Source organism: Arctopsyche grandis, chromosome 2, assembly GCF_051622035.1.
Source record: "Arctopsyche grandis isolate Sample6627 chromosome 2, ASM5162203v2, whole genome shotgun sequence".
Taxonomy (NCBI): domain Eukaryota; kingdom Metazoa; phylum Arthropoda; class Insecta; order Trichoptera; family Hydropsychidae; genus Arctopsyche; species Arctopsyche grandis.
Window position 1 is genome coordinate 12,510,281 of NC_135356.1, and position 72,089 is coordinate 12,582,369.

At 32.6% G+C, this 72,089-nt stretch overlaps 4 protein-coding genes across 8 annotated transcripts; 3 read left to right on the forward strand and 1 right to left on the reverse strand.

Moving 5' to 3' along the window:
• Positions 1-7,392: 7,392 nt before the first annotated feature.
• Positions 7,393-22,939, forward strand: LOC143922954 (lysosomal proton-coupled steroid conjugate and bile acid symporter SLC46A3). 5 transcript variants are annotated; one of them, XM_077446387.1, is made up of 10 exons: positions 7,393-7,518; positions 16,809-16,889; positions 16,973-17,186; positions 17,264-17,438; positions 19,102-19,290; positions 19,408-19,698; positions 19,766-19,920; positions 20,584-20,752; positions 22,337-22,496; positions 22,580-22,939. In XM_077446387.1, exons 3-10 carry the CDS (start codon positions 16,980-16,982, stop codon positions 22,671-22,673), a joined length of 1,440 nt encoding a protein of 479 aa, XP_077302513.1. In that variant the 5' UTR covers positions 7,393-7,518; positions 16,809-16,889; positions 16,973-16,979; the 3' UTR covers positions 22,674-22,939. The 5 variants fall into 5 exon arrangements, with proteins under 5 accessions (XP_077302513.1, XP_077302515.1, XP_077302511.1 ...); XM_077446389.1 differs by lacking the exon at positions 7,393-7,518 and adding an exon at positions 12,654-12,713; XM_077446385.1 differs by lacking the exon at positions 7,393-7,518 and adding an exon at positions 12,765-12,938.
• A 1,596-nt stretch (positions 22,940-24,535) lies between these two features.
• On the reverse strand, positions 24,536-38,487 carry RhoGAP15B (RhoGAP_ARAP and RA_ARAPs domain-containing protein RhoGAP15B). Its single transcript, XM_077445448.1, has 13 exons — positions 38,247-38,487; positions 36,097-37,659; positions 35,764-35,956; positions 34,215-34,335; positions 33,104-33,213; positions 32,898-33,021; positions 30,676-30,888; positions 30,185-30,372; positions 29,520-29,753; positions 28,045-28,199; positions 27,743-27,956; positions 27,459-27,583; positions 24,536-25,483 (listed from the first exon to the last, which is right to left on the reverse strand). Exons 1-13 carry the CDS (start codon positions 38,372-38,374, stop codon positions 25,348-25,350), a joined length of 3,504 nt encoding a protein of 1,167 aa, XP_077301574.1. The 5' UTR covers positions 38,375-38,487; the 3' UTR covers positions 24,536-25,347.
• Positions 38,488-43,372: 4,885 nt separating this feature from the next.
• LOC143922271 (uncharacterized) lies at positions 43,373-43,736 on the forward strand. The gene is made up of 2 exons (XM_077445496.1): positions 43,373-43,387; positions 43,461-43,736. The coding sequence occupies exons 1-2, from the start codon at positions 43,373-43,375 to the stop codon at positions 43,734-43,736; spliced, it is 291 nt and encodes a 96-aa protein (XP_077301622.1).
• A 4,313-nt stretch (positions 43,737-48,049) lies between these two features.
• Positions 48,050-51,166, forward strand: LOC143920946 (uncharacterized). The gene is made up of 3 exons (XM_077443993.1): positions 48,050-48,568; positions 49,525-49,836; positions 49,905-51,166. Exons 1-3 carry the CDS (start codon positions 48,461-48,463, stop codon positions 50,751-50,753), a joined length of 1,269 nt encoding a protein of 422 aa, XP_077300119.1. The 5' UTR covers positions 48,050-48,460; the 3' UTR covers positions 50,754-51,166.
• The last annotated feature ends 20,923 nt before the right edge of the window (positions 51,167-72,089 follow it).

Consider the following 72,089-nt stretch of genomic DNA (forward strand, 5'->3'; position numbering starts at 1 on the left):
CTTTACATATATAACAAAAGGCCTACTAAACTTAGTTTTTATTGCAAATAACAATAGACCGCACCATTGGTATTCAAATCAAAAGTGTAAGAAAGCATGGTTTTTCTAAATTAACAACAATGGATCATTTTTTGTGTGAATAAAAGCTGCGCTTAGCCTAAATCTGCTTATTACTAGACTTCGGCGCTCGGGTTATATTTCCGGGTTATAAAAAAATGGGTTCACCATTGTCAATTTCTATAGTCCACCTTTTTTTCCTCTCTAGCTTTGTAGGGCAATAGTAATCAATAAAGCCCGGACCCTGAGGGGGCCGTCCATTGTTCAAATGTTGTAAATGCATTGTTAAAGGTTTGCCGAACCTTTTTTACAAAGCATTTACAAAAATCGAACAATAGACGGCACGCTTCCGGTCCTTCCCTAGTAATCAACCCTCTTTCCTGGGAAATAGAAACCGAGCGCCGAAGTCTAGTTATGATTGACTGACGTATCTCATGCCATGAAGCTGCAAGGCCTTAAAAAATATGATAGCTCATATCATTTAGAACATTTTGAGCCACACATATGTACATGCTTTAGTACAAAGCTAATACTGCCCAATTTAAAAGTGATTTTTTTATTTAGTTTTCTAATTTTTATTCAATCTAATAAAAATAAATACTAGTATCTGTGTCGACAGAAAATAATACTAGAAATAATAAATTTTTCAAGCCTACTTGACAAATTTTTGAAAATTTCTTTTAACTTAGAACAGTAGCAAAAAAACCTCAATTCATATTGGTCAGCCACGAAGCTCGAATAAGAAATCTCATTTCTGTCTTAAATTAACACCTCAATTAGATTGTATTTATTTGAATCTAAGTTATTTATTTGCATTATAGTTTTGTACCATCTAGAATCGTATGAAAATGACTCCAGTGATTTTATTTTTATTCAGGGTGGGCAAATCGTTCAAGTGTATCGCGCATAGGAGCTGACATGCCAGAAACGGACGGACTATCGCCAAGATGTGACAGAATGTTGGACCAGGAGCAATCTGGTGGACGAGAGGCACTTCTGGCAGCTGCAGCACGCAGATTGGCTCTTCTCACATTAGCTCAGTTGGGTTGGGACAAGCACGCTTCCCCTCTTGGTATGCTATCTAATCCCAGCTTCATGCGTGGACTTATGTACATATGTATGTATGTACACATGTTTAAAATATATCACCCATATACGACGTTGAATGCCAAAGACCCATGTGTGGAGCTGGCATTACATATATTTGATGATAACTTAATAGAGTTAAATGATTTTGCTTTTAAAATGCAATTGCGCATTGCTACTACTAAGATGACTTTTACTAACTGTTATTGCAATGTGTGCGGCGATTGTATTTGTACATTTGCGTAGTTGGATCAATTTGTCAAACTTTGATATTTTGCACTTGCAATTTCAGTCAATCCATTTCATTATAATGCATTTTGAACGTTTAAACATGCTTAACAAGAGGAAGGATCCGAAGAGTCTCTGAAGCAGTTGGAGCAGCTGCTACTGCGTTTCTCCAAACTGAATGTGGACCATACAGAGTTTGCCTGCCTGAAAGCAGTGCTCCTATTCGAACCAGGTAATTCAGTAACAGCAATTAGATTGTCGAGTAAAGTTAATTGGCACACACGGACCATTCTAAATATATTCTGGTCAAATAATTCATAGAATACGAATTAATTTCTTTTTGGCCAAAATATGTCATCCATGTCTGATTTCGTGGTCTCCCTCACGGGACCGAAAGTGAAACGCCCGAAAACGCAAATATCGGAAGGCAAAGATCGAATATCGAAAGATCTTAAGTCGAAAGATAAAAAAAGGGTCCTCCCCCCGTCGTACATACTCACTTAATTTGCGCAAGCAGGATACAACAGGAACAAGAGGAACAGGCTTTTCACTTTCGGTCTCGTGAGGTAGACCCCTGATTTCGGGCGCCAATATCCCACGTGTAGAGATTCGACTAGGTATGTTCATATGTATGTACATATGTAGGATTAACACAGATGATTGCGTGTATAAATGATTAAGTTGAGTCAAGCGTAAGTTAGTATGCTGCGTAACACAACGACCAAACGATAGTTCGTTTCGGTGCATCGTGAAATAAATATAGTTTTAGCACTAAATGAGTTGCCTTAACTACCTAAAGTGTATCCTTTCACCAATCGAATTCCACATATGTATATGTAAATGTTTTAATGATTTTGTAAATGTATTAATGATTGGTGATGAACATAGGAATTCAAACAAGGTCCAAGGTTGGGTACCATTAATAATGGAATTGACAATATAATTTATTTGATGATAGAAACTACCTGAAGCAGTCTAGACAATGAATTGCGGTTATTGCAAGCTATTATGAGCATTCCATTAAATTGAATAATTTACTGATCTTTTATTATATTCTGCTGATCATTTAGAATAAGTTACTGATCAAGTTTATAATTAATTACTGATAAAGTTTTTATTTTTTTACTGATCACTTTAGGAATTATAAACTAACCAAATAATTTGGTGGCTTTTATAATTATAAGTCAGGATGTTCATTGTATCATAATATATTATATTATGTATGAACATACAGATTTAGCTTTGTGTATCGATAAAAGCTATTCAGACCTGATCATACAACTTTCAGATTCTTGAATCGAACTTACATACATAATAATGTCGTGTAATACCTCGAACTATAAGTTAGCTTAGGTAAAATAGCGCTTAGATTGCTTTAATCACATTCCTAATAGCATTTATTAATAATTTCATTTTTTATTATTGGTTTAAAGAACTGATGAAAGTTTCAGGAGTGGTATGGACGAGGAGCGGTTGCGGAACGACATCTTCCGGGTGCAGTTCTAGAGCTGAAGCAGTTCAAGAAAGAGCTGCTGCTGCTCTTCAAAGGCATTGTGCTTCAAGACCTGGTCGTCTTGCTAAATTACTGCCACTTCTTCCAGCTGTGGCTGCCCTGGCCGCAGATCCTGCTCTTCACAGACTCCTAGCTGACGTGGCCAAGCATTTGCCCCTCACGCATCCATACCTCTTGACTGATCTTCCGACTGTTTAAAACAACCATTTTTCATCTGCACATCTGCATTTTAGATTGTGTAGTAAATGTTTTCGTCTCTTAAGAGGGCTGGATCCCAGAGTCTTGTCCATACAAACGTATTAGACTTCTCTCTTCCTCAATTATGGCACTAGAGAAATTATTTTTTAATATACTATGGATATCCACCATATGCATGTTTCTATTTTTTTGATTAATCAAAAAATCAAAAATCAATTAATCAAAAAAATAATAAAAAACAGAAACATGCCTATGGTGGATATCCATAGTATATTAAAAAATAATTGCTTTAGTGCCATAATTGAGGAAGGGAGAAGTCTAATACGTTTGTATGGACAAGGCCATGGGGTCCAGCCCTCTTAAGCTATGCATAGTACGCTCTCATTTGCTTATGATTAGAGGTAGGACCGGAAGCGTGCCGTTCTTTGTTTATTGTTCGTTGTGCATTGTTCATTTTTATGATGAACCTTTGTTAAAGGTTCGCCGAACCTTTTTTTTTGCACTATAGCTTTGTGAATAGACCCAAAACGCCGTGATTCCTGGAAAAAGCACGCTCTCTATCCGCCCTTTACTTATGATAACTAGAGGTAGGATAGTCACAGTGCTATCCATTGTTCGGCAAACCTTTAACAATGCATTTACAACCTTTGAACAATACACGGCCCCCTCAGGCTCCGGTGACTAATGATAACTCGAGAGAAGTGTGTGGCCACCCTGGGGGCTGGCAACACTCGAACGTATGTTTGCCCAAAATCGTAATTAATAAACTCCTTCGTTGATTAACGTCCTTAACAGTTCACTTGTAGAGCGTATGAAGCAACTGAAGACGCTCCACTGGCATTTCAAATAGCAGTGGATATCGATAAAACATCATTGTCAGAAAAGAAGCCGAATGTTATGATTTTGGCTGGAATAAATCTGCCACAGTGGCACCCCCAGGATTTAATTGAGGAGGGGGGAGGGGGAACTATGTAGGTTGAATGGATAATTTTTTTCGATAAAATTCGTTAAATAGTAAATAAAAATAAACTATCTTTTCTAATTACAAATCTTGGTTTTTTGGAGACTTTTTAGTGGCTTTTCTTTTTTTTTGACAGCATCCCCCCCCCCCCCCCCTCCATTTCCATCTAGATGCACAACTGATTAGCTATGTGTGGGGGCCAACATTAATCTCTTAGTACAAACTGCTCGTCTAGATCCACTTCTTTTAAAATAACGGCCATAATTTTTAATAAAATGTTTAATTTACATCATGTTGAAGTCATTTTATGTTTGTGTATTACATATATTATATTTGTACCATAATTTTTAATTGTAATCTGTGTGTATTTATGAAAATAAAAATAATTATGTAACAATGTATTTCAATGTTTAAATCAGGAATATAAGCAGTTCATATTAAACGAGCATTATTTTGTGTACTTTCTTGATCATTATATTAATATTGTCTTTATGTGTTTTTCTTTTCTTATATTAATATTGTTTTTTTTTGGTTTATTGTTCTACATTTGTATTATTTATTGTTCTATGCATTATTATTATTATGTTCTATATTATTATTGTTCAATGGTCCCTGCGGCCGTATATAAAATAAAGTAAAATATGAAAGAAGAGTGTATATCATATGCATATATATTATATAATATCGCTATTCTGTGTGTCTGTATGTGTATGTGCAATAACGCTCGCTGTACTATAATAGTCGTTTCGATACGACATTGTACATATGTACGTCACAGCTAAAACAATGCCAACAAAACCTACGAACGTAATAACAAACGAAAAAACTTATATATATACTGTTTACTACCAATGTTTCTTCTAGGCTAATATACGGCGCTAAGTCTCTGAGCATATACCGCCATCTATTGAATATGTATTTAATTAATTAATTATTTTTTCTATTGGTGTTGTATATTGTTTATATGTAGGTAGGCAGGTAGTTTTTACCATAATTAAATATAAATATTAAATTAAATATATTTAAAATGTATTTGAAAAAAAAATGCGTGCGGATCGAACACTGGACCGACACATTTCTTTTTTTTTTTTTTTTATTTAATAACTTAATATGCCAACACCTATGCGATGATATTTCATCGGGTACAATACTAGTGTATACATGATCGCCCTTTAGTCATCATTCATCAAGATAGAAATATGTATCTTATTAAAGAGTTCTGTAACGTTCCAATCTAATGTTCATGGAACTCCTGAATCCTCTATTCCACAGAAATCTGAACAAGGTTGAGATATCCTTTTATAAAACGCTAGTTTAATCATATTTTTTAAGTATTGATTGTACATATCGCATTGAGACGCAAATGTATATTTGCAAAATTTCATTTTTACATATATACATATATGTACATGTCTTTTGTTTGAAGAATGATATCAAATTGCAAAATTCAGATTGCAATTGTGTTTTGTAACCCATATGTATGTATGCACATTCGGTCAAATTACAATCTACTCTGTGTAAAAAATGCTGCTCGAGCAAAATTTATATATTCACAGCTTTATATGCAGATACTGCATATCTTGCACAATATTGCAGTGGCAATTCATTTATTAATTTATTGCTTTTAAGATGGCATGTCAATATAAAATGTCAGTCAGAAGAATAGTCATATTTCGGGGTTTCAAGTATTAAGGATAAAATATAGAACATTTGAATATTCTTAAACAATTATTTAATAATAATACCACGAGCTAATAAAAATTGCACTTATGTATAGTTTGAATTGCGCCATAAATCACAACCAGTGCTTGGTTATTTTCCCCCTGAAACTATCCTTTTTTGATTTAATATTGAAAATTATATACCTTTGTAATATATATCCGAATTGTCTGCATAACGACTTGGGGATATTTAAGAATGTTTTGCGGCTTCCGAGATGCTCAAAAGCTATTTTGTGGACCAGTTAAAAAAAAGGGTTAAATAGACCTGTTTTGAAACGTTAAAATATAAATGTTTTTTTTATTCACCCTACCCCAGTGGGGGCGAACCTTTTTACGTTTTCATGCCGAAATTTCCGAATATTTACTTACCGAACGTCAGTCGTGCTGAGGAATTATTTGATTTAAACAAATTTATAAAGTTTTATAAAAATTAACTTATCACTAATACAAATGAAAATATAATATCAAAATTTTTTTAAATAATCTGTAACTTAAAATTTTAATAAAATCTTAAAAACAAGAAATAAAATAAATACACAAATAAAAACAATTATTTATTGATGAGATTTTTGATGCTGTTGATTTGAAGCAAAATGCTTTATATCTGCTTCATAGCTAATATATCATTTCGAAAGAGACTATATCTATGTAAGGTTTAATGTATGTATGTATGTAAGGTTTGGGTAAGGTAAAAAAACAAATGAATATTCAAAAAAAATTAAATAAAAAAAAGAACAATTCAAATAAATTTAATACAATGTTTACTATTAGATTAGCCATGTTTAAGCGATTTATATTAATACTAGTACTAATGTATTTCGTATTAACAATATGCATGCCAAAAAGCAGCATATTGTTGCGTGGACATGAAGAGGGGGCTTCCAGAATCGGAGAGAAAGACGCAGGAGTGTTGTAGAAGGTGTTTCTTCGTGTGCTCTCGTCGGCGCTCCAGGTCGGAATGGTTTCCAAGCCGAGAGCGCCCCATATTTATGCCCGTTTGGGCTCCACAACTATTGGTCGATGAGTTAGGCGATCTTATTGGCCGTTTCATACGGCTTACTCATTCGGCGAGGACATTTTTGCACGAACGAGAGATTAGGTGATTAGCGCTCGTAAACCATTAGTCCACGAGCGCCACCAACCTAATGTATACGTTACAATATTTTAGATTTTAAAAATCCCAAGCTAACAAAAATTGATTGATGAGCTTGGTGCCCTTAACCAGAAGCCAACTCTACAAGCCAAAGGATACTCGTGTATCCCTTGGTAGCCTATTTTACTAAACTTTACCCACCCCACATTATAAAATTATGTGTATTTCATGTAAAAAGTTGCTATTGTTTCAAATTTGTTGTAATTGTAAAATAAATACACAGCAAGGAGAGTGCGGCCAACGTAGACTCAATAAGCTGTACTTGGTGAATTTTTGTGAAAAAAAAACTTATGGAAGCACAACTATGTATAATGTACTCGATATTTAATCAGTTAATCATTAACCTCTCCTGACATCTAACGAAAAAATAATTTGTTTTTGCTTACCCTTGCCACCAAGTTCGTACTTTGGGTTGAGAATCGCTGCAATAGATAGGTGCAGTGGCGTGCCGTGACTTTTAAAACAGGAGACTAGTAGTGGTGTAGCGGAGTGGACACGGCGCGGTACTTTTGCATGTTTTGTCATCATTTCACATTAGTGTCTTTTATCATACATAACGGAATATAATAGATAGCTGAGACGGCTTGTATTTTACTGGCAAGTATGTATTTTAGTCTATTTTTACCGGTATTTAAATATAAAAGGTCAGTTTTTATATTAAATGGACAGTCTTTATATTAAACGGCCAGTATCCATCGGTCGGTTAGTAAGTGCTCAGTATAAATAATAAATGGTCAGTATTAATGTTAAATGGTAAGTTTTATTTTGGGTATGGTATTTATGGGTGCACCTCACGGGATCGAATTAGAAATGCACGAAAAACCAAATATCGGAAGGCAAAGATCGAAAATCGAAAGATCTTAACTCGAAAGATCAAAAAAAAAGGGTGCATGGTAAACGGTACATACTCACTTAATTTGCGCGAGCAGGATACAACAGGAACAAGAGGAACAGGATTTTCCTCCCGTATTCTGCGCGCGCACATTAATACGGGAGGAAAAGCCTGTTCCTCTTGTTCCTGTTGTATCCTGCTCGCGCAAATTAAGTGAGGATGTACGTGAGTATGTACCGTTTACCATGTACCCTTTTTTTTAATATTACGACTTAAGGGGGTATTCTAGTCTAGAAATTTGAAAAAATCGATTTTTGTTTCATATTTTCAAAGTTTAAACCTTTAAGAATATGTCCTTAAGAGGATTTTTCAAAATTCAAATTATTTTCGGAGATATAGCTGTTTTAGTGACGTGGAATCCAACCGGCGCGTAACTTTACCCGAAACTTTAAACGCGTTTTTCTCGAAACTACTTTTTCCAACGAGTTTGATATGATATCTCAAGTTCTAATGACCCAATTAACTTAAAATTTGGTGTGGTTCTTTTTTATATATCCCTCTATGGTCCGTACCAGAATTATGTAAAAATTTTGTTGTTTAATATTTTTATTTATTTAATATTAGGTGATACGACAACTCCATCCAACAGGCATTGCTATTTGTTCTGGCGAATGGACGCCAGATTTTTACTGTTCATATTTTATTTACATTGACATTTAATAATATAACACTGACCATTTTTTTTAGTAAAATATTGGCCAAAAACTGATTTACATATATACTTATTGAAATTAATTCAAAATACTAAACTAGCTTAGTCCCTTTAGTTCAATGTCGGCAGTACCGGTTTTATGAGGGGGTTGCGTCGGGGGTTGCCGTTCCCAAGGACACCGAGTAAAATAAGGCGCCAATAGTAAGAAGGCGCATTAAAATTAAAAATTAGAGCGCCAAAGACCCTTAAAAATTTTAGACCAAAGGCGCCTCTACTTTCTAAGCTGACATTTTTATTCGGCCAATGCTATTTAATGGATGAAGACGCATTCCCTTTTGTATTATAAATCTATTATGCTTCTCAAAAAAATTTGTTTCACATTTCCTTGTCGCAGCCACAAATTATTGTAACGTAAATTATATCATATATATAATATCGCTTTTCTGTGTAGCTGCGATAACACTCACCGTATAATAATAGTCGTTTCGGTTCAACATACATATGTACGTCATAGCTAAAACACTGACAATAAAATGTACGAATATAACAAAAGAAAACAACTTCTATATACATATACTGTTTGCTACCAATGTTTCCTAAGGCAATAAGTAGAGACCCGTATTTTGGGCATCTATTTTTGTCAATTTTAGCATTTTCATTTTGCATTTTAGCATTTTAGGGCATTAAAAATGTTCAATTTAGCATCAATTTTTATGAAGAGTTTAATTTTAAATAATAAAAAATTTCGATGAATTTTAATAAAATTTATATGCATATATACAATTTAAAGACAACACAACAATTAAAAAATAATAGAAAAATTCAAAAATGTTTTGAAATTAAAATTACAATGAAAAAAACATGAATATAAAAATACAAAGACAAAAAATATGAGTATAAAAATATAATACCAATTAAAATTGATTAAAGCTTAACATGGAGCATATTTCAACAGATTCTTTTTTGAGATTCGTGCGACGATCGGTAATAATTATATTGTATTTACTAAAATTTTACTGCTGAAAAAAAAAATGCTGAAAGCATCCACACTATTTACGGGACACCAAATAGATTTTAGAGCGGCACAGCCAAACTCTTCATATTTAATTTTTATTGCCATCAATAATAGCAATATATCCGGCGTGGATTCACTTTTTATATTTTCTTAATTTTCTAAGAAAGTGCTGATATCCTTCCAAACATTGAGCCTCTGTTAATACATTAAACAATGGCAGGTTTCTAAAAAACAAAACTGTTTCTTTAACATTAATATTAGATTTTGAACCTGCCACAGATAGATTGAATAGCTTTCTCAATGTTCGGACGAATAGATTTGTCTCAATTGGTCTAGTTTTAAGATGCCTTTTAGAGCAGCCTTTTGGATACACAGCTCCAACTGTTTTCTTTTGTTTACAGTAGTAGACAAAAGCAGTTGCTTGGTTTCGACAGGACAAACACCGTCTATGTTAAACTGCAAGCTCTGTTTTATCCCCTCAATTTCTTCACATAATAAATGGGCAAAGGGATAGGAAGACCCTTTCTAAATTGTCTATTAATTTTATAAATTTTATGCAAATTTCACTTTTGTTTATGCATATTTTACTATTAGCATCTATTCCGAATTTTAGCATCAATTAAGCATTAATAGCAAAGTGCCCAAAATACGTGTCTCTTGCAATAAGTCCGAGCGTTTAGCGCTATCTATTGAAAATGTATTTAATTAATTATTTTTTCTATTGGTGTATTAGTGTTGCGTGAGGGTGGGTGGAGGATCCAAGTAAAAGGCCAACAGTCATTTCACAGCATTTATTGATGATTAAGGAGATACACGCAGTGTCACTGCTAAGTCCAGAATTAATTATATCGCCTACGTACCGCCTTATAAAGGGTAGATCTCTCAGGACGCCTAATCTGTTTACCTGTTGTATAGTCACGTATTCGGATATGTATTTCCAAGACATTGGGTCTTCCCGTACTGATTCTGAGAAATAACTAATAACGGTCATTGTTTAGCCTAAATGCACTTAGAGTCCAGATATAATCTTTGGAAGTAAGTGCATGCATTTAGTTAATCCGATAACAGATATCCGTTGGTCTAAGTGCAATTCGCTCAATCCGCGGCGTACGTAACAATATTATACATATGTAGGTGGGTAGGTAGTTTTTACCATTTTTTTTTTCATATTTTAATAGAAGTTAAAAAAACTTCTATTAAAAGAAAAACTTTTGTTATTATATTCATACATTATATTATACTCGCGGTCGAATTATTTTCAAATACCTCTCAAACATATTTATATTTAATTGTTTAAATATGCTTGAGGTATTTGAAAAAAATTCGACCGCAAGCGGATCAAACACAGGACCGACACATTTCTTTTATTTATTTTTTATTTGATAAATTAAGAGGGCTGTACACCCAAAACCTTAATTTTGTTGCCGTTCCTTTCTTCGATATATATATTGAGTAAATGTATAAACTGAGTGAATGCGACAATATATATCAATATATATTGAGTGAATGCGACAGTTGCGCTTCGACCAGATAAAACTTATTTCAAATCGACAAAATCGAGGTTTCGTATTATCCTATTTTCTCCTCCAAACTGGACCAATTTAAAAAAAAAAATCATCATCAGTATGAGAAAGATATTTTCTGCGCAACTATGCGCGTATTTTTTTAAAAATCGACCGTTAAATAAGCACGTTGGACTTATTTCGTGGGTGTAAAAAGGAGGCGATTTTATAGATGTTTGGCGGCTCCTAGCTCCTATAAAAAATAACTAATCAAAAAAATAAAACGATAGATGGTGGATATCGATAGCATATTAAAAAATAATTTCTCTAGTTCCATAATTGAGGAAGGGAGAAGTGTAATACGTTTGTATGGACAAGGCGCTGGTGTCCAGCCCTCTTAAGCGAAATCCGAACGTTTTTTTTTTTGAACTCTAGCTTTGTAAATAGAGCTAAACCGCCCCGATTCCTGGAAAAAGCACGGTGTCTATCCGCAGTCCAATTATAACATTTCTCTGGATACAACCAGTGGCGGCTCGTGGGAATTCACAGTAGCGGGGCTGCAAAGATGAATCGGATTGTAGTAGCTTGTTGACCATACCGGTGACCGAATGCAAACAAAAATAGCATGCATATGTTCTATACTGGGAGGGCTGCAGCCCCACAGCCCATATAGACGAGCCGCCACTGGATACAACACTCATTAACTTAAAATAATCAATAAAAATTAATATTGGCAATCATTACAAAATGTTTAAAAGTCAGCTAAATAAAAATATAAAAGAGCCTTGTAAGAAAATATAACATTTTGAGAGTGTTTGACAAAAGAGAGAGAACAAAAGAATTTTGTCAAAAAAGAGAATATGTTGAAAAGAGACCCTAATGGTAGGGTTGCCATACCGTATATACGGGACATGTCCCGTATTTCATTACTCGGTCCCGTATTACAATTTGTCCCGTATTTGTCCCGTTTTCTCCCTAAACTTTTCTTCAAAAACAGACTGTCGATTTCTTTAACACTGCTGTGGAATACATTGATAAGTGGTCCCAATCATTAAAAAAATGTAATGCTTTCGATTGGATGACTCTCAAGCAAGTTCCTGAATGGGGGGAAATAGAACGAACCGTTGAATATTTGCAAGTAAGGAACATCGATGTTGGAAACAATGAGCTTCTTTTCAACCAGTTCGTATATTTAAAAGATTATTTAAATAAAAATAATACCAACGAAAACTGGGAGACAACGCTGAAATTGAGTATGGAAGAGAAATGGCTGAAGTTTTTTAGAGATACCAAGCATATTGAACATAAGTCATGTTTAATAAAACTACGTGAGTATATACATATTTGCCATTCCAGCCCACAATGCCAATGTGGAGAGAATATTTTCCCTGATGTCAACACAATGGTCGGATGAAAGAAATAAGCTGGCAGTTGAGACAGTTGAGTAATTTTGGTTTGCCAGTATAATTTTTAAATGACTTGCACCCAATTTTATCATCATGTAAAAGAGGAAAACGATTTAATTAAAAAAGTTAAATCATCGTAAAGTTAATTTTTTACAATAAACTATAACCTACCTACTTTTCCATGTTTTATTTATGTAGCACTTAAATGTCCCGTATCAATGCTTGACAATTATGGCAACCCTAGCTAATGGTAATCCATTTTTTTCTAGGGGCGCTCAGAAAAAAATGCCCGAGGGCGCCATGGGGTGTAAGGCTGTCACCGAATTTATGTAGGTACGCCACTGGATAACGTTAGTGAATGGTGGAGTAGGGGAAAATTTGGCTATCGCTTGTAGTAGTATCTCGGAGTTGGAGTGGTTCGCTATTGATCTCCGTTTTGTCAGAGCTCGTACTCAATTCTCATTTCATTTTATAAAAAACTAAGAAAACCTGCCGATAAGGATGCTCTAGGGTTCCATAATATGATTTTATTGTCGACGATATTTATAAACACGGTCAGGACTTAATTTTTTTATTATTATTATTAATAATACACGTCTTTTGCATCCCTAACCTATTAGCTTTACATAACCAAATACACAAAACAGAGTGTCGATCAACATCTGTACAAATAATGAATTCTATGTATTTTGTGCAATCAGTGATAGCCGAAGTATGTACATGCATTCTCAAAAGATATCTAAGAATGTATCTTAATACATAATATAAATTAATAATTAAACCAGTCGAAACTGAATGTGGAAGGGTACGTTTAAGAGATTAATAATTTGATTTTGATTTTGATTTCAAATACATATTATGTAGGTCTATTATAATAGCTACTAATAAGGATTGTAAATAGGCTTTTGACCTCTTTTTCATTTAATGCTGTACATTAACATTAGAATAATATAATACTATGATTACTAACCAAATTAAATTAAATTTTAAAATAGAAAATGATCAGCAGATCAGTAGCTATTAAAATAGATATACGATGTATTGTGAACATAATTTTGTAATAATAAAAAGCATTTAAAAATCAAAAAAAAAAATAATAGCTACTAATAATGATGATAGCTCCTACTAATAATGATCATTGGGGCCAATGATCATTATCTATCATATTTAACACATTATTTTTCATGTTACTATTTATTACATATCTAATTTTAATAATAGTGTTTACAGCGTAATGGAAAAAAATGTCAAAAACATATTTACAACTCTTATTAATGTTCATATGTATTATTTTTAACTAAAGACTTTTAGTCGACAGTTTAAAGTAATCTGTGTTTATATCCAAAATTTATTTATAATAAACATTTTCCAGATTATTTAAAGGATCAATTCTTTCTATGTGCATGTACACCTATACAAATTATGTGTCTCTTGAAATTAAATATGTTAAAAACGTTTGAATTTTGCTTTTACGATTGTTTACTCAGATCCCTTCCAAAATATGTACATATTATATAATGATAAGAGATCATACAGACACGTAGAATACAAGTATATATGTATGTGCGCGAAAACACGTGTCATTTCCTACAATACTAAAAAAAATATATATAATGTAAGATAAAAATATGTAATATAAATAAAAAGTACACTAATAACACTGTTCGACAAATGACGACTTTTAAAATGTTACAGAGACGGGATATGACTTTTATTTTAGATCTATGCCCAGTGAACACGAATCTGGTAATAAAAAGTGTTGATTGGCTCGAGATTCGGAGATATATGTGTTTTTTAAATCACGCGATTTTTCTATATCTTGGTGTTGTTCGGTCGATTTCTCAAAATCTGGTAATTTTCTGTTCAAAATGAATATTGGAATCTACAGTCGGGTATTTTATCTTTCATTTGTAGTACTTTTCAGCTTTTAAATATCTCTAAGTAGTCGTCCAGTTCAAATCTTTGTTATTAATCCACAAGAATAGTCGAAATATGATTTTTCTAACTGGAATTTTATTTAATTCTCTTATAAAGATAATTTAATATATTATCCCTATTAATTCAATTCAGATTCGTGTAAATACGAGTAAACACTAGTACGAGCTTTTTGCTCGCAATTTTACCGATTTATAGTTCAGCACACTTCCAGTTAACCCTTTTAAACGAAAACAAAAAATAGTGTGGTCAGAACACTATTCTAATAAACATGTTTCAATAGAAAATACTCAATATAATATAGTATTAACAGTGAGAAAAAATCCCAAGTGAAAATACGTAATTTTGACTTTTGATTTTAACTGGACGACTACTTAGAGAGATTTGAAAGCTGAAAAGTACTACAAATGAAAGATAAAATACCCGACTGTAGATTCCAATATTCATTTTGAACAGAAAATCAACAGATTTTGAGAAATCGACCGAACAACACCAAGATATAGAAAAATCGCGCGATTTAAAAAACACATATCTCCGAATCTCGAGCCAATCAACACTTTTTATTACCAGATTCGTGTTCACTGGGCATAGATCTATAAGAAAAGTCATATCTCGTCTCTGAAACATTTTTCGTGTCGAACAGTTTAATTAATCAGAGGCTCGTTGATACATAATCGTATCAAATTTCATCTAAACTACATACATATTATATGTATATACAAAAACTACATCCAGTTCGGTTTTCTAAATCTTAAATTGATGTTTCACTTGATGCAGTTTTTATGCTATTAAATATAAAAAAAAACTATGACTAAAATATCACATCTGGTTAACAGATAAAGCATTATGTTTATGCTATACATATGTACATATATGGAATACATCATTACAATTCAGACACAAACACGACATTTTGTTACACGATCAAAAGGAATTTCGAGATGAATGAAAGATTAGACTATTATTTATTGGAGAACTAAGTAACATCTATTATTTATTGGAGTACTAAGTAAGATCAATCAATATAAACTACTCTGCAAAGTGAACATCAATCTAATATAATATATGCATATTAAAAATGTGTAGAATAGTTTGAAATAATATCACAAATCAATAATAAATTATACCATGTGAAATGTTTTTAATGGAAACATCCTAATCACAATACATGAAAAATATAGATAGCCTAAAAATTACTTATTATTATAATACTTATTGTGTTAGAAGAGCTTTCTTGGCTCTAATGCAGTGCTTCCCAATTACTTTCATGTCACGACCCCCTAAATTTGAAATAATTAATTCCCGGCCCCTAAAAAAAAAATGTTCTCTTTAAAAGGTTTATTTGTCAGTAATTATTACAATTATAATACACATATTTATATTCAGTAAAAATTTATAGGAACTTGCTTAAAATCATTTTTCTAATATAAAATCTATACACACATGAAACAATTTAATGCGATAGATGAGGTCGCATGTTTTTACATAACAAATCGATATCGGGTTCAATGTCAGAAATGCTAACTCGCAAAGCATCTTCCAAAGTCTCCGTGGAAAGGCATGACCTTTGCTTATTTTTTAATATAAGTAATGACGAAAATGCTGTTTCGCATACGTACGTAGTCGCGAAAGGAATAAGAGTTACCAGGGCTTCTTTTCCAATAGCAGGATATTCTTGCTGTCGCCTTAACCAAAATTCTGAAATACTTTTTTCATTAAATTCCACTTCAAGCAAATTATCCGATCTGATATCGATCAACTCTTCTTGGGCTGTCCACGTAATATGATCATATTTTAAGGACTTGGCAAATGGTGTTCTTATCCAATTGTTCCTTTCATCCTCATTCAAGTTTGGGAAATATTTCCTTAAATATAATATATACATTCCCTAAATATGTAATGTGGAAAAATATTCATAAATTAATATTTGTACTTTCTATTGAATATTTTCGCGGCCCCCGCGAGAAATCCTACGGCCCCCCAGCGGGTCGCGACCCCCCAATTTGGGAAGCACTGATCTAATGGGATGTACTGTGTTACATACATTCGTTTCTGATACAGGCTACCCCGGTAATGTATCGTTTTAGCGGCTAAAAAAAATCAAATCAAAGAGCCGGCACACTATTTTCGTGCCGTCATAGATATGCCTAAATTTCCATCTGCATGATTGTTGTGTTAATTTTGTATTTGATTTTGATTTTGATTTCAAATACATATTATGTAGGTCTATTATAATAGCTACTAATAAGGATTGTAAATCGGTTTTGAGCTCTTTTTCCTATTATGCTGTAAATTAACATTATAATAATATAATACTATGATTACTAACCAAATTAAATTAAATTGTAAAATAGAAAATGATCAGCAGATCAGTAGCTATTAAAATAGATATAAGATGTATTGTGCACATAATTTCTATTTAACAACTGTTTTAATTAAGTTTTGTACTCTTTAAAATTTATGCTCAATAATTTAATACTCATTCACAGAGCCCGTCACCTGTCCGCGATGAACGCAGCCTATGGGACAATGTGTTTTGAATTTGTTAAGTAAACATTGTTTTTTTAAAGGTAGGTACTTATAATCTTTGACAGCAAACTATTCTTGTACTCACAATACACTTTAAATACTATATTTTGATTAATTTCCCTAGTGTAAGAATGAAGTGCGGTGCATTTCTGAAATGGCTGTCGCTGATAAGTGTGGAGCCCATCATGTTTCTGTACATGATGGCTTTTACGATCACGTCTGTTGTAGAGCAAGCTTTCTTCATCAACAAAGCGTGCACAGTGAATCATGGACATGGATCTGAAATTTGTGATAACTTGTCTAATTCTACAAACGCCGCCATCAACAATCAAGTTCAAGTTAGTTCATGCCAATAAACAAGCAAATCCAAAACATTCTGCTCTAATGCAACTCAAATACCAAATTTTCATTTCAGAAAACAATTTCTACGTTTATTCAGTGGAATAACATAGCGGGTCATGTTGTGCCAATAATATTAGCGTTGTTTCTTGGCGCATGGAGCGATAAAAGAGGAAGAAAGGGGATTTTGATTGCTGGACTCGTGGGAAAACTTTGGTACTCGGTGTTCATAATCATCATTGCTTCCCAAAGTAAACAATTATTTTATTTGTATCATCTCGTACATGCATATCTATAATGTACTGAATTGATTGCTTGGTTGGGAACGTTTATAATGATATCAGTTGAATATATTGTTTTGAGCGGCGCGTTTGCGATGTGTCATATGAATGCGCAAATTTTTGTAGTTTTATTGTTTTCAGAAGCTTGCTGTTGGATGTAACCTGAAACTTACTGATCAAATTGATAGTTTCTAAACAGTTAAAAATAATATATGTAGTTGATTTGTTACAATTTATGATTTGTTTAGTTCAATTGCTCGGAATGGAAATTAATGAATGTGTGTTGGAGATTAATGAATGTGTGGCCTTTATCCGACAGTGTTATATACTTATATCTAGGGAGATTTTAAACAATTGTCTATGCAGAATAGTGACGTCCCTAGACTGCCCTTAAGAGGGCTGTACACCCAAAACCTTAATTTTGTTGCCGTTCCTTTCTTTGATATATATATTGAGTGAATGTGACAATATATATATCAATAAATATATTGAGTAAATGGGACAGTTGCGCTTCGACCAGATAAAACGTATTTTAAATCGACAAAATCGAGGTTTCGTATTCTCCTATTTTCTCCTACGAAACTGAACCAATTTTTAAAAAAATTTCATCATCAGTATGAGAAAGATATTTTCTGTGCAACTATGGGCGTATTTTTTTAAAATCGACCGTTAAATAAGCACACTGGACTCTTTTCGTGGGTGTAAAAAAGAGGCGATTTTATAGATGTTTGGCGGCTCCTAGCTCCTATAAAAAATAACCAATCAAAAAAATAAAACGATAAATGCATCCCAATGGTGGATATCCATAGCATATTAAAAAACAATTTCTCTAGTGCCATAACTGAGGAAGGGAGAAGTGCAATACGTTTGTATGGACAAGGCGCTGGTGTCCAGCCTTCTTAAGCGAAATCCGAAATGCCACCCCTAATAACACTAATAAACAAACGAAAAAATAATCATATTTATAATATAAAAGTTAGATACAGGTTTTTCAATCCAAATTGACATTGAAAAGGGGTAAATTTGAAATGAAAAAGGGTCGATTGCAATGAAAAACCGGTATTATGAATTACTTTTTTCATATCAAATGTTTTACTGAAAATAATTGGATGAACTCACTTAAATCACAAAAAGGGGAAGGGGGGGGGGGGGTTCAATTTTTGAAAGACAAATTATTTATTAATAAAATAATTACAATTATTTTTGAAAATTTTCACTGCCTTACTTGCCTATGTTCACAGGCGACCCTGAAGCAGAATTATATATTCAAAGTAACTTCAATCATTTTTTATAACTTTCTTCCGTCTACATATTTGTATTCCACTATTAAGTCAATAATTCTCTCTGGATTTAAGGATTTTATACACATAAGCATCTACATACATCTTGCTTACATTTGAGTCTATAAAACATCAACCAATAGCTTTTTACTGCATATTATACCTATAATGTTTACACTCGCAAAAGCGGAAATTTATCTATATATAATGTAAATGTTCAATGTTGACTTGTTCTCCGTCTCATATGGGAACTTGGAATAGTTTATATTTTATATTTATTATTATATTTTATTAAATTGCGTTACGCAATACTATGTTATATATTTTTTATGTATTTTAATGCCAAATTTTAGAAACATGGCCTTTAGAATACGTCATATACATTGCCACAATTCCAAGCGCCTTGACCGGAGCTGATGTTGCTATATTTGCAGCAGCATTCTCATACATATCAGATATAACGACTTCGATTAATAGAACAATGAGAGTAGCCATTTTAGATGTATGCTATTTAAGTACCTTTCCAACCGGAGTTGCACTCGGTATATATATATTTTATTATAATATATTACGCATCATAGTAAATGCTATATTGTTAAATTGAAGCAATCCAGTAAACAAAACCATATATATAATACATCTTTATTTTATATTTCTAGGTAATTATCTATTCCACCAAGTGTTTAATAAATCATATTCGGATTTGTTTGCTATTAATGCCAGTTTTTTGTTTATCGCCATAATTTATTCGGCGATCAATCTAAAATGGAAGACAACAGAGAAGCACCAATCTATGTCTGAAGCTGGTGTACACAATTTTTTTGCCGATTTCTTTGACAAGAATCATGCAGTGAGCTCGTTTCGAGCTTTAACCAAAGAGCGACCACATCACAGACGTGCCTACTTGCTGATTATGATGATCAGCATGGCACTGTATACTTTCCAACGGGGTAAATTATCACTGATAAGCAATTGCAAATATCTTGGGAACGAACCTCATGTATCAATTGCTTGTAGATGAGAAGCCAATGCTGTTTCTGTACACCATTAAAGTGTTCGGTTGGGACGCAAACATATATTCAAACTTTAAAACATTCCAAAGCACAGCCTACGTTATAATGATGCTCATTGCGATGCCGTTGATGTCTAGAGTACTGAATTGGAGAGATACGGTAATTTAGCATACAGGGTTGGATGGAAACAATTGGCATGATACAATTAAAAACTCAATTGAAAAGTAAATATGTATTAAACTTACTAAATAAAACCAAACTATGTACCATTATGCGCATGCTGATAAATCAAGCGAGCTAGAAGACCTAGCAAAGTATCAACGTCTCCGAAACGAGATATGACATGTTATATATATATATATATATATATATATATATATATATATATATATATATATATATATATATATATATATATATATATATATATACTAACCGTTTTTCATATGTATGCGTGGTAAACGGAACATTTTCGACTTTTTAACATTCGGTGTGGTGACAGTCACACGTTGAAAAGTATCTATAAAAAAACACGTACCATGTACCAATCAGTGTGTTTTCACCCGTATTCTAGTTGTGTTCCATCCAATTGGAACCAAATAACTCTATAATATCTTTTTTCCCATGCAGAAATTCCACAAAATTCAGTGATGTTGAGGAAAAATCGTGCGCATTGTTAGTCCGATAACATTTTAAGGTTTAGCTAGTACTTTTCAATTAGTGTTCATTTTAAATAACCATGTAATTGTTTCCACAACTAGTATGTATATTAATACCGTAGTCTATTTAAATTATTAATGAAAATTTGTTGCATTTATTTAGATAATAGTGATGATTGGTTCTGTGTCTCACGCTGGAGGACGGTTTTTTTTCGCATTTGCAAAACAATCTTGGTTTTTCTACATCGGTGCAGTGGTCGCCTCGTTGGGACCTTGTGTAGCTCCTGTAATCCGTTCGATGACTTCCAAAACAGTTCCATTGGAAGAAAGAGGTCAGATATGATATCATAAATATATTTAATATTATTTTCAATATACAAATCAACAAAATAACAAGATGGGGGAAACGCTAGTCGTTAACCAGTCGGTCAGAGGTAACGTTTACATTTTACATTTTAAATCTATGCTATTATAACATGGTCTACAAGCTTCTTCTCATGAGGTGCCAAAAGTATTGGAGGATCCTTTTAATCAGGACTGTGGAGTCGGATCAAAATTTACCGACTCTGGCTTTATTTTATGATTTAACTACGACTCCGACCTCAACTTGAACGATTTTAGTAAGATCGACATTTCTTGCCAACGTGTAAAACTGCGCGCCCTAGGGCTTCGCCCTCGGCGTTCCTTAGGGCTCCGCCCCCGACGTCTGCGCTTCCTAGGCTTCACCATCACATCAACTTTATATCTCATCTTCTGCTTCACAGTCCATGTTTGTATACGAATAGTTTTGAATATGCTTTTTTCCAAAATCAAATTTGTACATTTTTTAAACTTATCTTTACCATAATACACAAAATGATCCCAAGATGATTTTAAACACGCATAAGCGTGGACCCAATGTCGCCCAAGCTACTATTATTGCAATAGAATATTAATTATTCATGTTGAATCGAACAAATAGTAGCAGATTATACCGATTACCTTACTCGATCATCGGAGTATGAAATAAGTTGCGAAATGAAGAAGTGGGAGAGTGCAATTCCACACAATTCATTCAAAAGCTTTTATATAGACAGTCAATATCTGATCCAGTATGTAAAGTGATATTTTTTAACACAAGATTGGATATTGAGATCCAAAAAACAATGCAAGTTGGCTTGAAAATTTCTTGATCTACTTTTTTTCTTTCCAATTCAGACAATTTCAGTTCTTCTGAATAAAAATCTTTTAAAACAAATCTAGAATAAACGCTCTAGAAAACATTTGTGTCTTTGTTTACTAACTGGTAGCAATTCTTAACCCTTTGCCCGCGGCAATAAATATAGCGAACAAGCCCTGTACGCGGCACCTTTTTCGCGAATTTGCAATCGAGTTTTTGACCCTAAATACAGATTTTAATATTTACTCAAGTAACCAGATATGTTAATTAACACATAAAGTATTATTTTAAACAATAAAATACATAATATATCTCGTAGTTTTGGCTTAATTGTCAAACAATCATTCTTCATAATTGTATGAAGATGTGACGTCACATAAACGAGGTTTCAGTATGGTTCCACAAAAAACTAATTTTTGACTGGTGTATATTCATTTTAAGCAAATTGAATAGATGGCATTCAACTCTCAGTAATATATTCAACCTATTTTAAACCTTAAAACAGTTGAAATAGGCGCATATAAGCCTCAAAATCCCGTGCAAAGTTCAAAAATTCTATGGAAGATAGCCGCGCTACAGACTTGTCGCCCAAAGCTTCCATAGAAGACGGCCGCAGGCAAACGGTTAATAATGTATCAAGGTTTTCATTTAAATTTAAAACTTAAGTAGTCCGTAACTATACTGACAAACAGCTATGTCACCGCTGACTCTTTTCGGCCGACTTAAATGTCTTGAATAAACCATTTAAATTTTACAGGAAAAGTGTTCGCTCTGCTGTCTGTTTGCGACAATGCAGTTGCTTTATTCTCATCAATCCTCTACTCTCAATTATATAATGCGACTTTAGACACGGAGTATCCAAATGCTATATTCTTTTTGACCATCGCCTCGCAATTCACTGTCCTGTTACTCATATCGTAAGTAAAAACTTACGAGGCATACTAAATTACACTGATCTTAATTATTGTAACATTTACTACATGTGTCGTTTTATTTATAGATGCGTGCATATATCGCTTGGATCCGAACCTATGGAAAAATATTCAGACGAGACAGTTAATGTGAGGAGTGAACTCATCGAAGGGGAAAGTTGATGAATTATATTATTATATTATGATAGTGATTTTTTATTTGTTTTGACGTTTTATGATTTAATAATTAGTAAGAAAAACTAGCTCATATCTTATTAAAATTAGGGATTGAAGACATTCCAAATAAATACTATTTTTTTACTTAAACTTTTACAAACTCAATACACGCAAGGAAATATTTTTAAGTGTTTGAACTTTTTGTTAGAATGTTATACTTTAAATGGGATTATTAGAAAATATTTTTAAAAATAAACTTTTTTTACACTTTAAAACGACTTTTATTTCATAAAGGATTACATACATATTCCATTATAATAACTGAAAATATTTAGGATTTTTGATTTCATTCATTGAGCCGTTATATTTAATAGTGTCGGAAGTCCAATTTTCAGTTTATTTCAATATTTCAAAAACACTATTTATATTTGACTTAATTCACAAATTGTTATTACTTATTTGAAATTCGATACGTCTAGAATCTCGGGAAATAAAAATAAATATATTACATGCCACCAGTATTTTTAAATATTGTTAAACGCAAAACATTATATTTTATGTTTGGCAAGATATGAAGTGAAGAAAAGTGAACTTCAATTATAACGGCTCAATTGATCGTATATATATATGTATATGGACAAAATTTTGTTTCTTAATTACCTACCTATGAAGGTTAGGGCCATTATGCAAAACTACATATATGTATACTTAATAATACTAATAAGACGGTGGATTAATTAAAAATAAAATGTTGTATAGTTATTAAAAATACATAATATACAAAAGGAATATTAAATTATGACTAAAATTTTGATCAATGTAACAAATGAATAAATTTAAAAGTTTATCGAGTCACTTTGTGATAATATAAATACTGTTATTAAATGTACTTAAAAAATATATTATAATATAAAAAAAACATATTTATGTATGTAATATAAAAAAAAAAGGAAAGCAATTTGATTTTTTCCCCATTTACTTATTAAAATCAGTCTCAACAACTTTAAAAGGCAAAAGTTTAATGTATGTGTATAAAAAAATAGTATACAATTCAATCAAATATCACAATGCTTTTTAATCATTTTTATAAAAAAAATGAAACTTTTGAAGAGAGCGGTTTTTTTTAACTATAATTTCTAATTATTTCTACTTCAATATGGTGGAAAAATTTCTTGGAATGTCACTACATATTCTAATAATGAAAATATAATATAACGTAATAAAATATATATATATATATATATATATATATATATATATATATATATATATATATATATATATATATATATATATATATATATATATATAGTGCATATGGTAACATTGCATATGGCCAACAGTAACGTACATATATATATATAATATTTAATATAAATATAATATTATGTATAAAAATATATTTTTGAACTTATTCTCAAATATTATGTAAAATTAATTACACCATGCATATTATCAATTGAAATTCAATATGACGATTTCGAATTGAAAATGTATGAAACGACAGTATTGTACCCAATTCAAAGCAGGACGCTAATCAATGCATTCAATATTGTAAATATTATGACCGATTTAAGAACAGATAATGGAGATCAATTAAGTTTAAATTTAAATAAATTACATATTATACATTAATTGCTGTGGTGTTTTAAAAGAAATTTATTGTCACAACACGCAGTTATTGTAGAATTATATATATAAATTACACAACCGAAAAATTATATATATATAAATTTAAATAAATATACACGATGAACTATCAAATTAATCTCGATAAGCAGTCATCACAAATGGGGATTGTAAATTTGTCTACAGTAATTCTGCTTTAAAAAGCTGTCTCGCAGCCTTATTCATATCTTCTTTTTTTTAACAACAAACCAAATTGATTTTAAATGAAAGTTTAACAACTTTTAAGATATAATCATACGATTTAAATTACTGTTGGATCCCTCTTTTAGAAGCGTATAGTTATATATAGATTTTCTAATGCGTTACAGGCTTTTGACATTAATAAGCAATATTCATTTTCATCAATTTCTTAATTCAAATTAATCAATTCACTACTTCGATATCAAATACAAGGTATATAAATGTTCTTTTTTGTTTGACCGGTTATATAAACCCTAGCCATGATAACTTAACAAGTAAAAAATATCAAATATATATATTTTTTTAATTTATGCATATGACTAGTCTTGGGCACTAAAATTAATAGGCAAGTACTTATTCTGATACCAAAATAACAAAATTTAAAAAATACATATACATATGTATTTCAAACATGGGTTTCAAAATGACTTTCATATAAAAAGCTCTTACATTATTAAGAATATAAATTAATAAAAATAAATTCCAAAAATGTACATGTAAATAAATTTTAAAATCTACCCATGTATTTATATGTACGTACAAAATATTCACACATATGCATAATATTTTGTGAATATATAATTAAAATAAGTCACTTTTAAAATTTGAAGTTTAAGGAAAACATTAAATGTAATATAGTGTATTATAAAGTATATTATATTTATTTGTATCATGTTTTCCAAAAGAAACTAACAACTTTAATTTTAAACTTTAGTCGTAAACAAATTTTACATAGTATGATTTTTAAATTTCGAAACCGTTTATGTAGAAAATAAATGCATCTTAAAAGAGATACATATGAAATCGATTATTAAGTCACTACCAGCTGAACGTCGGGAATCAAATCGTGTGGATGTTTTGAATGCAAAAAGCATGCAATAAGCAACCTCATATCATCCATGTTTTGTCCGGCAATTATATGACCAAACCAAGGTCTTCCTTTTGAACTGCAATAGAAAAAAAATAATTATAATTATATTTTATAAGGTCAAAAAAGTCGAAAAGTAAATATTCAAATATTGATAAATAGTCATATGATGCTCGTCCAAATTTTTGCTCAATTACCATGATAACTATTATCTATATAATACGGCTGATTTTTTAAAGTTTTTGACTGTTAATAGAAAGCATTTCTATTTTCTTATGAAAATGAACACATTATGGACCGCCCGAATTTTTCGCAAAGTAACGATAAAAATAATAGGTTTTGTAAATTAAACATAGCTCTTAAGCCTTTTTATCAATTAAATATTGAATATTAGCATACAGCTTCTTTAAAATTGTCTCTACAACTGTAGTGATTGCTGTATTAAATTTTGTATAAAATATATATGTATATATAAATTTCAATATATTTTCAGTTAATGAACGACATCTATATTATAGTTCATTTTATTCATTCGAATGAAAAATTCAATCGGAGAAGTATGCTACATGAGATAAAAAAAAGTTTAATTTCATAGATTTGTTCTGAATAATTATTATTTCAAAAGATTATCGATAAATAATTCCTTGGACAAAAGAAGTCGAGTTTTAAACCATAAAAATGTAATTTTTAAATTTTTTTATCAATATTTTGAATAAATACGCCGGGTATGATATCTATGAATGGAAGTTTGGAACCAAATCTTTTAAATATTTTTTTTATATGAAGTTTGGAGGATTTAAAAACACGCTGTGTTGACATCCTTAAATTAAGTTTTATCAAAAACACAGCATATGTATATGTTTACGATAAATATGTACATATATTCGGTTCGGTGATTATTGGTCACAAAGCGCTTGCCCAAATGTCACTAAAATCTCTATAACAGACCATCTGGCAGCCGAAAAGTCCATCACACTAACGATAACTATCATACCAACGAGAACTCGAGTGCCATATATTCCGTATTCGCGATTTTCATGGCAAAAATTGTTTTTTTTGGGCGATCGCAATATGACTAATAATCAGTGGCAGCTCGTGAGAATTCATAGAGGGGGGGCTGCAGAGATTAATCGGGCTGTAGTAGCTCGTTGACCATACCGGTGATCAAATTCAGACAAAAATAGCATGCATATGTACTATACTGGGAGGCCTGCAGCCCCGCAGCCTATATGGACGGCAAAAATTGCATACATTTGTACTATACTGGGAGGGCTGTAGCCCCGCAGCGCATATAGACGAGACGCCACTGCTAATAAACCTATAAATACATATGCATGTATAAGCAAACATTTTTCTCAATAGTCAAGAGATGCCTAAAACATTACCTAAATAATGTCAACTAATAATATTAATCCGAAAAGACAAAAAAAATTAGACACAATTTTAAATAAAAAAGGTTGTGGCTATTTGCAGGTACTATATCTGCGACAGGCACAAAGCCTTCTGCGCATGCGCGGGAACTTATAATCCGATTATAATTTCTTACATTTAATGTATGCTAGACTTGTTTAATCAATCGTTCATTATACATGAGGCAAATAAATTTCGCACGTTATTATAATAGATTTATTTAATTTAGCTAGTTCGCGGCTTGTACTTGTATGTAGGTATTATACGTTGTATATGATAATAATTTTCTAACAATTAATAATAATTACTAATTTGGATTATATTTTTTACTCTACGTCACTTTACGAGTTCGAACTAAATTTTAAGAGGTTTAAAACAAAATTTAACAGTAAACACGCTGACAGTGACAGTTCACACGCATGCGCAGAAGGCTTTGCGCCTGTCGTAGATATAGTACCTGCAATTAGCCAACAATTTGCAGATATAGTACCTGCAAATAGCCAATAATTTGCGGATATAGTACCTGCAAATAGCCACAACCAATAAAAATGCACAATTTTTAAAGATATTTGGCTTTTGCAATCTTCAACTCAAAATCTATTTAGTATTGCTATGCCAAAAGCGGGTATTGGAATCGATCTTACCGAGAACACTTATTTTTATGTTTGAGTAATGTAATTGACCATTCGGAGTTTGGGTTTCTTTTGCTCTCGTGCCCTATATACCAACGCACATCACGTATTTTCCAATCTTCCAAGACAATTTCACTCTATAAACAAACAAAAACAAAATATATATATACAAGTATTCTAGCTCCGATATATAAAAATAAAAATTGCCGAGAATAAAACAATGGAAGCATAGCAATTCATTAAATTTTTAAGGTTATATACTGTGTAATAAATTTAATAAACAAACGAAACTTTACATTTTTGCCTTTATAACACCTCAACAACGATTCCGTCAGCTCGAACGTGCACGTTTTAAATGTCTTCGTTTTATCGTCGGCGTATTTGAACTCCTTTTTCAAGTGCACCGGTCGCACCATATGCTTTTGAATGTTTGAAATCTTCTTGAGGAACTTGTTCTCGCATAGGAGCAGTGAATTTTCTTTACGATCGCACTGATCCCAGTTTCCCCAGCTGCAAAGCATCGACCAAAAATCAACAATTTAAAGAAGCGTTTATTACTAACGTTTGAAAATATCTACGCATGTATGTACGTGCTTACTTGAAAACAACATCCAAGACGATTTCAGAGTGGTGAATTGGACGCCTCAACTTTTGCTCGCACACAACTTCCTCGAGACACAGCGTGTGAGGCTCCATCTTCACCTTGGAGCTCAGTTGCAAGCAAATATCGCCACAAGTTTGAGTAGGACCCACCTACACATATAAATATTTAGCACTAGCAAAAGTACCATGTATATAATATATTCGTATCGGATTTGAAGGTACTTATTGGTTATACGGGCGCATCCGAGCATCGACTATACACACTTGCACCGACACATACAAATACACGGCAGTTGCATGAATGACCTTTAGGTGTCGCAAACGCTTTTAGTAAAGTGACAGTATAATTATGATAAAACATCGTGGTGTGGCTTGTCAACGGATCTAGGACACATACCCCCACTGAAAAACCCCTAGGGGCCATAGATAAATTTATTTGAAAATAGTAATAAATGATTCCGGCCGAGAGGATAACAATCGAATATTAATCTTTGGAACATGTGACAGTCTTCGACTGTTAGAAACAACATCGCACTGGTTCTTGGAGCGGACTTTCAAAACTGCTCCTGCGTTATTTTCATGCACTTACTCATGACTGAGCCATTCCTTGTTTTTATTATGTTTTACTACAAAATAAAAGTCCGGATACTTACATTAAACTGTTCAAGACATTATAAATATATTGAATGCCAATTTGAGTCCAATCGCCATCATGGTTGACTTTGAATTGACACAGTTTAGAAATAAGTTTTCCAGACTGCGGAATTAAAGGATGCTTCTTTAATCTAAGTCAAAACATATATTGGAAAATTATAGAGAATGGGATGCAACAACGTTACCAAGAAGATTTCGATTTTGCACTGAAATTACGAATGATACCAGCTCTCGCATTTGTTCCGATAGATGAAGTTGTCGGTGTTTTTGAAGTATTATTCGAATTGTATTTTACTGACTGAAATACATATATTAGTATTGATACTGATTTTTTTTATTATAGATACTGTCAATTTTTATTCATGACGGGGGTTATTTTTCAGGTTAATGTCCAGGGAGGTTTTGGCCGAGGATATGCGTCCGGGGGTATGTGTCCAGGGGATACATGTTCTGATACCCTTGACAACACATGGAAAGTTATTTTGCAGAGTTTATGTGGCGGTATACAATACAAGATTTATTTGAAGAGATTCTCTCTGCAATAAGACAATATTGGCCTATGTGAAATTCATAGACACGTGGGTAATATATAGGTAAGTATAATGAAAATTATTTGGGAAGTGCGTTTTCGATTTTTATCGATATTGTTCGATGTAACGTCAGTCACTGGTTGCATACTGTCACTAAACTAAATCTGTTTGCGACACCTAGAGGCCATTTATGTAACTGTCGTGTATTTGTACGTTTCGGATGCGCCCATATAACCAGTAAGTACCGATTAGAATGTACAAGAATATCCAAGTGTAAATAAAATACCGAAACATTGACAACATCCTCTTCTTTTCCATTGTCTATACGAATCCAAACGTGGAATTGGCCCGACGGCTGTTGCGGAATCGGCGTATTGATCTCTTTATACTTTCGCAACACGTTTAATATGGAGCTTTCCCGTTGGAGTTCCAAATCGCTCGGATTGTATATTCTGACATAGAAATAAATTAAATCTTTGATCACTTGGTTCGCACGTTGAAAAGATGATGCATCTGAATCCTGAAAATGAAAGACGTATGAAGATCTATTAATACTGTACATCACTGCAAGGCAAAAGCCCAGCACAGCAGTGTACGGAAAAGACTACGTCTATTCATACTATACGGCAGCGCACGTTCAGACTAGTTTTGGCAAATATTTCCGAAAATATTCGTGTGCGCTTGCATGCGCACTTTCATCAGTACGCATGCACTCGCTACTATGACGTAGTGCGTGAATATTTTCAGTGGTCAAAAAAAGCCGGTTTACTGTATTATATGAATAGATTGTGACATGTACACATTACAGAACATATGAATGTGTCCAAAGAATACTTTTCGTACTACTGTTTACGAACATTTGTCGGTCTGTGCTGTGCCAGTATGAATAGATCATTAGAAATATGTATGTATATAAGGAAAACAATGCTATCTTGCAAAATTATGTCTTACACATGACGGAATCAGTGTCGGTGTCCATATTGATGAAATGTTTTCCACATTCATAAGATTCTCATCGGAAAAGCTGCTAATGAAATTTAAATGTCCAATTATAACCTTTAAAGTGCTCCTTGTGATAACTTGAAGTTTTGAAAGAATTTTCTGGTACGCATCCACTTTTTTTTTTTCGTCGGCGAAATCTTTAAAAAAATATCATATATTTAAAAAATTGAAATGTAAACATTACATACATACGAGCTTATACCGAGTGCAGAAGTCGAGATAGAATGCAAGCACGTTAAGGCAATGTGTAAAAGTTGAACTGCCGAACAAGTTCAGTTGCACGACGAGTACAATTCCAAGTAAATCATTTATTTAGTTATGTTTCTATCTTTGACTTTTTCTCAAGTATATACCGAATTAATTTCATGCATGTATTTATTCATTAGTAGCAGTTTGAGTCGGTTCTCATTAACGACTCCTCAATCCTGTATTAAACTCACCCGAAACTCGACATAGAGGGGCTTGAAAGTCGACCGGAATTAGAGGCTCTGGAAGGTTTCTGAAGAAGGCTTTCAATACAGCGGCAATATCGTGCTCACAAAAATCTTTATCTGATAAATGATGTGCCCAGGCGTCTTTGTTGAATAATTCCAGCAACGAATTAACAGCCGACAATCTCCCGCTGCGACGGTAAATTCCCACACTTAGGCTACCTGCATGTAGAAATAAAATATATTAAATTGTTTTCAGCGTAGAACGAAAATCTATTAGGGCTCAAGTTTTAGTCGTTTGATTTATTTTCGCAATAATATCTTGTCAGGATTACTGGAGCGGAGACTAATCAATCTTCACTAAGTTTGATCGACTGAATTCGAATATGACAATAATTTTTGTTGACATGTTATCGTTTAACCGTTTGCCCGCAGCCGTCTTCTATGGAAGTTTTGGCCGACAAGTCTGTAGCGCGGCTGTCTTCCATAGAATTTCTGAACTTTGCACTGGATTTTGAGGCTTATATGCGCCTATTTCAACTGTGTTAAGGTTCAAAATTGGTTGAATATATTACTGAGAGTTGAATGCCATCTATTCAATTTGCTCTAAATTAATATATACCAGTCAAAAATTAGTTTTTTGTGGAACCATACTGAAACCTCGTTTCTGTGACGTCACGTCTTCATACAATTATGAAGAATGACGACTTTTTTTTTGGTTCAGAGACGAGATATGACTTTTCTTATAGAATTATGCCCCGGGAACACGAATCTGGTAATAAAAAATGTTGATTGGCTCGAGATTCGGAGATATATGTGTTTTATAAATCGCGCGATTTTTCTATATCTTGGTGTTGTTCGGTCGATGTCTCAAAATCTGTCAATTTCCTGTTCAAAATGAATATCGGAATCTATAGTGGGGTATTTTATCTTCCATTTGTAGTACTTTTCAGCTTTCAAATCTCTCTAAGTAGTCATCCAGTTCAAATCAAAAGTCAAAAGTACGTATTTTTACTTGGGATTTTTTCCCACTGTTAATACTATTTTATATTGAGTTTTTTCTATTGAAACATGTTTATTGAGATGGTGTTCTGACCACACTATTTTTTGTTTTCGTTTAAAAAGGTTAATTGGAAGTGTGGCGAACTTTAAATCGGTAAAATTGCGAGCAAAAAGCTCGTACTAGTGTTTACTCGTATTTACACGAATCTGAATTGAATTAATAGGGATAATATATTAAATTATCTTTATATGAGAATTAAATAAAATTCCACTTAGAAAAATCATATTTCGACTATTCTTGTGGATTAATAACAAAAATTCGTTTATTTTATCGAGGTAAGCCAGTTATCTCTGAATATCTCTGAATCTCGAGCCAATCAACATTTTTTATTACCAGATTCGTGTTTACTGGGCATAATTCTATAAGAAAATGTCATATCTAGTCTCTGAACCACTTTTCGTGTCGAACAGTGTGATTATTTGACAATTAATCCAAAACTACGAGTATAAAATAATACTTTGTGTTAATTAACATATCTGATTACTTGAGTAAATATTAAAATCTGTATTTAAGGTCGAAATCTCGATTGCCAAATTCGCGAAAAAGGTTCCGCGTACAAGGCTTGTTCGCCATATTTATCGCCGCGGACAAAGGATTAAGAGACACAAGCGTTTAAAAATATGTGCAATTTTTACAGATTTTTGGCTTTTGCAGTCTTAAGCTTTATTTTTTCAATTTAATAATCAAAAAAAGAAAAATGGGGGCACCCCTAGGCACGTGCATAGTCTGTTGCACCTTTGAGCCGGCCCTAGTTGTAAGATATAAATATAATCTTAGATACATAGCGTGTAATTCGTTTCTGATTGACTGTCGGTAAATATTCAAATAAAAAAAATGTTTACTGTTAGATAAGCCATGTTTAAGCGGTGTATATTATAAATACCAAAACGAAGCCACGTGAAACCACTAGTATATAATTATATAAAAATTGACTTAAAATTTATCTGTTTTTTCACTTAACTAAGGTACATAGATTTATGAGTACTTTCTTGTCTAAAGATGGAGCGATGGACTGAATAAGTTTGTGGGCTGACATATATATATATATATATATATATATATATATATATATATATATATATATATATATATATATATATATATATATATATATATATATATATATATATATATATATATATATAGCAAAGTGAAAGAAAAAAATTACCATAGCAACAAACGAAATTGATACACTTTTGAACAATAACCGGAATGTCATCTTTAGTGAGCTGTTGTTGGTGTAAACAGCGTCCATTGTTAATCGCTATAGTTTTGATGATTCTTTTCCACATCTGAAGATATAAATAATAAAAAAATTCTACGTATATAATATACATATGTATTGAATTATCCGATGCGGTGAAGGATACACACCTTAGTTTCAGCGCTGCACCCCATTTTCAAATATAGAGTTTGATTTTGGAAGTCCAGTATTATAGCGGGCCCGTCTTCAGTTTGAACATCGCCATCCTCCTTTTGCAAAACTGGAAAAAAATCAAGTTCTCAAACGACGATGCTTCAACACACACAAGAACACGCCAAATTTTAACATTCGCATTGCATATTTATTTACGTATGTATCTACGCACACAGATATAAATCATTTACACAACAATGTGCAATACAAAATAATAAATATATATGTATATATAAATCCGCAAAATGTATAAAAAAAAAAATCACATAAAAACATGTATATTATTTGATAGAGCATCATTAATCAAATCAAATTACATAAATAAAAAATGAAGCGGAAGCAATTAAACGATTACTAAATTAAAAATTCACAAAATCAAATCAAACTATGCGTTATGCCATAATTGTCGAATGAATTTTGAATATGTCGTTCAGGTAAGCTCGGCATGTTATCGAGCATTTAAGCACAATCTTTAAAATTCGCTGAATTTCCACTCGGATTTTATTCTTCAACTGTTGAATAGTTTGACTTCGATGAGCATAGTCTTTCTCCATCAAACAGTCCCACAAGAAAAAGACGCAAGCAGATAAATTGGGCACGCTTGAAGGCCATGAAGCGAGAGATGACATGTTACGAGGACATTTCTCAGAGACTTGTGTTGAATTTTAACCCAACTTATCAGAAACTTCAACAAAAAATCAGAGACAATATAATGAATGTCGATGAACTATGTATAATGAATGTCTGATAGGGATCAAATTATCTTCAAAAATTACTTCTTCATAATGCTATCCTTTAGTTTACTTTTATTTAGCTAGTGATTATGTACTTTCCGATTGTCGTTTTTTAAGTTTCGATTGTTTTTTCTTTATCTTACAAAAGTAAAATTAAGTGTATGATACATAGAAAGCAGACGGAGCGTGCGGCCGCAGATAGATGGACAATAGAAGCCTGAGAAGAAATGGTGTAAGGTGAATCAACAGCTGCTTTAGGCAAAATTTCAATTTAATTACGCACATACTTGTAAATGCGAGGTGAAAACTATTTAAAATGATAAATATACCATACCCACAGACTTGGCCTTTCTCAGGTCCAGATCATGTGTAGAAGTGTCGTGGGTCGTGTGATAGTATATAAATCTACGGGCCAAGAGTATCCACCCGCTTTCCCATTGCTGGCTTATATTTCCCTGCAATCATCAATACAATGTTTGTTAATGATAAAATGATTACAAACAATACATAATGGGTGTCATAAAAGTCTCAAATATTGGCTGGAGCTTCACACATTTGTCGAAAGTGCCCGACTAGTTTATTTTCCCTAGGAAAAGTGATTTCTTCAGTCATTTATATCTTTGAAAATTTGTGGTTTCTGTTTACCTATTATTCAATTGTAAATTTTATTTTGTAATTTTGAATTTTTTCAATGGAAATCTAATATTTTGACCTTTTTAATACACAATGAGAAAAATAATCGACGGATGGGAAGGTGGAATAACAATAGGTGGCAGAAATATTTCTAATATAATATTCACGGACCATTAGATTATCGCAGAAGATTTATGGCCAGTAATGAGGATGAAATGGTTGAACTTCTTCGAAGAATGGAAATAGAGAGTTAACACCCGGGTCTGGAGATAAACAAAACTCCTTTGCGTTGACAGATTTGCGTCTCTCATAGAGTCCAATGTTTTAAAAGATTATGAAGATGCCAATCAGAAATCCGCAAAAGAATAGGAATGTCTAAAGCGGATATGGATATGGAAAAACCGCTCTATAATAAGAACGAAAATCTGTCTAGTGCGATTTCTAGTGCTCCCCATTGCATATGAATTGATGAAAAATAATGTAAGGGACGTTAAATGCCTTCGAAATGTGGTGTTGGAGACTGCAATGCGCACGAATATTTCCATCCTCAAAGAGCTGGCAGTTTAAGAGAGACTCTCCACAACATGTATTATTTCCTACTTTGACCATAATGGCAGGAAGAATGTGGAGTCTACAGAAGCTTTGGGTAGTCAACAGAAGGCGAGCGAGAGGGCGGTCTCCCACAAGATGGTCAAACCAAATTAAAGAACTGACAGGATTGTCCCTAAACGCCGCATTCAACTTGGCACAGGACTGGGAAGAGTGGGTTCCAGATGATATAAAGGACGACAACGTTCAGCATTGAGCAAACGAGAAATACCTTAGATATAAAATACAGGACGTTAAGTTAGAGAATAAAATCTTAAGCATGAGTCTTTGAAAGACCAACTATGTATAGCGTATTTTAAAAATTCTGTGGGTAAGTTTTAAATGTATAGGAAACTAATATGTTTGCAAAGGAACTGTATTAAATATATCTTATAAATATACTATTGAGTACATTTAAAGATACTTTTTATAAAGAGAGGAAAATACACATAAAAAAAATAAACGTACTGTAGTTTGTTACTAATCGTTACGTCTATAGGCTGTTTAAGAAACCTTATAAAGATAGTTGATATAACAATGAACCTAATAAATACAGACAAATTGAAAAAGGCATTTGATATGGCTAAAGAATTTTTACCGAGACATTTTTTCACGTCAAACCAATATTTAGGACTTTTTATACAAATATTCAGTTGAAAGACCTTCAAATAACACCAGCCGAATCTCGTGTAGTTTGAAATTAAATGTGTCGGAAACATTGTCGTGGCGACTTGCACTATTTTCATCATCCATTCAGACCGCTCCGTCGGCGTGTAGCATCCAAAAGTTATAGTATTACGATTCGAATATAAGCTAGGATTGTAATAGGTTATTTGAAAGTGATGACAATTGGCACTGAAAAGAATCAAATCAAATTTAATAAATAAAAAAAAAAAATATATATATATATATATATATATATATATATATATATATATATATATATATATATATATATATGATAAGTATTATGTTATAATATTATATGAACATACGAAAGGATTTTGATGACTTGAATTGAGTAAAAACTTTTCAAATTGTAAGTTTCTTTAACGCTTGATGAAGTGCTGTCCGAATAGCAGTACAATATCTGATTGCTCAAGACGCACAGTCGCATTTGGTGGTTTTTGAATAATTCTTCCATGGGTGCAGACAGTGAACGCATCATGTTTCCTCGATGGGAAATGTTGGTGCCAGACATGGGCGGTTTTTCAATCTTCCCAGAAGCTTCTGACGCAATGTCGAACCGTTTCTTTATTTGGGTGGCCGTCTCCGGAACGATCTTCAGCATGCTCGAAAACCTCTTCATGAAGACGTTGGACTTGGACGACCTCCGATCGCGGGCCTGACTCGGAGTGGTGGCGGGATCCATGTCGTCGTACAGGAACCACTCGGGCTTCGTCGAGCTCTCGTTCAGAGCACTCTTGAACAGCTCATCTTTGAATTCGGCGGTGTTGACGTTCAGAGAGTCATTGCGTTCCGGAGGAGTGGGCGGTGACATGTAGATGTCCGAATTTTCACCAAACAGTTCGTTTTCGGACGCTTCCGACAGATTGTCGTCTACGTTCACCTCGTTGTCGTTGCAAAAGCCCAACAAGAATGCTTCCATCAGGAGCATTTCGTTCGTTTTGGATTTGTTCGATTTGGCCGTGTCATATTTGAGTATTGGATCAAACTCCAAAATGGTACTTTTGGTCGCCTCGGCGTTTGCAGATCGGCTCTTATTCGTATTCCGAGTGGGTGTGAAATTTTCATACTTTTTCGAATCGTTATAGATTTTTGAAGGCAAATTCAAATTAAAATTGGCAAAATCATTGCTTGATCTGGGTTGCAATGGATTTTCAAACAGTGAATTGACGGCGTTAGCATTTGAATCCAAAACGTGGGAATTACTTCCGTTTAAATTAACTATATTTTCGGAATTATGCTCGTATTTTAAAATTGGAAAAGCGTTCACCTCATTAGAAGGGTTTAAATCATTGACATGCGATTGTTTAACGGCTTTAGGTGTAGGAGTCTTGTAGTCATGTAAGGATTCGTAGTTACTTGGAGGTATGTTTAGATGAAAGTTTTCGTATTGATTTTTAGACGATGCTGCTTCTTTTCGTTTTTTGTTCGCGACAGTCAAATCATTGAATGAAGTGTTTGCACTTCCCGTTCTGAGCGCATTCGAAAAGTTATCGCTGCTGGAAGCCGATTCAAATGCATCATTGATTTGGTGACTGAGGCGTTGACTCGGAAAAGAGATGATATCGTATAAATTCGAATCGTCCTTTTTTTGTGGCCTCTTAGCGAATTCTACATAGGAATAAATGGGATCCTCATCGCTGTCTTGATTTTCTATCATAGGCGAGTGAAATCGAATTTTTTCAAATACACTCAAGTCTGGGGGGGCAACTTCTTCCAGTGGATTGGTTACGACGATTTTACTGGGGGGCTTAACGTTCAATTTTTTGCCAGGCATTCCTTGTTCGACGACTTGTTTTGCGAGCTTTGCACCTAACAGCATCCCTTTGTTGATCTTGTCTTTGGCCACCAAAGCTGACCCAACGATTGAACTGAAAATTGATGGAAAAAATTAAATGGTGGGTGTTGTAAGGTCAATAAGTGAATTTGATTACATTTCCGAATATTGATTCGTAATAAAGGATGATGTATTTTTCTACTACTTCCGGTTGTAGAAAAATACTACTTCCGGTAGAGGTAAAAATATTTAAAAAAATTGTATAAAATTTATAAATTCTATTAAATGTAATAAAATTTAGTTGGCGTCGTTGAGCGGTTTGGGAGATAATGGAATCCAAAAACTTAAAAAAAAAGAAGACAATTATAAGGGGAAGTACCATTCCAGGTCAACTTAAAATTTTGTAAAAAATTTACATCATATCGATAGGCATTTAGCAAGCTGATCGAGACGACGACACACACACACAGCCGCTGGTCACCCATACATATACACACATTACAGCTGCTGAAACTATCGTTCACTATCTATTGAAACAAATCTATTGTTTCGTTTGAATGCTGTGAGTGACGAAAGGTTAGAGGTTGATGCGCAATTAAATAGGTGAAAATTAGCTGATAAAGGATTGTAGAGTCGAATGGCGTTTATGAGACAGCCGATGAGTAATGAAAGATATGACACCTCCTGTTATCGGAGTTGGATGACGTTGGGACGTCCGAAGTTGGTAATGCAGGTGGAAGATGGCGACGCGGAGCTGGCACCGGAATCTGCATCACTTCTTGACGCTTCTTCGGCACTGGGGGGTCCATGACGATCACGGGATCGGCCCGAATTTGGCATCAAAACAGTCGATAGCGGACGAAAGAACGAACGAATGTTGACCCAATGCGGTGCTGCCACCACCACCGTGTCGACAGCTGTCATGTCCTTGACGATGCTGCCAGTATCAAAATGTTATTAATATTTAGCCCTTTGGCTGCTACGAGGTTTTTCAATGTCCAAGCGAAAAATGCTAACATTTGTAATTATTTTGAAAAAAAATAAATATAATATTTTTTTTTACATACTTACTTCGCCGAACGCTCGTAATTTTTATAATACTTTATATACATTTTTAGAAGCAGTTGTGGACTCGTGCTCTCTCTTTCTGTCTTGCTTTTACATGCGTGCGTGCGAAAGAGATACCTACATATATACACTAAATAAGTTTTGACGATTATTTTCCGACGCTTTATTTTTTTCAATAATCTATTTTTAGACATCGATGTATCCTAACAACATGCGATATATTCGAAACAGGTACACTTTCTCTCTTTCTTTCTTGGTTTTAATTGTGTACGTGTGAGCGAGACACACAAGGATGTGAAGTTTCTAATAATCAAATAATTTTTCAACATGTATCATAAATAACTATCTGGTGAGGACTTATGGAATTTATAACTTGAAAATCATAATCGAGAAAGAATATTACGAAATACAAAAACCTTGTAAACATAGGATGAATTCAAGACGATAAACGATATATAATAATAATTATTATTATTTTTAGTTGTTTGTGTATATATATGTTTTGTTTTTGTTATGTCTAATTTATTATTTTGTTTCTTGTCTTTTCTGTTATATTTTTGACCATTGTGGCGCATTAGGAATTCCTGTAATGCTACAACGGTCCAAACTTAAATAAATAAATAAACATTTTGTATGCATTTCAGTTGCATTCAATTGATTGCATGAATTCGTGACGTCTCGTGACCTATATAATTGAAAGCGGATTTCTATTGTTTTTTGCCATTTATTTTAACTCTGCAAAATGATATCGGACAGTGAAAGTGATGAAAGCGAAATAATAGCTCCTCACCGAGGAACTCGACAAATCAGCAGCTCTACTGTTTCTGAAAATGAATTTATCGACAATAATCAATTCCCAAGTAATAACTCCTTATATGACATTGACAACGAACCCGAAATTTACTTTGATGATGAACCCGAAATTGAAGAGCTTTTATTTAAAAAATTGATAAATGTTTATAAAGCTTGATTGTAAAATAAATATAAATACGTATACAAAAAAAATGTTTCGTGCCACTGATGCGCTGGTGGCTCAAAGAAAGTATTGAAATACGACAATTAATGACGACAACAACGATCGTCGTAGCAATCTTCGCCGATTTCAAAACAACGATTTATCGTTGTTGTAGCAGTCAAAGGGTTAAAGAAAGCTGTTGAACGATTTGGGAATAAGAAAAACATTAAAATTGTTGCCTAGTGTGAGGTTATTGGCTATTTGGATTTTAAAGGCTGTTTTTTTCATTTTTACCATAGACTAAAGGTCCATAGTGTTTTAAGGTTAACCCTTTGAATGCTGACCAACGCCGGTCGGCATTTTGCCAAATCCATGGGCCTGAAAAACGCCGATAGGCGTTGTATTTTGAGCATGTACAAAGTACAAGAATACTACCCGTTAAGAGGGCTGTACACCCGAAACCTTAATTTTGTTGCCGTTCCTTTATTCGATGAATGGTGAATGCGACAGTTGCGCTTCGACCAGATAAAGATCTGTTCATACCCATCCAGCACGACCCGCATCCTGCAGATATCATGCAAGTGCGGATAATATTCTTTGGTACATTCTATATGGACGCGCATGAATGCGTAAATGTGCATGCGCGAATGGAGTATGAATACGTCCATATATTGTGCCAAAGAATACTATCCGCACTTGCATGACACCTGCAGGATACGGGTCGTGCTGGATAGGTATGAACAGACCCAGTACCGGTTTTAGGGGGGGCTGAGTCGGGCGACGCCCGAGGGCGTCAAATAAGTTTATTAAGCTAAAATTTAAAATTAGAGCATTTTTGATATAAATTGAGTGCAAATGTATGGAAACTTTCACAAGACAAAAGTTCTACTTTCGACTGTCGGATTTTGATCAATTTTTTTTATTACTTAAAATCACCATCAGCATTATACGCAATAAATATCAGGAAGATTAAAATAATTTAAAAGGTCAAAATAAAATAATTAAAAATTGTTTAAAAAAAAAAACTACTTACGGTTTACAAATTCTGACCAAAACCGTATCAGCTTTAAGTTAGTACGTAAAGAATACAAATACAAATTTTCAGCTTGATACGTTTAAGGGTGTGGACAGAAAAGTGGCCACAACATTTTTGACCTTTCTAAGAGGAAAACATCCCACTTCCGGTTTATTAAATTTAGTGATTTTTTATTATTTTCATCACATTGATACAATAATTATACTTGAAGTTTTTCGTGAAGAGCACACAGGTTAAAGGGGTCAAAAAAAATAGTGGAAGAAAAATCGAACAATAGTAAACTGCCACTTCCAGTTAACGGATGCTTACCAAATTTTATACATAACTTAGTATTAAGCTTAAACTTCTAGATATGAAATTTCAGTTCAATAAACTAATATATGTCTGAGAAAAACATAAAAAACCTTGATTATCTAGAGTAAAAGTACTATTTTCGGTTCAGATAAAAATATTCAAAAAATATAAGGTTATAAAATTGATAACTTCTATTACATGTAAAAAAATTTCAGTGCAATTCAGCTAGTGGTTTGGGAGATAATTGAATTCAAAAACTTAAATAAAGGAAACCTATAAGGGGAGGTACAATTTCCAGTCAACTTAAAAATTTGAAAAAAGTTTAGGTCGTGTCAATAAGAATTTCAGTAACCAATACTAAGTTTCAGTTCGATAGGTCTAACAGTGTTCAAAAAAGCCTCAAAATACACAGACACGCACACACACATTTTTTCTAGATCAGTCAATCTATTTTTACTACGTACATAGACAAAGTAAAAATGAATTGAACATGGGTCGTGTAATCCATGTCATTCATTTGTCAACGTTTATAAAGACTGGTTTTCATCGGAATTTTTGAATTTATAACCATAGCAGAATTTCCCGATGGAAATCTGCTGCTGAGTATTTTAGATTGTGTCTTGGCATTTAGATTGTGAGCATTACATTTCAACAACAACGAAGAAGATGGAACTAGTTTTGGAAAAATACATTCATTAAAAGACTTCTTTTGTTTATTTTATATTGTTGCAAGATATATATGAGAGTCTAAACACACCTTTACAAAACTTGACGGTAGTTATTTAGGGTAGTGATCTAGGGTTTCTTTGGATTAGCTACAATTTTTATACCTGCTTTCTATTGGATTTCAAAATAATTCTAGTTGGAAATGTTGGCGAAATTTTCAGCATGGCGGGCTTTCAACAGAAAAGACGTCAGCACTCAAAAATAATTTTATTTATGGTTATGCAAAATTACTACACATGTGCAAATTTGTTCAAATTAGATTCCAATAGGTTTTTTTCATCCGGCCCAACATACATTTTGAAATTCCGAACCGGTTCAATTTCCAAAAAGGTTTGCAGACCCCTGCTCTAGAGAATTAACGTTTTTTGAGTTTTTACATAACTCCTTTACGTTTAACTTACGATTACAATTATTAATGTGCGCGCGCAGAAAACGGGAGGAAAAGCATGTTCCTCTTGTTCCTGTTGTATCCTGCACGCGCAAATTAAGTGAGTATGTACCGTTTACCATGCACCATTTTTTTTTTATCTTTCGACTTAAGATCTTTCGATTTTCGATCTTTGCCTTCCGATATTTGCGTTTTCTGTCATTTAACATTCTGTCTCGTCACGTAGACCCCCTTTTATTCAAGGTGAATATGATAACCATGGAGTATAAAATAAAATGTACAAAGTACAATGTAAAATGTACAAGGTAAATATAAAATGTACGAGGTCTCAGGACAAAGCTGGCTGCGTTTAATTCAGCCGTTTCTACTATTTGTGATGATATGGTAGCACTAACGGAAACATGGTTGACTTCATCATTTTTTGATGCTGAACTTTTTGATTCTTCCTGGAGTGTGCATCGTCGCGATAGAGTAGATCGACGATCGACGTGGTAGTGGTGTATTATTTGCTTGTCGTGATTGGTTTCGGTCAGTCCGGATGACAAATTTTGAAACTCTATCTGGTGAGGACTTATGGAATTCATAACTTGAAAATCATAATCGAGAAAGAATATTACGAAATACAAAAACTTTGTAAACATAGAATGAATTCAAGACGATAAACGATATATAATAATAATAATTATTATTTTTAGTTGTTTGTGTATATATATGTTTTGTTTTTGTTATGTCTAATTTATTATTTTGTTTCTTGTCTTTTCTGTAATATTTTTGACCATTGTGGCGCATTAGGAATTCCTGTAATGCTACAATGGTCCAAACTTTAAATAAAATAAATAAATAAATAAATATACTGGGTAAGCCAAGATTACCTGAAAAAACGTTTTCCACTTCCTGGCCAACGTTCTGTCTCTCCACACTTTCTTTATCCTAACACGAAGTGATTTAAAATAAAAGTAACATTATTTGACTATTTTCAATCAATCCAGGGGGGGGGGCAAAAGCCCCCCCTTGCTCCTCCTTGCGGGCGCCCATGGACCAGACTGTCTGCGACTGATCTAGCAGGAAGGTCAATTTTATTGCTTGGGAGACAGTGAGTTGCAAGGTGTGGCATGCTTAATACAACTGCATGCATTTGATTTAGTCTCACAACTAATCGGCCGACCACAAGCGACAGGTGTAGTCTAGCTCTTACATAAATTCGTTATGGAGTAGTCGAGTTCGGCCGCACTGCATATACTTATTTACCCGGTGGGCAAACGCAACTGCCACTTTTGCGAAAGCACACGCGAGCACCTTCGCTTAAATCAACTCATTTAGGATTACCAGCCTCCAGATAGATGTCGTGGAAATCGGTGAGTCGACAATCCAATGAATTGAATCTTATCGAATCTTTCGCAAATTGAGTTATGTAATATTTACGTTCAGGTGTGGGTTTTGATCTCGTGCGCGTTGGTGTCTTCGGCCTTCGGAAGACCACGAGCTGCCGGAGATGAAGAGGATTCAAAACCTGTCGAGGTTCCCGAGGGTCAGTTCGAGGCTTTCTATCCTAGGGAGAGCCACGGTGTGCCCAATGGGTCTTCAAGACCTTCCCATGGTCATGGTAGCTTTTACAAACATCGCAATCCAGCCTTGGTCGACGTCAAGAACCCGGCCGCTTACGGTTACAGATTCGATGGAGAACGCAGATTTAACTTCGATTGAAACTTTATAATGTCGAATGAGTGATTTAACAAAATAAAAATAAAATTTATAATCCAAGTCTTGTCTGTGTTTATTTTCAAATTGTATGTTATTTGTTTTCTTAGTAAAAAAACCGTTGCGAAACAAAAACGAAATAAGCAAAAATGTTGATGGACATCCAATTAGGGCTACCATTGTTATATGTATATCAAAATACATATAAAAAAATGCTTTTCACTTTAATCATATTGAAAATAAATTTTCTTTTGTTGACCTACATATTAAAAAAAATATATTTCTGGTGGGTAATATTTTTTAACTTTTAAATGTAATCTAATCGTTTGTGTATGATACGTATGATTATGTATGATGCTTTTTTTCAATAACAATTTTAACATAGATAAAGTAAAAAAAGAAACGAATGGTATTTTGTATATAATATGTACATATTTAGTGGTAGTCAATCCATATTTGAATTTCAAGATTTTGATTGTGGTCTTTCATTTTTACAAGCCTCTTCTATATTTGCCTTCGCTCGTTCGTTTGACAACATTTGGAACCTACATCCTTCCGATCGTTTTGAAACTTTTTGGTTTTTATGATGAAAATTTGATTTTTTGAAAAATACTTTGGCTTTGCAATAAAGGCACGTACTTTTTCATAAGAAGAACGTTATTTTGTGTACATATCGATGCGGTGCAAACGATCGTCAAGCGCCAGACAGACTGAACCACAGATTAACGACACGTGTACCTTATGCGTGCGCACTGCTCGCACTTACACTAAGCGAAATCTACCCGAAGTCTAGAAGTTTACGTTCTGTGCTTCTGATACTTTAGTTCCGAATTTTGCCTTATTAAACTCGCCAGAAAGATCCAACTCAATTTTAATAATTACCATTTTAATAATTGCATCTGTGCACATCGAAAAGTTACTCGTCATCTGATGTGCAATTTATCATTTGTGAAGTCGATAATTGCGTTTAGAGCAGCCATCCAGTTAATCTGTGGTTCAGTCTGTCTGGCGCTTGTCGATCGTTTGCACCAAACCCCTTGATTTGTTTAATAACATTCTTGGGTTATGGCGTCGCAGATTGAGTACTGGTGCTCGACATTGACTTGTTCAAAATTAAAAGATTGACAGCCACTGTTTTATTAGTCGTTAGTGAATACTATTAAAAGAGTAGACGGCAACCCTATTCAGAAGACTAGTTAACTTTCACAATTCTTGCGTTGTTGGCATTGAACGCATTCAGAATTCAAAGGCCTCAAGCGACATTCGCATTTTTATTATATTGTGTCGCAAAAAATAAGCATTATGTGAGGCCCTCACCGCCACTTTCTCCGATTGAAATTGTTGAATTTTCGATTCATTCACTCTTGATTGCAGAGGCGTAGTCATGCAAAGATATTGACCGCAAGAAAATTGCAAGCGGAAATATTATTTCAGATGAAATAAAATAAAATTATCCTTGATAATTAAGACACGTATCACAAAAAAATAAGGTATTATATAAGTTGTCCGATTATATGTATGTATATTTTTTGAAAAGTTTGCCCATTTAAAAACTATATTCAGTACAAAGATTTAATTAATGAAATTTTACGATTATAAAAGGAAATGTTTAAAAATTAGTGAAGGATTTGCACAACAGCAAAATTAATTTCATCTTGAAAACAAATAATGGATTCTTCTGGTTTCATATTCTTTATAATTTTAACGTAAGTAACGTAATTTTTTGTTTCTGTATTTTTTAAAATTACCATTTCCCAGTAATGGTCATCTTATATATATATATTTTTTTCTTTTTACTTTATCTATGTATGTAGTAACAATAGACGAAGTTTTATGATCATGCGAAAATTCGAACTCAGAATCGATCACTGATCACTTTTTCATGATCTAGAAAAAAATTGTGTGTGTGTGTGTATTTTGGGGCTTTTTTGAACACCGTTAGTCCTATTGAACTGAAAGTATTAGTTATTGAAATTCTTATCAACACGACGTATTTTTTTTTTCAAATTAAGTTGACCGGAAATGGTACCTCCCGTTATAAACTCTCGTTTGATTTTTCTTCCACTATTTTCTTCGACCCCTTAAATATGTGTGCTCTTCACAAAAAAATCATGCATTATTCTTGTATCAATGTGATGAAAATAAAAAAAATCACTAAATTTAATAAAGCGGAAGTGAGATTTTTTCCTCTCGTTGTGGCCACTATTCTTTCCACACCCCTGATCGTATCAAGCTGAAAATTTATATTTTTATTTTTATGTACTAACTTAAAGCTGATAAGGTTTTAGTCAGAATTCGTAAACCGGAAGTAGTATTTTAATTTAAAACAATATTTTATTATTTTATTTTGACTTTTTAAATTATTTTAATCTTCTTGATATTTAGTGTGAATAAATTTAAATTAAAGTAAAAAAAAAAATGAACAAAATCCGACAAACGGAAGTAGAACTTTTGTTTTGTTTAATTTTCCCTACATTTGCGCTCAATGTGTATCGAAAATGCTCTCAATGTGTCGATAAACTTAAAGAAAAGTTGACAGATCTGTCTATCGTGGCAAGTAGCTACGACAAATGTAGTCAAAGATCCTACGAGAGATTTTTCTATCGACAGATCTTTATGACAAACACACAGAGAGGCTCGTGGCACGTATTTTTTTTTGCGCTCAATTTGTATCGAAAATGCTGTCATAGCTATTAGTATTTCATAATGCTGCCGGTATGTGTGAATGTGTCTGTACCGTTCAATATCGAATTTTGTTTTGTTACCTTATATTCCTCAAACACATAGATAAAGTCATGGGTTGGTCACATCCGAATTTTTTTTATTATGCTAGCTCTAAATTGTATACAATAAACATTACGCATAAATTATGTTACAAACTATCGTAATTCATCTTAATTTCGAAAATCGTATGTAATCAAAATATATGCTAAAACTAAGTATTTTATTCTCTACAAAATGCTAAAGTTGAAAAAATAAAATACAAATCTTTAGTCGTGTCCCATCATCAAAAGATTCGCAAAAACATGATCTGATTTAGCCTTGCGAGCAAATATGCATACTAATAACTGAGTCAATAATAATATAATAACGTATATAAAAACGGACGCGATTTATGTATGTGGGTATGTGGCGAGTGCGTGGACAAGTACAGATTTCAAAAAAATAAATTTTAGAATGCCAGGAGTATATGTATCTTGTACCCAGAGATAATAATATATTTAATTAATATATAATGGTGAAGTGCTGTTACAACCGATGGTGTATCGTATAATAATTGTAATAGATAACATATTCGCGATAACGTGGATACCGCAAGTATATAAATACACGCGAACAAGAGGGACAGCCAATCAGCATAGATTATATATATATATATATATATATATATATATATATATATATATATATATATATATATATATATATATATATATATATATACATATACATATACATATATATATATATATATATATATATATATATATATATATATATATATATATATATATATATATATATATATATATATATATATATATATACATATGACCAAAGAGCGGACCCAGAGTGCGCCGTTCATTGTTCAATTGTTGTAAATGCATTGTTAAAGGTTCGTCGAACCTTTTTTTTTTTGCACTCTAGCTTTGTAAATAGAGCCAAATTGCCCCGATTCCTGGAAAAAGCACGCTCTCTATCCGCGCTCTACTCATGACCAAAGATCGGCGTCAGGAAAATTTATTTTTTGCACAAAACATGGCTCACTATTGCCAACCATGATTTTTTGCTCTCTGGCTTTGTAAACTAATTGAGTGGCCTACAACAAAAATTCGTACAAAATATGGAAAAAATAAAATTATACAGTAAATTCAATTTTTTTTTCTTAATCAACCTCATACGTATTTAAAAATATCTAAATAACAGTAAACTTTTATAAATAAGTGTGCTCATAAAGTGACGAGACGTTTTAAAATTCAACATCAATTATTGTTTCATTCTAATTAATTATTACGGGTATCGTTATTAACGAAAGCTGTTGAACGATTTGGGGATAAGAAAAACATTACAATTGTTGTCTAGTGTAAGGTTATTGGCTATTTGGAAGGTTAATTATATATTTTTTTGAATTATTAAACGAATCCTCGCACTCGTTTATGTATTTTTAATTTAAAATTCAAGTGGCCAACGACTGTAATATTTCCCCTACAAGTAAAATTAAAAATTAGTCGCATTTTTGGGTGTGACCAATTTTTGGGTGTGACCAGTTTTCTCGTGACCAATATTTGGGTGTGACCCGTTTTCTTGCGACCAGTTTTAGTGTGACGGGTGACGACGTGCGACTGATCTAGAGCGACCGGTTATCCTGTTACCGGTTCACATTTGACTAGTAATCACCGAACCAAGTAAACAACTAGCGTTTCCTCTGGTTGGGTGATTACTGGTCACAAAGCACTGGTCACAAAGTCACTAAAATCTCTATAACGGAATATCTGGCAGCCGAAAAGTCCATCATACTAACGAGAACTTGAGTGCCAAATATTGTGTATTCGCGATTTTAATGGCAAACATTGTCTTTGTGACCACCGCAATGTGACTAATAATCCAATTACTGTTTCCTCTATTATCGGAATAAGACTTTTTGTGTTTACACATCAGAGGTTGGTATCAGTTGCTCTCATCTTCAAGTGTCAGAGGCAGCTTTCTAGAGAATATAAACAAATATACACATGGAGTGTCGTCTTTGTTTATGTTCTACGACGTTGTTAACGTCTGTTCCCATTTTTGAAAAATCCAAATCACTTCAGAAACACATTTGGAACTGTTGCAGATTACAGGTAAACATGTCACACTTGAAAATATTTGTTTTAATTGATAAATTCTGCAAAATTTCATATCGAGCTATTTGTATTCATATACTCTTATTTGTATATATTTCTGTTTACGTTTATACATATAAAGAGTGACGCTTACACAATGTTGTGATTTTATTTTTGAAATCTTTGTATTGTTCTAAACATCTGTTCACAATAAGGTGACCATTCTTACTGATTTTACCAGGACAGTACTGGTTTTTTGGGTATTCGTCCTGGTAAGTCGTGAGATAAAACCAGTACACTTTTTTACATACCCCTTCTTAATTTCACTTACGATTAGGTACTATTAAGGAAAAATTTTGCCTCTTATCCGATCGTTTTCTTGTGTAATAGAATTTTTACTTTATCTATGTTTTTATCTAATAAATGGATAAATTTACAATTTTTTCGGCGAAAATGATGTCTCCTACAAAAATATTGACAAATTAGTCAAATGTTGTTTCCATTTATCAGGAACAAATGCACCAGCCGAAGAATTTTTTACTTTAATGAACAATATATAGTCCAGTGATAAAACCTTAGTTTACAATATGTCGTGTATAATTTATTTGTTCCAATGACTGTTATTTCATACATTTTAATGTTATTGTTTAAAGCATATTTGGAGAAAAATATTGTATCATTAAATTTTTATAAACTTTGTATATATGTACATATATAGAGTATATATTATATACTATAATGCAAGCTCTCAAAAGAAAAGGAAAAATATTTGTAAATAAAAATAGTTAAATCATTACATATGTACATACATATATAACGTCGTTTTGTCTAATGGAGTTATTTTTTTTTAATATCTGCAATATTTTGTACAATAAAAAAACAAACTTATAAATTGAATAAATACAATTGATTGAATAAATTAATTGAATTAAAAACATGTAAATAGAATTGAGTCTTCTGTTTTTCATTTGAAGGTAAATGAAGATGACGAGCTTTCAAGTACTATATGCTTGTCGTGTGAATCAAACATAGAATTTTTCACCAATTTAAAAGAAGTCTACATTCAAAATGATAAAAATGTCAGACAGAATATAATTGAAAGTTTGAATATTAAAGTGGAAGAAGTTATACTCGATGATTTGGATTGGAACAATGAAAAATCAAATAGTAATGAAGTTGACGATAATTCAAAACAATTCAATATTTTAGATCACGATTATAGTACTACAGAAAATAAACTGAACATCACCGGGTCGCCAATTCGCTATGAAAATAAAACTGCACTGGTAATTCAATTGTAATAAATAAAACTTTTTATATAATTGAGTAATATTAAAATTGTATCATATTGCAGACGGAGGAAAAAAACGTTTTCACGAGACATTGTAATGTAACGGTTGATAACAATACAACAGATGTAATCAAAATACATTCTGATGATGGCAAATTCTACTGCGACTATTGCGGTAAAATATTCACCAAACTACAAAAGCTACGATTGCATATCGTGATGCACACCAAAGAAAAATCACACAGATGTAGATTCTGTTCGAAGTTATTTCGTTACAATTCCAACATGAAGCAGCATTTGAAAATTCACACCGGTGAGAAACCGCACGTGTGCAACGTATGCCTTAAATCGTTCACATTCGGATTTCACCTCATAAGACACTCCAAGATCCATGCCGTGAAGGTCCTCCTCAAGTGCGACTTTTGCTTGAAAGACTTCTGGCAGAAAAGTCGCTTGATTAGACATCTGAAGATGCACACTGAACGACCGTCGAACAAATGCGACGTTTGCTCGAAGGTATTCTCGACGGGGAAGGCCTTGAAGATACATTCGAAAATTCACCTAAACGAAAGACCCTACCAATGCCACGTCTGCTCCAGGTCTTTCTTGCAGAAGAGCAATCTGAATCGACACATCAAAGTCCACCTCGGAGAGAGGTCGCACAATTGCCGAATCTGCTCGCAAACGTTCACCAGAAAAGCCATTCTAGACGATCACATGAAAATACACACCGGGGAAAAGCACCTTGAGTGTGGAGTCTGTTCAAAGTCGTTCGGGTACGAGTCGAATTTGAAGATACACATGAAAATGCACACCGGAGTGAAACCGCACAAATGTAGCGTGTGCTTTAAAGCGTTCATTTTTAAATGTCGCTTGACGGAGCATTTGAATGTACATAAAGTAAAGACTTAAAATAAAAGCCTATCCTTTGTTCCATTAATTTTTTCATACAGAGCATTCTTGCTTTCTACACCTATATATCGTTTGATACACTTCATCACTATGGTGTGATTACAAAGGCCCATAGTGGAACTAATTGATGTACTCACTCTGATAGTTTGAGGGATGTTTCTGATTTTGTAGCAAATTAATAAATATGGGAGTTCATATTTAAGGTCATTTTTTTTTTAATTTTCACAAATATACATATGTATATAATAGAGTTGTACCCGATGACTAGAGACCCGTATTTTGGGCATCTATTTTTGTCAATTTTAGCATTTTCATTTTGCATTTTAGCGTTTTAGGGCATTAAAAATGTTTAATTTAGCATCTATTTTTATGAAGAGTTTAATTTTAAATAATAAAAAATTTCGATGAATTTTAATAAAATTTATATACTATATATAATTTAAAGACAATATAACCATTAAAAAATAATAGAAAAATTCAAAAATGTTTTGAAATTAAAATTACAATGAAAAAAACATGAATATAAAAATACAAAGACAAAAAATATGAATATAAAAATATAATACCAATTAAAATTGATTAAAACTTAACATGGAGCATATTTTTACAGATTCTTTTTTGAGATTCGTGCGACGATCGATAACAACCTTAAGATACCTTTCAGCATCCACACTATTGACGGGACACCAAATATGTAGATATTAGAGCGGCACAACCAAACTCTTCATATTTAATTTTTGTTGCCATCAATATTAGCAATATATCCGGCATGGATTCACTTTTTATATTCTCTATTAATTGTCTAAAAAGTGCTGATATCCTTCCAAACATTGAGCCTGTGTCAATACATTAAACAATGGCAGGTTTCTAAAAAACAAAACTGTTTCTTTAACGTTAATATTAGATTTTGAACCTGCCACAGATGGATTGAATAGTTTACTCAATGTTCGGAGGAATAGATTTGTCTTATTTAGTCTTTTGAGTGCGAGTCTAGTTTTAAGACGCTTTTTTGAGCAGCCTTTTGGATACACAGCTCCAAATGTCTTCTTTTGTTTACAATGGTAGACAAAAGCAGTTGCTTTGTTTCGACAGGAAATACACCGTCTATGGTAAACTGCAAGCTCTGTTTTATCCCCTCAATTTCTTCACATAATATATGGGCAAAGGGATAGGAAGACCCTTCTAAATTGTCTATTCATTTTATAAATTTTATGCAAATTTCACTTTTGTTTGTTATTTCAGCATCTATTCGCATATTTTACGAATTTAACATCAATTAAGCATTAATAGCAAAGTGCCCAAAATACGTGTCTCTACCGATGACGTATCATCGCATGGGTGTTGGCATATTAAGTTAATAAATAAAAAAAATGAAAAGGAATGTGTCGGTTCGATCCACACGCTGTCGAATTTTTTTCAAATAGCTTTTAAATATATTTAATATAATATTTATATTTAATTGTTTTATATGAAAAAAAGGTAAAAACTACCTACATGTATTACTACTAAAAAAATAATTAATTAATTAAATAAATTTCGATAAATAAAAACGATGCAAATGGCGAATTGGAGATTAAGTAGTCTGGAATCTATTTATTTTCAGTATTAAATGTCCAAAATGATTTTGCAGTCCATTTTCTAGACCAGTGGTTCCCAACCTGTGGTACTCGTACCACTTGGTGGTATGCGGTTGATGGTTGGTGGTTCGTGAAAAAAAATCAGTAATGGCGGACATGCAGGAATTAATCATAAATATAGAAATATTTTTTATATAAGTAATAAACATTATCTTAATTAGTCATCGTCGACGTCAATATGTACAGTTGATGATCGAAAATCTGGCAATCGATACGTTTTATTTTTTTATTTTATTTTTATTTTATTAATTGAAAAATCAACAGACAGGATGTACAGAGATAGGTATAAAAAAAACAAAAAGTAAATAAATAATATATGTAACATCCGAGTCCAATAATAGATTTTTACAAAAATGAAAAAGATAAATATAAGGAAAACAAATTAAAAAGTAAAGAATAAAGGCATGACAAAATATGTAGTACATTGCATAATTAAACTATAGTATTAAAATATTTGGAAAAGGTTATAAGATAGAATATAAGAAGAAATTGAAATTTACAAATATAAAAAACAAATGAAAAAGGTAAATACAAAATAAACAAATGAAAAGGAAAAGAATGAAAGCTATAATATGATTAAATAGCACATTACATAACTAAACTAAAGTATAAAAATAATGGAAATATTGAAAAAATAGAATAGGAGAAAAAATGAATCAATCGGTCAAGATTCTCTTGATGTTAGACCTGAATTGATGTAGGGAAATACCAAACAGATCAACCTCATTCAGCTCTCCGTTAAACATACGATAAACGCGCTGCAGATAAAAATATTTTTGGGAATTAGTATTGAAAGGATCAAGTGAAAAGAGTGCAACGCGTCTAGAGTATCGAACTGGGATTCTGAAATTAACCTTATTCAGTAAATCAGAACAATCAAGAAAACCATTTATGAGCTTAAAGAAGAATATAGCATCAGAATGTCGTCGCCTGACAGAAAGATTGTTAAAAGAAAGGATTTTTAAAATGTCGGAAACAGTGGAATGGGTATAGGTAGGAAAAAGGTAGCGTAAGGATTTAATAAATTTAAGTTGAACTTTCTCAATACAATTAATATGGGATAAATAAAAAGGTGACCAGATAATTGAGGCAAATTCAAGGTGAGACCTTACAAAGGAAAAATAAAGTAATTTTAGTACATAAGGATCATTAAAGGGTTTTGTTGAGCGGAGTAGGAATCCAAGAGATTTAAATGCTTTGTTGGTAATAAAAGAAATATGTTCAGAGAAATCTAGTTTATTATTGAGTATTACACCAAGATCCTTAATAGAAGATGACGTGTTAAGGATTGAATGATTTAATTGATATTGATTAGTAATAATTGACTTATTTCTAGTGAAATTTAAAATAGAGCATTTTTCTAGATTAATAAATCTGTTTTCCTCGGATCTGGCATGGATTTTGGAGTGCATTTTTAAATTTACCGCGTTAGAGCTCCAATAAATAAATAACTTGAATTTGACACTTGAGAACCACTCGATAATGACCTTAAATGTTGCAGATAAAATTGAAAGTATGATTAGAAAATTAGATTTTGGAATCTATGTATCGAAAATGATTAATCCGAAGTATTTGAAACATTACGTAATTTCTTATCTGAAAACAAGAATAGTATGTCTTGGGATGTACGTGAAAAAATAATTGAACATTTAATAGGGATGAAATCGTATTATAAGCAGTGCTTCCCCAAACCTTAAGAAGCAAACAATTGGATTTCAAACACTTTTGATAATGAACATTTTCGGACAGCTACCAAGGAAAAGGAGAACTTGATTGAACTTTCAACTTATAGCATTTAAAAACTAAATTCGAAATAAATTAGGTTATTAATTTTTGGCTAGGTGATAGGGAATAATATGAACAGCTTTCTGACATAGAGCTTATTAGCGATAAATGGTTTTTATTAAAACCATTTATCAATAATAGAAGTATGACAAAATAGTAGTTAACTTTGAGCATATTATAATTGTGTCTCCGCAAATATATTTTTTTCCACAAAATTTCTTACCAAAACAGATAAACATATTGCGTGTATCCTGTCTTCACATTCCTTACCATGCAAATACTACAATATATATAATAATTAGACTTGCAAAAACAAATTTCATGAAATACAATCATTTTTATATGGTGGTACAATTTAGTGCTATGTACTACCAAGTGGTACTTGAGTCAAAAAAGGTTGGGAACCTCTGTTCTAGACGATAGAACATTGTAGCATGTTCGTTTTACGTACGTGTCCTGTTTTAGTTGCGGTTCCGAATTCTTTTTTCAGTTTCGGTTTCGGATTCCTTTTTCAGTTCCGGATCCAGATTCCTTTCACGGTTATTTTTAGATCAGCCATGCTTAAGCGATTTAAATACTGAGCGAAGCCGGGTAAAACCACCAGTAAACAATAACAATACATGTATTATTCAAAAGAATAAAGTCCACCCTAAAACATTTACACAATAAATATTTGAACTTAAATGATATTAATAAAATCACGGATTTGAATCATACGTAGTTGTATCTAGATATTTTTTTCCTATTCAACCTAATTGTATGTATTTATTTTTAATTTGTTAATATTATAATTTATACATTATATTATTTAAAGGAAAAAGTGTTGTATTTATCTCATTCAACTATTTTGAAGACATGTGTATATATGCATGTATGTAAGTATTATCATACACAAGATAGTCTGGTTTGGATTTCGTGAATATATTTAAAATCGAAGTCTTAAACCTAACCTAACCAAACCTAGCTTAATCCTTTAACCCGATGGAAATATTACCATACATGATATATGTACATATGTATATTTTAATCACATCCATTTTCACAACGCTTTTTTAAATTACACATGCATACATCCTGTATACATATGTATTTCTCATTAGTGCACAATCGTTAGAAAGTAGATGCATACTATCTGACTGCACACTGTTATTAAATAAATAATGATCAAAATAAAATTTTAAATAAGTACGTAGTTTATATTGTACTTTGACGGCAGTCGAGCGCGACACGATGAGGGCTGTCCGCCATTTTATACAAAGTAGCGTATTTGATTGACCCTTTTACTACGAATACCTTTTACAAAGTACATATTAATTCAATGTTTATGTGCAAAGGTTGCTATGGTAGGATATTTTGGCAGGGTTCGTTTGTGCAACATTTTCAATATTGCAAAAAGACAGTGTTATCATAAACAGTTTTTATGATTTTGAACGTAAACAGGTAAAATATTGTTCAATAGAGCAAGAATCGCACTTTTATCGATAACAATAAGCTAGTTTGATGACACAGTTAGTACATATGTATAAAACATTTTGATTTTGATTTTTAAATGCTTTTTATTATTACGAAATTATGTTCACAGTACATCTTATATCTATTTTAATAGCTACTGATCAACTGATCATTTTCTATTTTACAATTTTATTTAATTTGGTTAGTAATCATAGTATTATATTATTCTAATGTTAATCTACAGCATAATAGGAAAAAGAGCTCAAAAACATATTTCCAATCCTTATAAATGCTCATAATACTTCTAATACCTAATATTAATTAAAGACTCTCTAAAGTCGATGACCTAAAGCAGATTGTGTTTAGGTAATCTGTGTGTTATACCTGAAGGGTATAGACATTTTGTTGTAATCGCCGAGACTCTTCACAAGTGTGTTAGAATGGTTATTAGTGATTCTGTCATAGAATCTACTGGTTAGTTTATTAGTAATGTCTGTAACAAACGGAATATTATATATGGCATGCAGTTTTTTCAAGTTAGTATATATGGGTGTATTATAAATTATTTTTAGGGATTTATTTTGTATTACTTGGAGCATGGAAAGGTTAGTAATCGAGGCGTTATTCCATACAGGTGAAGTATAGGTTAATAATGGTAATATGAGCGCGCGATATAATTTTATTTTATTTGGAGTTGATAAAGAATTATGGCGATTAAATATTGGATATATTGAGGATATACCCCGCATCATACATAGTATCACGTCAATGTATGAAATTTTGCATTAAATATCACAAATAACAGTATAAACTATAATTTTTTTATAGTCATTGATAATTCCAATGATATTTACCAAACAAATGAACAAGGCAATGATAACATAAATTAATCTTTATAAAACGACTTGTGGTGGATTTACCTTAGGCGGGGGAGGCCCCCGATTGGACCGGGACCCCGAAAAGGCCCTAGCATTGTGACAAAAATAGTTTTTGATGCAATGTCATAATTTTTCGATACAATTTCAATAAATCGTGTGAGTTTGAAAAAAAGTTCGTTATTCAACCAAATGCGTTTCTGAAAAGCTTCAATTTTGAATTAATTGACCAAAATTTATTCATAGTGGATATTTCAGCATCCTTACCTTAAACTCGGTGTGCAAATAATGTTTTAATTTTATTGTTTTCTCGCAGAAAACTAAGAAAGTATCGCAGACGATAGTAAAAGGCGTTTATGCGCGCACGTACACATTTCCAAAAATACATTGAGTAACCGACAGAAAATGTTAAGTTCGCGAACGATTGTTGAAAATCGTTGATTTCAATCCATCCATCCACCTTTTCGTGGTCCGAACAGATTTTATAGTACAAAAATGTTTTTTTATTTTTTTTACTGACGTTTCTGACAGTCTTATCATATTTTATGCACGATATATGATACAATATAAAAATATATCTGTTCTAATATGTAATACAAGAATAATAATATATTAATATAATAATACATATTAATATAATAATATGTTCTAATATTTAATATGTAAAATATATTCTAATATGAAGTTGATTTTCATGAATAAACTTTTAGTTGAAAATCTTCAATTTTCGAAACAATCAAATATTTTTCTTTTTCATGAAAATATGATGGTTTAATCGAACAATCACAAAGCAGCACTTGTAGAAAAACAAATCTAAAAAATTTAACTACAGCTCAACAATAGATTATATGTAAATTAAATGAATAATGTTACATATCTATGAATTTGGTCAGTTGATTAATGAATACTTTGATCAAAGGAGTAATCAAAAGGTCCATTTTATAAAATTAGAAAATTATTTTCGTGTTTTTTGGCCTCAATTTTATTTACTGACCATTTACATATTATACATGTACATAGCTTGGTTAAAATCACCAATCAGCCGGCAGTTTTGCACTTAAAAATATACAGATCAACTATCTTCTGTCAAATGTTTATCATGCTCATCAAATCCATCCTTCCCATCAGGGCTGTGCCTACCATATGTTCAAATGTGTGCAACGCACACAGGCGGCCGAAATATAAAAGCGGCCGAAATAAATAAAATTCAAAAAAAATATATTCCTTAAAAATACAAAACAAGACATCGTACTTTTTAAAATGCATTTAGGTTGTCTTGTTGTATACTTGTGAATTACTATTGGAAGCTAAAAATTGTAATATTATATAACAATATATTCTAATATGTAATATGTAAAATATATAAATATATAAAATAAAAACGAACTATAATTCGGGGAAATAATGGGATATCAGGTATAGCTTCGGTCGGCATAGGGCTAGGTCTTTTTATGTTCTATTATCTTTGCGACTGTCATATGTATTTCTTCAAGGATGTTGAGCATTGGTTGGTCATCGAAAGAACAATGTCCTAGATGTGGGATTGGGGATAAAACACTATATTTTCATGAATCATTCATCCGCTCTTGTCATCTGGTCCTGTTCAGAACTAAACGTTTTTGTTTTCTGTCTGTTTTCCTGGTTAATTTTTATTGCGACTAAATTTTCAATACAATATTTATCACAAGGTAAATATTTTTGCACTACTAGCATGCACTTTTCTGTCTGTTTTATACAAATGCTGATAAAATCAAAGAGCGGCCGATTTAAGTTTGCACACAGGAGGCCAAAATCCTATGTAGGTGTGGCTCTGCTTCCCATAAGTCAACAGATATGTATTTTTCCACCTTAATATAATATTTACTCCACTACAAAACCAACACTCATCCTACATAATTTTGTCAACACTGTCCAGTAGACCGCATACTACAGTAATATCTCACACGAGAATATCCACGGGTGTATATATACATATGTATGTATATACCTAATGTATACAATAAAGGTACATGTCTGATATGTATCTAAGTGTAGAGTGATATGATCCCGTTGCTTGGACGCGAGTGGGTGGATCCACAGGTACTTAGCGAGTAGGTTCGGTACCCGTAAGGAGCTGGGTATATAAAGGGGGATCTGGACTAGAATTGGTTCATAGTCTATCTGGTGCTGCTGCAGTAGTCATCGTCGACATCCTTCAGCATCCTTCGAGCTCGTCCACTGATTAGTTTGCCATGAATTCCGACATAAGGATAACCGTGAGTATCATCACCACATCGCCTACAAACGCACACACTCTATTTTCCACTATTCACATAATTTTCTATGTTGAATTTTAATTTTGCGATTTTTTCGTTGTATGAAATGCGTAAAGCGCTCTCAAATGCCACAAATAATGTGCATGTAATTTAGTTTATTTTACAGAAATATTATGCTAACATTAGAATGTGTTTTATATATGGTAAATTATTATACGTTGAAACTTTCCGTTAAATTTTAAACTCATGCAAAAAGGATCTGATTTGTATGTGTAATATTTTTGATGACGATTTTTTTGTACAACGTAAACAATAGAGTATATAAGCACAATATAATGTTGCTAATATATAATTATAAAATTATTGTACGAAAATGTAGTCGTTTAATAATAAAGCCGTGATTTATCTCATTCATACATACAAAATATTTAATTTTTTAATAGCAAAAATCAGTTTTGATTACAAATTTTCGATCTTGTAGAAATTTAGTCTTGTTATATTATGGCTGAATTAACCGGCATTGCTCGAGCGCGAGAAAGTTTGAAAAAAGTATTAAAAACTTATTTAAGTTAGATAATCATAATATAGTATACAAAATTTGGTGGTTTAGAATTGAAAATTTTAGATTTGCATAGCGTTTAAGTTTTTGTATACGTATAGTATATATGAATTTCACTTTTATTGAGTATTATTAAACATTATTGCGATTTGCTCTGCGTTGATTGCTACTATTATTTGTGTATATTATATAATATAAATTGCATGGTATTTTTTATTGTATCAAATGTATCCATGATTGCTCTAGTACGCAATGATCTGTATTAAAAATAGTCGTACGACTAGAATTTATTCAATTTCGAATGATTGCAGCTCCAAGTGTGTATGGTCATCTCATTTTTGGCCTTAGGAGACGCTTTCTTCTTGAGATGGGGCTCTGAACCCGTGTAAGTATGAATTTTTAACGTTTATATAAATTAAATTTCAACCCATTCGATTCGTTCAGCGCAATTTACTTTATTGTACTTTAATTGGAGGCAGTTTTTTCTTTTTTACTTGACGTTATTGCATTGGAAAGTTATGATGTTCGAAATTTTGAATGACGCACTGGCTATTCGTAACCATATTTTCAAATATTATATATGTACGTAGTGATATAGCTAAAATGACTTTGTTTATCATCGATTTAAATGCGTCTACGAAAAAATGTATGTACGCAATTTCATGGTAAATGGTGTATGTAGTTCTGAAAAATAGATCCAAATCATGCGAGAATTTATTTTATTATAACAAACGCCATTTTGTCGCGATGTTCTTTAACAATACAGAAAAAAATTGAAAATAAATGAATAATTTAAAAATATGTATAACATGTTTATTCAATATATACTTGTTTCGTGATTTTTCGGTTTAATTGTTGATAAATAATTATATCTAATGTAACTAGCCATGTTGTTAATTTTGATTATATTTTGTGAATATATTCATGACGCAAAAGTGTAGACCATCAAACAATTGCACATGTAGATTTTTCCATCGCGTAAAACTACGTCAATATTGTACTCGATTCGATCCCAATCATCCAGTTGAATAAGTTGAAACTCGAAAACGTAAATCAATTCATAAGTGTATTATAGTTTTGAAGCATAGCCATCAGAAACGGAAAGATTTTGACGTAGAACTACTTCAGGTTACATATTAATGGTAACTGCGTTAATACTACACACACATTTTCAACGCAATAAGACCGTAAATGCTTGCGCGATTCATGCCTCTATTTATTTATCGGTTTTGTTCATTATTTTTATTCGATGCGTAGAATTTTATACGTACATATTTTGCAATTAATTTCCAAAACCAGCTACTACTTGAATATATGTAGATTTCAAGCAGTTATTTTTCCATTACCGTACAATATAAATAAATCAACTTTTTATTTATTAATTACTAGTGGTTTTACCCGGCTTCACTCGGTATTTGTAATATAAACAGCTTAAACATGGCCAAACAACCTAATAGCAAACATCCATTTGTTTTTTTTATTAAATTTATTTAAATCGAAAAAATATAATATTCAACGATATCGATATCATCTTCATTGATCAAACTTTGATTTCTTTTCGATGCTCCCACCCAAACTTTACATAGTTGCAAAGTATATTTTTAAATACAATTTGGTGATCTGGAAAGTTGTCTGTTATTAAAATCGTTATTTCTTGCATAGAAATGGAGCAAGAACGACGATTTGTAACTGTAATAAAAAATTGACCCGGTAACTTGACTATATTCCTCAGCATTGCAAAATTATATTAGAAATGTATGATTTTTTATGGATGTAATAATAATAACGAAACTATTGTTAATTCCAATGATTTTTATGAAGGAAAAACAAAAGATAAATTAATTTTTGTAAATCTTTGATATTTCTGTAAGAAATCTTTAGCCAATGGTAATTTTAAATGTGTTTAAAAACACAGATGACAAAATCGGTTCAATTCCAGTTTTTTTTCTAATTAAATAATGTATTTTATTTTAGAAATAATTTAACTTTCCTTTAAGAAAAGCACCCAAATTTGACCATGAGCATATTTTCAGTATATTCATATAAGAAGTACCCACAGATTCGGTATGGCTATTTTGATAAAACTCGACTTTGGGATTTCGACCGATTTGTATCCAGTATTGATCCCTGATCACGTTTTAGTTTTAGTTTTTGGCATGACTGTTTTTTTCGATTGCAGACAGGTCCAGGGCGTGAACAGTGGCAAGGCATGGTCAGGTGGTGCTCCAGCCCGCTACTACGGCTACGAGCAACGCAAGGTTTATTCCCCTTTTGTGGAAGCATCCGGTGCACCGATTCCAATCAGCGTCCCACTCCAGGCCAGCCTGACTCCAGTGGCCCTGCAGCACGTGCAACTGGTCCCGTGCATGTGTCCCGTTGCACCGGAAGAGGCCGACAAGTTGATGGAAGCCTCCCCAGGACCGTATCTGGCCCAGCCGTCGCAGGCCCAACCCCAACCCCACCCCAGCACCAAGCACTAGAAGACCAAACCCAAAGACCAGAGTCGACGCCATTCTTGGACATCTTCGTCGGCTTCGTCGAGATCGTCTTCGACATCATACACCTGATCCAGAATCCGTCCCAACTGTTCCACCACACGGAGCGATTGGCCTTCGCTCTGGCGGATTAACAGCTTCCGGAAAATCCGGAAACGCATAATCAATTTTCCGTTTTCCACTATGACACAACAAAACAATCTAAACGCAATGATACGGTTCTTGTTTTCAGCACGCGACCGTTTTTATGTTTCATTTCACGAATGTTTTTGCAGCAGGGACAAAAATACACGATCCCTATTGGTTGGCCATAATGCTTTGACCAATAGGAAGAGCGTATTTTTAAGATTTTAATACTTGACTAATGACTTAGAGTTTAACAAAATGAAATTATAGAACGTGCAATTTTTCAATTTCATAGTCGAAATTTAATAACAAACTAAATTCACAACAATACATTTTAAAAGTTTTATATTAAAAAAAACACGTTCGATAAGTTCTTATTTTTTATTTCACTGTGCGAAAAAAAAAATTAAATCAATAATTTTAACTGTCACATATTTTTAAAACAATTTTTTGTGTTTTATTATTTAATATTGAATAACTGTAATTTTGTTCCGCCGTTTATTCGAAGGCGTTCCTCCAAATACTGTATTGTATAAGACTGATTTTTAATATTATCATTATTATAAATTATTTATATAAATTATTAAAAAAAAAGACTGATATTTATTATGAATGATTTGCGCGAGCACTAGGTATATGGGAATAAGTGTGAATTAGTATTACATATATATATATATATATTTTGTATGTCTTTTGTACTATTAATATGGTGTCAAAAATAAATTATGTAAACAAAGACGATTTACGACTTTCTATTTATTTTTATTTTACGCATTCTTTTATGGTGTTCGCATCATCTAATTGCTTGTATATTATGAACATGGCGATATTTGGAATACTTCTATTAAAAGAGGAATAAATTGGTTGAGAAATTTATGCATGTATGTATGTATGTATGTATTTGATTAAGCAAACAATATGTAACGATAATCATCGCATTATGCAACACGTCCGTATTGCAAAAAAATATTCCAAAACGCAATAACACGATACATCTCAGATTACACATATACAATTTATAAGACAATTATTTTGCATTGCTGCATATAATCAGTAAATAACTTTAAAAACATTTTTTTTAAATAAAATACATACATACTTTATGAAATGATTTATAACAATTACATTTGGAAAACAATCATCCGAATCGATCTTAGCGCGATCTTTGAAATTGATGTAAATCAACTCTGGTTTCAAGATAAGACAAGACTCGATAATTTGCATATACAGGTCATCAGACAATCGCTTTATTGCTCTAAAAGTTCAACAATGTCCATAAATGATGATGCGAACATTGGATTAATTTATTTGAGGTTATTTTAAAAATATTTTATACTAGTGTGGTGCTCGTTGATATTTCAACGGATGGTTTCGAAAAAATAATTGATACATGCATTTTAATAATATAATAATAATAGTAGCAAACAACAACATTTTTTTGTAATCGGAATTGAAATAGGAATCGGGAATCGTAAATGAAATAGGAATCGGATATCGGAACTGAAATCAGAAGCAGGAATTGGAACTGAAATAGGAACCAGGAATCACAACTGAAGTCGGAATCGAAAATTGGAACTGAAATATGAATTGAGAATCGAAACTGAAATGGAAATGGGGATTCGGAACTGAAATCGGGATCGGGAATCAGAACTAAAATTAGAATCAGAAATCTGAACTGAAATTGGAATGAAAATCAGAATTGAATTATATAGGTATATTACATAAATATTATTAAACCACAAATAAAAGGCATCGTAAATCAAACCAGAGGTACGGTACCGATTTCAAGTGTACAATAAAATGTGTTTAAAAAAATAAAACTTCCAACTCAACCATCGGATCAAAATAAGTTATTATTAAATTACTTTTAGCCAGCAACATAACTCAGTGGTTATCGTATGACAACTGAGGGGTCACGGGTTTGATCCCTGACTGGTTGTTGCTGGCCAAACCTTGGATGTGTATATGTATGTATGTATGAATGTGACTTCAGGTCGATCGTTTCCTATCAGAGTTTTCCAATTCATCTGATTTCATTGTTGAAACGGTCCATACCAAATTTGTCATAATCATTTGAATTTAATTTCAAATTCAAATGATGATGACAAATTTGGGCATACGTGTCACCTTGCAGTAGCCTGTAATGACATATGGTAAATATGACAAAGTGACAAAGTGGAAAATAAAATGACAAAGCTGAACTATTATAAAAGATTAAACTGATTGATTCATGAATTATTATCAAAAAAAAAAAACGATATATATTTGGTCGAAAGGTTGCTCAACGTGAACAATCATAAAGATCATGATGAATCGTTGCCAATGTTAAATTTTCAAAAATATGATGAATTCCAAATTTTCTTCGCTGTAATGATTAGCTTTTCCGAATGTGCGCGTGAAAATTAGAGTCGTGTTACGCTTCTGGTCTACGGCGTAACTTACGAATCATCAGTCACGCCTACCCAGAGAGAAAATGAATACTTTAATTGAGAAGTATGTATATACATATGTAGGTATATTCACTAGCTAAATAAAATCATATATGTATGTGCATACGATAGCGTTATGCCACAAAGCAATTTTTCGTTTGAATGACGTTTAACGAACATCGACAAGCAAACTTCGACACGTCATCATTTTTATCAGCGTAATTCTGAAATGGTTTGATTGCAATAAAATGCTAAATTGAATGGACATACTGCACAAAATTCCAACCGTTTAAAAAAGTTGTATATTAGTTCCAAAAATATCGTCAAGGCTTCATAATGATCAAACCGCATTTGATTTTTTCTTGTGGAGTCATTTAAAGGAGAAATTGTAACTTCATCGACTTTTAACTATCCAGGAGTTGAAGAACAACATCTATGTGAAAATTTAACGAATTTCCCAGAATATGTCAAAGAAAGTAGTGATAACTAGTCCAGGACAATATCCTTTTGGAGCAGGGCAAGTGGAAGAAGAGAACGGAGAGTTTTTTTGTTCCTTAATATATTATTTAATTTACATATATAATATGATACCAATACGGACCTTAGTGATGACCAGTCTTAGGCAATCGATGGATGCTTTTCGCTCAAAAAATGGTTCAAAAATGTCAATATCTTAGAAAAAAGATAAAGTAACTATGATTTTACTCTTCTTCTCTCGAGATTTGAACACTAATGGGGCGGTCTAATTATTATTTGAAAAACATCCAATGCCGATCTTTGGTGATGAATTCTAGTTATTGATATTGTTTTGATAATGTGGTTCTAGTGGCGTAGCTAGAAAAATTTTGCCAAAAAAAACGTCTTTTTTGCCTTTAAATTTTCAAATTGTAGCAAATCACATATTTTAAAGATAATTCCTGAGGTTTTTCACGTTTAAAATTTCCTCACAGTGTGGTTCAAAGATAAATTTTCAGTATTTGAAATTTTGTAAGTGAACAGCTAAAACTGCAAAGGTCAAATTCTGGTAAATAAAATATATTCGATGGATTTCAACATGAAGATAGAATCTTTCGATTCTATTTGACTTAGTCTCTGGAAGGCTGTGGATCAAAATTCCAACTCTGACTCCGACTTTGTTTTATGATTCGTCTCTGACTCCGACTCCAACTTAAACGATTTTAGTAAGTGCGAATTCTCTTGCCAACGTATAAAATTGTAAGTAATAAAAATATCTAATAGTGATTATCAAAATATAAAAAAATTAAAGTAATTAAAAAATTCATTGACATATGTATGATGTAACCCAATTTATTAAAATATTGGTAATCATTGAATTATTGGCAAGTACATAAATAGTGTATGTGTATGAATTTCAAACAAAAATAAATCAATGCACACAATGAGATATTAAACAATTAAAATCTAAAAAGTCGAGTAGGGGGCGAAAAGCTAAAGAAAAAAGGCTATTGTAACGGGAACGGGAATTGCATGCGTTATTGTACGATGATGGAACGATGGAACATTCAGGATTTATTGTATGCATGTCCGGGAAGCTTACTGTGAAAAAAATCGGTCAAAAACGGGAACGGAAACGGGAACGAGTGTCATTGCAACGCAATAATTTCAAATGTTTTCACGTCGCGACCTGCGTTGTTAGGGTAAAATATACAAATAATTGAATAATTTCAAATGTGTTCGCTGCCTGCGTTTTTCCGACAAATGGGAACGGGAACGGGAACGAGAACGGAAATGGGAACGGCAACGAGAATGGGAATTGCATGCGTTATTGTGGCATTGTAACGCATGCCGGGTTCAGGTAGTACATACATATATACATATGTATATATTATAATAAAAAGGAGTCGGTTGACTCCGATTCCGCTTGAAATGTTCCGACTCCATAGCCCTGGTCTCATGTGAAATTTCCATATCCTGTTGATTGTTCCTTTACATTCCCTTCCTGAGGCAACCGAAAGTCGATGCAGAATCATCTTACCTAAATCATTTCATTTTATGGCATTCTGTGTACATATTACAATATGTAAATGTTCGTCATAATGTAAAAGTGGCGCTCAAAATCGGGTATGTTGAATTAAACAGAAGATTTTGCCGATCACGATTCGTTCTAGATTTTGCATTCAAATATGAGCGAAACTCCGGTTCAATTGTTATACGACACATAAAAATATTGTGTGGTAAAAATGCGACGCGAAATTAATCTATTATACCGAAAATACAAAGAAATAGTTTGGAATTTTGCTCGAAGCTTTTCAAATATCAATAATCTGTCGGCAAAATGGTGGTTAGATCATGTTCAAAAAAGTCAAGACGTCAATTTTTATTTAGCATTCGTCAGACTTTAAAAGTTCGATACCACATCCATTATTATGTATTATATGTTGTATATTTTTATTTTATCTTTGATGATGATGATGATGAAACGAACATTTTAGAAATTAATAGTTCACATACATTGCCTACTTTTTTATAAAGTCGGTATAGCATTCGGAAGCCTTCAAACAATAGCTCCACTGACATTTCAACAGCTTACAACGCTTCTTCGTCTTGTCTTTGTAGTTTTATTTTGATTTTTCATTGACAATAAAGCGTTAAAGGTCCGTGACGGCATTACATGCCGATTTTAAACACTTACACACCAGTTGAGTAAGATTTCACATCTGTACTGTGATTTAGAAAGGGAATGAAGGAACCGTAAAGTTGCGCAAGTGCCGTGCCCAGTATAAAAACATGGAGATTAGTTATAATGGCGGTTGTAATTCGGATGAAATAAATTAAAAACCAAATTTCACTCGTCGTTGATTAACATACTGATCGACTACTACCTATTATGCTATGTATTTTAAATGCAATTTAAATTAATTCGCTCTCGACAATCGCATACATTTATTTAGGAAAAAGGGAAACTTTTTATATTTATGCATGTACGTACATATTTGTAGATACTTACATTATGTATGCATGAAGTGTGAAAAAAAATATGGGGAATATGGCTAAAGAAACAGACTTGGACCTGTCAGTTTAGAAATATCTATAAACGTGCCATACATGTTGTGATTTTAAGAGTCAATTCTATCGGACAGATTTTAAGTGGGATATTGCATAAGTTACGGGCACGAACTTGTGCAATCATTCAGTGGTGAATATCTTACAACCTATGTATGTATGTACTTATATTCAGTGGCGGCTCGTGGATAAAATATCTGGGGGTGCTGCGGTTGATGAAAAATAAAAATAAATGTTTATTTGGATTATATTTTACTATTAACATCAAAATTAAACATTATATGTATTTTATTTCATTATAAAATTGATTCTTCTGTCTTGTTTCATTGAAATTTTAAAGTTAAATTTTTTACTGTTCATAATCATATTTTTTTCAATTGACAGCATAGACAAAGCCGTCAATCTTTCCTGAAACATTGTGTTTCTTATATATGTATGTATGTCTGTCTTTATTCTATTTATTGATGAAAGACACCGTTCTGGCTGAGTTAATTCTAGTAGCAAAAATATTTTTTAAAAATATTAATAATTCATTAATACTGTGCATTTCTTTTCTTGAGTAAAACACTTAAAAAAATATATAAAAAAAAAGTTTTTTAAAAACATACCTCTTCTATAATTTGTATATAAAATTATTATTTTGAATAAAAACACCAATAATTTTTTTTTACTATCGCCATCTATGTTTAAAACTAACAAACAAACGTCAACCGTAAACGTCAAATATAATGTCGGCGGGCAAACTACAAACGCGTCTTACACGATATATTTGCACCATCGTAATGGCGGAGGCTCCATTTACTTATATTGATGACCAAAATGAGCAATATGGCAAAGTATGAAAACGATCGGATAAGAGATAAAAACGACCACTAATGGTGCTTACGGACTAAACCAACGACGATTTTGGGCCAACTTTTTAACAAGCAGTAGCGTACAAAATATCGAAATAAAAACTAAATTTTAAAATTGAAATTAAATATCAAAATCAAGCTAAAGAGCGAGATTGAGCTAAAATTAGATCATCGTTGATGTAATTACAACCATGTTTTGAATTATGACGATGCGCATTTAAAACCAGAGAAATATTATAATTTCTCTGCTTACGAGCGAAAAAAAAATATTGTTAAAGTCGTCACGAGATGTTACTGTATTTTTACCGTCGACGATCGATAAAAAAAAACAATTCATAAAAAAACGCGGTGTCGGATGTCGGTGATTTGTCAAAGGGTTTTTTTTCTTTCGTCGAAATAAAATTAATAATCACACATTATCCGATAAAATTTACCTCTGAAATGATTTAATTAATTGATTTATTTCGACGAGAGAAACAATTGAAGACTAAAAAAATTTCGTTTGATAAACCGACAACATGTCGGGTTGGGACCATCACTCGGTCACCCATACTAACACATGATATATTCTCAGTAACTGCGCATTACGGGGAAGTAAAAATAATAATTCTTTGATTTTTTTTTCGATCTTAGTGCGTATCTACGTAAGTCAAAACATCTTCGACCAACAAAAGTCGAGGATTACCTGTATGTGATTGTTGATGATCTAATTTTAGGTCAATCTCGAAAATTTATTTAAATTGGGCATGTTCTGTTTTAACTTTCAATATTTTATTTTAAATTTAATATATTGATTATAATTTTATTTTGATATTTGAATTTAATTTTAATATAATAATAATATTTTTAATTTTGATATTTGATTTCAATTTTTAAATTTAATTTTTATTTCGATATTTTGTACGCTACTGGTTTTATCCTGCTGGTTAAAACGTTGGACCAAAATCGTCGTTGGTTTGGTCCGTACGCAGCATAACACGAAAGCCATGTGAAACGTAAAGGAGGTATGTAAAGAGGAGCGTGTCGAGCGTGCGGCGCGCACACGAACGCAACAAGAAATGTGTATAGCACTGTTGGGAGTGCAGTACGGACCAAGCCTCTAGCTGCCCCCGCGCCCCTCCATCACCCACTCGAGCAATTCCATCGAAAACCGTACTGCACAAAATCATAAACGATGCCTCACTTTCTGATATTAGTACCGCGATGTATGATCATTATTGGATGTATCGGTCTGCGGGCGAGCTTAATACACGCTTAAATAATATTGAAATTTTCATATAATATACATACATTTATGTATACAATAATATACAATTTTTCTCAATTTCCTTGGGGGTGCTGTAGTACCGCAGTGCGTATGGACGAGCCGCCACTGCTTATATTACTCTTTATTCCCGCTTGTTGTTTGATCTTGATTCTTTGAGTGCACGTTTAATTGATATTTTATTGTAAGGTATTTATGAGACATTCAAAATCTTTATTGGTTTAGCTGTATTTTTGTCTCACGACTCGTGTTACCCTCAAATATCATTATCTCTCTTAATCTGCACAATGAACTGTGTGTATCTACCCAACTATTTCTCGATACACTCAAGGGATACATATGTATGTCAAATACTAAATATTGTTTTTAATTAACTTTATTGCTTAACTATATTTTTCTCACGAATTGTGCTACCTTCAAATATTATTATTCCTCTTAATCCTACCCAACCATTTGTCGATAAACTAAGTGATACATATATCAAATGCTAAATGCCACTGTTAATCACCAGTTGTTTTACCAAACTGTGATTAGTTGAAATTGTTACCCTTATTAAATATATGCTCATGTTAAACATATTGAAGACCACTTTAATATTAAGTGGTCTTCAATATGTTTAGTGATTAAACAGCCTACATAACTAGTAACTTGCGATTCAACTGCCTAACTAGTAACTTGTGATTGAACTGTTTAATAAGTAACTAGTACTTGTGATTATACGTAAATATAAGCTTATCACTGTAAATACAAACTGCTTTGGGAAATATAATATAAGCATATCAAAATTATGTTTTTAATTATTATAATCTCCTACTCGGCCCCGTAACAATGTATATATGTTACAGTCGAAGTGTATTTTCAGTTGTAATACATTCCAACTAAAGTTTTGGGTCATTCATATTCGAATGCAATTCAACTAGTCAAATTTATCCCTACAAGCGCAAACACACTTTCAACAATGTGCGCCAGTTGTTATGTTTTTGAAAGCTCTAATGTTTTTATAAAAGCTTTAAAATGCAATAATGCGTTAATATTTGATAGGTATTACGAATAAAATGAAAGAGTATCGTATTAGGATATGTGTTCAAAATAAAAATGTGACTTTCCAACTAAATTTATTAGTCGAGTGACGTTTTCACGAAAACCTAACGAGCTATCTAACCTAGTATCAAATTATAGATAAACTGTATTTTCAGTTTTAATATATTTTGACCAGTAGGATTGTAATTCGCCATATGAATCAACTTACGTGCGTTAGACGGAATATATTCCAACTAGTCATAATATATTACAACCGAAAACACACTTCAATTATAAAGGTAATTGGTACCCAGTGCCGGTTTTAGGGGGGGGGCTAGGTCGGGCGGCGCCCGAGGGCGCCAAATAAGTTAGGGCGCCGCATGATACGCCGAGGGCACTTTAAAATTTAAAATTGGAGCGCCAAAAGCCATACAAAATTTTAGATTAGAGCGCCAAAGGCGAAACATTTTTTCTAAGGGTGTTTTAAAAAAAATGCCCGAGGGCGTCATTGGGTGTAAGGCCGGCATTGTTGGTACCAGGTTAGATGGAATATGTATGTATATTCCAACTAGTCAAAATATATCACAACTGGAAGATACACTTCAACTGTAACATATACTACATTAAGGCGCTGACACATAGAATCGTATGATACGGTACGGCATACATTTTTTCTGCCACTGTTAGCTAATTCGTAAGATCTTATTTCTCCTACTTCTTCAAATATGGGAATCACCATTTTTTGATCACTGTCAAACCTATTTCAATGCAAGGAAAATATATCACCGAAAATACTCCAGGTGGTGAGTTTTAGCCTGGCATTGATCAGGCAGGCTATTAAAAAATGACATTTACCGCGTACTACTTTGTGTGTCTGCGCCCTTACGTATCCTTAGAGCTCAATGGTGATTTCGTTAAATTAATTTAATAATTCAAATATGTTCTAATTTATATATTTTATTGGAATGGTTTCAAAATGACATCAATATTTTTGGAAACACACACGTTAACTTATATTTTAAATTCGATTCCATTCCAAAGGTACCCGTTAAATTGTCAATGAGCGAAATTCTTCAGTGCGCTCCGTTCTACCAACTTGCAATATCTCGAGACTCGTTTTTTCAACTTTTCGTCAGCTTAAACTGGAGTTTGTATATTGTACACAAAAATGTTTTTTTATATACATATATGTACATGTATGTAATATCATACACCTTTAAAATATTAATAAAAACGTTTGAAAATCAATTCTTACTATATTTTTTTCAATTCAGTATGAATTCACTATGTGAAGCATTTTCTTATATATGTATGTTTTGTATATGTACATACAATATACAAACTCGACGACGAAATACACCGAAAAAGTTGGTAAAACGAGTCATATTGCAAGTTGTTGGAACGAGGAACAGATTATAGAGTTGCTGGTGAAAAAACTAGATATTCTCAATCAAGATAGTATATTAGTTGGATGTAGTTTTACTCAAAAAACCCAACCCTTAGGCTGATTGTGTATTGAAATTGCTCAAAACTCACTGAAAATTGATAAATTATTCAGAAA

Coding starts and splice junctions, on each gene's coding strand:
- RhoGAP15B (XM_077445448.1), bottom strand. CDS start 38,374: ATGGACCCCCCAGTGCCGAAGAAGCGTCAAGAAGTGATGCAGATTCCG. Junction 28,200..29,519: donor AGGATGTTGTCAATGTTTCG/GTATTTTATTTA, acceptor TTATATGTGTAG/GTGGGTCCTACTCAAACTTG. Junction 27,957..28,044: donor GTCTTGGATGTTGTTTTCAA/GTAAGCACGTAC, acceptor GATGCTTTGCAG/CTGGGGAAACTGGGATCAGT.
- LOC143922954 (XM_077446387.1), top strand. CDS start 16,980: ATGAAGTGCGGTGCATTTCTGAAATGGCTGTCGCTGATAAGTGTGGAG. Junction 19,699..19,765: donor ACTGTATACTTTCCAACGGG/GTAAATTATCAC, acceptor AATTGCTTGTAG/ATGAGAAGCCAATGCTGTTT. Junction 22,497..22,579: donor ACTGTCCTGTTACTCATATC/GTAAGTAAAAAC, acceptor TTTTATTTATAG/ATGCGTGCATATATCGCTTG.
- LOC143920946 (XM_077443993.1), top strand. CDS start 48,461: ATGGAGTGTCGTCTTTGTTTATGTTCTACGACGTTGTTAACGTCTGTT. Junction 48,569..49,524: donor GGAACTGTTGCAGATTACAG/GTAAACATGTCA, acceptor TTTCATTTGAAG/GTAAATGAAGATGACGAGCT. Junction 49,837..49,904: donor ATGAAAATAAAACTGCACTG/GTAATTCAATTG, acceptor ATCATATTGCAG/ACGGAGGAAAAAAACGTTTT.